We start from the raw sequence: 72,089 nt of genomic DNA, 5'->3' as shown, positions 1-72,089 counted from the left end.
GCATTGGGTATACAAAAAGAGAAAAAAGACAGTCCCTGCCCTCAAGGAACTTACAGTTTAATGGATGAGACAACATGCTAATAAATATATATAAAGCAAGCTTCACATAAGTAAGAAATAATTCAAAGAGAGAATGCATTGGAATTAAGCAGAGTTAGGAAAGTCTTCCCACAGAAGTTGGGGTTTTAATTGGGACTTAAAAGAAACCAGTAGTCAGAGTGGAGGAGAGGAGTGTTCCAGGCTTGACAGATAGCCAGAGAAAATGCCCAGGGCCAAGAGATAGAGTGTCTTGTTTGTGGAATAACCAGGAGGTCAGTGTCACTGGGTTGAAGATTACATGTTAGGGAGTAAGATATAACAAGACTATATAAACACAAGAATAAATCAATTTCTTAATGTTAAGGAGCTTACACTGTAATGGGGGGAAAAGGAATTACTCATATAGGCATATGAGAATAAATATAAAAATAAATAAATCTGAGGTAGTTAAATAAAAGATAGTTGGAGAAGAAGGGCAGTACTAATTGCCGAGATGAGGCAGTGGTTCTTGAGCTGTGTTTCAAAGGAAGAAGTCAATTCTGTGAGGTCTCAGTAAGAAAAGAATGCACTCCAGGCATGGGGCACAGCCAGCTCAAAGGGACTGGCCTCGGAATATCTGAATCTGTTTTAGCTCTAACTCTCACACAGGTGTGTGAAATTTAGATTTGAATCATAGATTTATTGTTGAAAAGGGCAATCTCTTCATTTTACAGATGAGAAAACTGGGGCCAAAGAGGTTATGTAACTAAAGCCAGGCCATGCAAATTATACAGAGGCTCAGAAAAGACTTAAGAAAGCCCTAGAATAAAGACATTAAATGAGGAGGCACAAAGCTATCTCTTGCTATTGTTAATCCTGCTGCCATGGCAAAGGACCATATTTCTATTATGTTATATGTTAATGATAACAACCACAAATTTATATAGTGCTTTAAGGTTTACAAAGCAAAAATAAGTCTAGGCAGTGATGCAGATTGCAATGCCTCCCCCATTTCCACAATTTACTAGATGATGTAATCAACTGTTGTACCTCTCTCATTAATATTCATAAAACAACACTTCATATACATCAATTCACGAGAAAAATCTTCAGCTCTGTGCTTAGCACAATGCAAATACTTAATAAATGCATGTTGATTAATTATATGATTCCTCATTTGGCTATAACTCAAAACTCCTTAGCTTGATTTTTAAGGCCTCTCTAACTTTATCTCCCAGTATGTCTCCAACTGATTCTTCTTTACCAAACGAACTAGACCACTCTCTTTTTCCTCCCAAACAATTATGCATGCCTGCCTTAGCACCTCTGTTCATGTGGCTTCCCTACCTAGAATGCCCTTCCTTGTCTCTGTCTAAATCCGACTTTTCATGCAACACCCAGATCAAGTATCACCTGCTCCACAAAATTTCTGTGCCTGTCATAGAAAATCACACCGTTTGACTTCTGCTTCCAGGAGCCAAGATGGCAGAGTAAAAAGGTAGTCACTCTCACTCTCCCTATCAACCTCTGAAAACCCAGAAAATATCACCCCAGAAAAAACCCTGGAACAGCTGAACCAGAAGAAAGATAGGGAGTAACAGTACAGTAGCCCAGGTAGCTAGAGGGATTAACGGGAAAGGCCCCTCTTACCCTGGGGGAAGGGGAGCAGTACTGAACGGGAGTCAACCAGCCAGCTAGTGGAAAGACCCACTTTAACATACCTGGAGGCGATCCTGGTGCCTCAGCTTTCTACAGCAAATGGGTATCCCAGTGCCTCAGCAAAAATAAGGGAAGCAGCACTACAAAGGGCCCCAGGCAGATAAGCACCCGGCAGCATTCCTCTGAAAGGAGCTGAAGAAAGCAACCTAGAGGTGCCAAAAAGTTCCAGCCTTGTTGATTCCAGCCCAACACCAGGTAAACTGTCAGAACCCTACAGCCTCCAACTGCCAACCAGGAGGAGATCCTGAAGCCCAGGTGGTCAAGCAGGCAAACACCAACAGCTGGATCTCCAAGTGCCTCAGTGAGGGCAGGAGAACCGGTGGAAACCAGCTCAGAAAACCACCAGGTGCCTCGGCATTCTACAGCAAAGGAGTCTCCCAGTGCCTCAGCAGAACTAAGGGAGGCAACACTGCAAGGGGCCCCAGGCAGATAAACACCCTGCAGCATCCATCTAAAAGGAGCTGAGCAAAGCTAAAGGAAAGCAAAAGCAGGCAACCGAGATTTGCCTGAAAGTCACAGCCTTGCTGATTCCAGCCCAACACCAGGTAAGCTGCCAGAACCCTACAGCCTCCAATTGCCAACATAAGAGGCCCCAGCACACAAAGCCAGTGACCAAGACCTAGGGTCCCAACACAAGAAGCTTGGGTCAGTGCCCTCTGCTCCCCAGCAAGAGAGCTTAATCTCATTAAAGGCCAGGTAATGAAGAAACACCATGAGTAAAAAGAAATGTACCATAGATTTATATTATGAGAAGAGTGAAGATCAAGACAGAAATTCTGAAGAGGACAACATGGTCAACAAACCCACATCTGCAACTGGTCTGAATCCCAAAAAGTCTTCTTAGAAGAGCTCAAGAAGGATTTTAAAAGTCAAATGAGAGAGATAAAGGAGTCCTTAAAAAGTAAAATTGGCCAATTGGAAAAAAGTACACTGAAGAAAACAAGTCCCTAAAACACACAATTGGCCAACTGGAGAAAAAGGACACTGAAGAAAACAAATCCCTTAAATATACAATTGGCCAGTTGGAGAAGAAAGTACAAAATCTAACAAGAAAACAATATGTTAAAAACTAGAATTGGACAAATGGAAACTAATGACTCTGAGAGAGCAAGAATCAGTCAAACAGAAACAAAAAAATGAAAAAAAGTAGATGAACATGTAAAATACCTCATGGTTAAAACAACTGACCTGGAAAATCAATCCAGGAGAGACAATTTGAAAATTATTGGCCTACCTGAAAATCATGATGAAAAAAAGAGCCTGGACAGTATCTTTCAGGAAATCATAAAGGAAAACTGCCTTGAAGTCCTAGAACCAGAAGGTAAAATAACTATAGAAGAATCCACTGCTCCCCACCTGAAAGAGATCCCAAATTGAAAACGCCAAGAAATATAATAGCTAAATTCCAAAGTTACCAGATTAAAGAGAAAATACTGCAAGCAGCCAGAAAGAAACAATTTAAGTATCATGAAACCACAGTCAGGATTACACAGGACCTTGCACCTTCTACATTAAAAGACTGTACGGCGTGGAACATGATATTCCATAAGCCAAAGGAGCTTGGATTGCAGTCAAGGATCAACTACCCAGTGAAAATGAGTGTGATTTTTCAGGGGAGGAGATAGATGTTCAATGAAATAGGGGACTTCCAAACCTTCCTGATAGAAAGACCAGAGCTCAACAAAAAATTTGATCTTCAAGTACAAGATTCAAGAGAGACAAAAAAGGTAAATGGGACAGAAAGATACAATATGTTGTTAATAAGGGCAAAATGTTTACATCCCTACAAGGGAAGATGACACTTGCAACTCTTGAGAACTGTATTGTTGTTATACCATGTTAAAGGAGTATACATAAAAGGGGTGGATATAAGTTGACTTTGATGTAATGATAAAAAAATAATCTAATCAAGTGGATTAAATGGATCCAAGTAAGTGGATTAGTCTGATTTAAGAAAATGTACTGAGAAAGGAGGAGGCAGACAAGGGTGAATTACATTACAGGAAAAGACACAAAAACCTATTAGAGTAGAGGGAAAGAAGGGAGGGGGATGAGCATTGTTTGAACCTTACTCTCATCAAATTTGGCTCAAGAAGTGAATAACATAAGCAGTTAGGTATAGAAATCTAACTTGTCCTATAGGCAGTAGGAGGGAAAAGGGGAAAGAAAAGAGAGAGGGGATGGAAGGGAGGGAAGAAGCAGTAAGGGTAAAGGGGAAGAAGTGATAATTGATAAAACAAAATAAATTAAGAAAAAAAAAGAAAAAAAAAGAAAATCACACTTTCTTTTGACTGCTCCTGTGTCCTGCTTCCCCAAATCTGCTAGCAGATCTACACATAGCATTCATTCAATAAATGTGGATAATGAGAATGATAACCATTTCACTTGTTGAATTCTCTTTTATAAGAGACAACAGGTTTACCGAATAGGGAGCCAATCTCAAAGGCAGGAAGAATGGGGTTAAAACCCATCTGTGACACCTGTGACTCATCTTGCATGTCCTTGGTCAAGTCACTCAACTTCTCAGAGTCCTACATATCTTTGAGACTAAAAATTGAAGAGAAGGTGCCAACCTACATTAGTAGAGGCTGTTTCCTCATGGAGACATTCCCTATACTAATGAAATTGCAGATCCAGTCCTTAACCGTATCCTACAGAGGGGACCAGGCTAAAGAAATACAATTTCTAAGACTGACCCACAGGAAACACTTAAAAAGGTGAATAAAAACTAGAAACCAAAAGTTGCACCTGTAAATCCAAAAATAGTACCTATCATTTTTATAGTGCTTTACAGTTTGTAAAATATTTGCATAATCTCATTTGATCCTCACAACAACCTTATAAAGTAAGTGCTGTAATTATGCCCATTTTACAAATGAAGAAAATCAGAATCTTCACAGGCTAAGCAAGGGGCATACAATTAGCAAGTATCTGAGGCAGGATTTGAACCTAGGTTTTCCTTACTCTACTACCCCACCTAGATGCCACTAATAGTTTCTGAGTTGAAGTAAAGCCAAAATTCTCTCAAAAGATTTGATAAGTTTTAACTCTGGAGAGGTGACATGGTATAAGAAAACAAGACCATTGTTGTTGTTCATCCTTCATTTTGGAAGAGGACCTTTGTCATCCCGGGGTGATGTTTTGACTCAGGCATGAATTGGATTTAAGTGAGGCAGAGCTGCATAGTCATCAGCCTCACTGTCTCTTCCAAAATCATCAAAGTCTAGTGGCAGGACAAAGGTCAAGACAACTGGCAATGGCCCAAGATGCCATGGATGACCTCTGCATCTTTGATGTCTAAGTTCCAAGCACTCCACAGGGCCTGCTTCAGCCACTTCCTGGCCTTTAGAATAAATTGTTCTTATCTGCCCATTCTGCCAGGGGAAGTCTTCACTTAATTGGGGTAGACATCACCCTAACTCACAAACAGGTTTGAGGCCTGTCAGTTACCCTCAATCCGATTTAGCCCATCTGCTGAGACTGTTTACTAGAGTGTTGCTGTTGTGCATGTGACAGCTTCTTGGAGCCACAGGTGAGAGTTTGGAGATAGGAAGATACCAAAGGTAGATGAGCAACCCTCACAACCAGTAGCGCTAGTCCTCCCTGAATATCCCATGAACTTCAAGCTCTATATTAGTAGTCATAGGACTTGTATTTGAATTCTACTTCTTGCATTTGCTACCATGTGTAAGTCACTTTCTCTTTGGCCTTTGTTTTATCTTGGTTTTTTTTTTAATATGAAATTAATTACTGGACTCGTGACCTCTGAAGTCCCAGTTTTAAATACTGTGATGATCCTATTATAACTTCTCACAGTAAAGTTAGGAGAAAATGGAGAAGCACAAATTACTCTTCAGTGCTCGAGTAAAAAGGGGGAAATTGGAAGAGGATATTTCATAGAAAAGAACAGCAGGAGAGAAGTCCATCCTTTTTCCCACTCTAAGAAATTGTTGCCTGGGAGGATTTTCTCCTTGAAGTCAATTGGTTTGAATTGAGAGACCTGATTCTCAGGTGTACAGTTTAAATCAGCCACCCCTTCCCTCTCAAACACCTCAGACACAATAAGTGAATGTGCTCTTAGTGCTTTGATAACCTTACACATCCTGCAATATTAGCCCCTTGATTTTTGCTTCTCATATCCTAGGCAGAAAAGATCATAAATGAAAAGTCATTTAAGAATTAGTGTACTTGCTCATGTAACCATTAATTGATTGATACATATTATAGTTGTTCTATTTCTTCAGAGGATAACTGTGCCAGGAAACCAAATCATTTTAACAGAATTCCCTATTGATGTTTTTTTTTTCTAATTGTTGGTAAATTGCATCATGTTTGTGTGTGCGTGTATGTATGCACATACACACATTCAAATTTAATATGGATTTGGGGAAAATATATTTTACATATATGCCAGAACTCCTGTTAATCAACAATTTACATATATAAGGTACAGTACCTTCATTTTTATGCATATCCTTTCTGAGACCAGACAGGTGCATTGTCTGCTTTCTATTCATCATCAAGAAATCCAATAACTTCTCTGTGTACCTACATCTGGTTAGGGTTTGACCCAATGTGTACTTGAGTGTGGATTTCAAACAAGGGCAGGGAAGAAACAGCTTCTTTCAACCTTTATCTAATACTTTGAGATGTAAAGCCAATGAGAGTGCCCGACTGTGGGAACCTTCGTCAACCCCTGAAATCTTAAATCCATGAGGTTGTGTTATATTAGTTAGTCTTACTTCTAATTTGGGAGGAAAAAGTGAAATTTATTTTGAAGAATGAGGGAAAATTCTTTTAAAATACTATTAAGACTGAGATTTGGGTAGTTAGAAGTATTCAGATTGCATATTATATATTTAGATTATACCAATAACATCGCTGGCATTTACATAATACTTTAATGTTAGTAAAATGCTTTAGATGTATGTTTTCATTTGATTATCACAACTATCCTATGGGTTTGGTGCTGTTATTAGCCTCATTTTATAGATAAAGAAATTCAGGATCCAAAAGTTTCAGTGGCTTTCCCAACACAATTAGTTGTAGAAGGTATTCAAATCCTGGTTTATCTGACTCTGAGTCTAAGCACTCTATCCATCATGTCATGTTTCTTCTACAAGTAGGTTTCCAAAGCAAAACTATTTTCTAGTGTAATACTGCTTATGCATAATCCTGGGATGGTTTTTGCAGAAGCCCAGCATTATGTTTTGTGCTTCATATGCAGAAGGAGATATGACTACTAATTGGCTGAGAGAACACTGAAGATGACACAGGATTCCTGAATAAGTAGGTTATTTTGGATTTTGCAGGTACTGTGAGATTTTGTAGATACACATGGAGGGAGGTGGCAGGAGAAGGAGAGGAGAGGGAAGGGAGGGAAAGAGAGAGAGAAAGAGAGGAAGAGAGACAGAGGCAGAGAAAGAGATATTTGAACATCCCATTGAAACCATACAGACATGTCTTGGAGCCCTCCACATCATACTCTGACTTCTAAGGCTTGCACCTCTAGAGATTACTGAGCATGGACATCCTCTAGATGAGGATACTTTGTCTTGTAGTTTGAGCTAAAGTTTTATCTCACTCACAGCTAAAGAGCTCATTCAATCTATGAATTCTTTGGTATATTCTAATCTATAGAACTGTAATTTATCTTTTGCTGTTTTGCTTAGATTAAATGAGTTTACTCACAATTGTTATTTGTGATGATTTGTGTGTGTGTGTGTGTGTGTGTGTGTGTGTGTGTAATTGGTGGGAAGAGGACAAGTTGGCAAGCATAAACTAAGAGGTATCTTCCACCTTAAGCATGATCAGAGAAGGGACTTTTTTTCTGAATCCCTAAACATCAAACCCCTAGACTAAACATATATGAAGATTGCCAGTTAGCTATAAGCCTAGCATTCTTGGAGACTGGAGAAGAGATCACCTGAAGCAGTCTCGAACTTTGCTTGTCCCTCTTCATAGGTAACATGCTGGTGGTGCCATAATGCCCCTTGTCTGTAAAGGTGGGCAAGACCTCACCACCCTCAAGACAAATCTATGTATTTAGGCAGCCTAGTTGAGCACACATATGTTATACTAGTTTAATAAAAGTCTTAAAATATGAAACTAAATAATTCAAAAACAATCTGTGATTAAAAAAGCCCCCACTAGAGAAGTTGAGAATATCATTTAAATTGGCACTTCATATTTCTTAAAAGTGTGGGTCACATTATGTAATTAAATGTGGTTTTATATATATATATTATATATCATATATATATATTACATATAATAAATGGAATAACTGCACTGGATGTTAAATTATAACTAAAATTTTAAAAAAACAGACTAAATTGGATTATATAATTCTTACAACATACTCACCAACAGAAATGGTTTCCCACATAGCTCAGTAGCCAGGAACAAATCTGGCCTCTGCAGGATTCAAGGGATAGACCAACAAGTGTTGAAGAGTAAATGAAAATCCTATTGCTTTGCTCCTCCATCACCTGGGAAGGATACCGATGCCACTGTGTAAAGCAGTTATTCATCAAAGGGCTCTATTTGGATCCTCACACAGCTAGAAGATTAAGTCCTATTTTTAACTTGCAAGGGATAAAATAATCAGGTGCTCCCCAGAATTGAAGATTTACATTTTCACAAGAAAAATGAAGTGAAAAACAAAATCAAAAAAGGTACAGTAGCATTTTGGCAACCGTGTCTCATGCCTTATGACTACTGAAATCCTGTTGACCTCAATGATTTTTTTTAAACACAGAAATAGTGAAATAGTTTGTTATCTTGTGGCACTTAATAAACTCCTTTCTACTAGGGTGTATTTCCTTCTGGGGAAGAACTTCGTCTTATTTGTGCCTGGCACAGTGACTTACACAGGGGTTTAATAAATGCTTGTTTCAATTCAATCCAAGCCAGTCCTCATTGTATGAGACATCTTTGGCACTGCCAGTCATTGCTTTTTTTTTTACCACTTTCTCAACTGTTATAATTCTCTTTTGAAATCCTACCCATCCTGCTGTACATTCGTCCAGCAATTTGGGAAAACAATTTTGAACTATGCTTCAAGAGTTACTAACCTTTCTGTATGCCCTTCGACCCAGGTACCAGGTCTCTACCTGGAAGAGATCAAATAAAGAGGAAAAAAGACCTATATGTAGAATAATATTTATAGCAGCTCTTTTTGTAATCACCCCAAATCAGAAGCTAAGGGGCTGTCTTCCTATTGGACAATGGCTTAACAAACTATGGTATATAATTATAATGGGATATTATCATTCCATAAGACGTGATAAAATATATTGTTTCAAAGAAAACTGGGATGACCTTTATGATCTGGTGCAGAGCAAAGCAGAAAGAACTAGGAAGATAGTTTATAGAGAATAACAACATTGTAAAGAAAAACCACTTCAAGGAGCAGCTAGGTGGTGTAGTCCATAGAACACCCGTTTTGCAGTCAGGAGGACCTGAGTTCAAATCAAGCCTCAGGCCACTAACTAGCTATGTAACTCTGGGCAAGTCACTTAATCCCAAATGCCTTACCAAAAAAAAAAAACCCAAATAACAGACAAACAAACAAACAAAAAAACTCCTTCAAAAGACTTTAGAACTATTATCTAGGCAACGATAAGTAACGTATACAGAAGACTAGATGAAACATACAGCTTACTTCCTGCTGGAGAAGAAATGAACTTAAAATATACAGAAAGCACAAAGTTGTGGGTATGGCCAATAGGGAATTTGGTTTATTATACTATGCATTTTTGTGATAAGGGTTTTTTTGGGAGGGGTAGGGTTTGCAGGTATTATTTAACAGAGGCTAGTGGAAAGGACAGATAATAAATGAATATAAAAATAAATTTATTTTAAAAAATAAATCCTACCCATTCTTTATATTTAGACTTGTTAAAGTGTCACATTCATAAAACCTTAACTGACTTTCTAATTGAGAAGTGATATTTCTCTCCTCTGAACTCCCATAGCATTTGGAGGATAACTCATCGTCTTCTACCTGGCATTCTATTTATTTGTATACGCGTCACATCCTTTCTGCTAGGTTGTAACTTCCTTGAGGGCAGCCATCACATTTTAATAGTCTTTTAATCTTTTTCAATGCCTATCACAATGCTATGCAAGCAGATACTCAATAAATGAAAAATGAACTATGAAATAAATGAAAGAGTTTTTATTTCTTCAGTGAAAGGAATTCTATTATGGAAACTCTGGAAACTCTCTCTCAATCTTTTTTTTTTTTTTCATTTTGGTTAGGCAGTGGGGTTAAGTGACTTGCCTAGGGTCATACAGCTAGTAAATGTTATGTATCTGAGGCTGGATTTGAACTCAGGTCCTCCTGAGTCCAGGTCGGGTGCTCTATCCACTTGTCTCTCTCAATCTTTAGGAAATCAGTCCCTGGTAATTACTCCCAGACACTTAGAGGCTAGCCCTTGCTCAAACAGCTACCAAATGCCAGAGGCAGGATTTGAACCCAAGTCTTCTTGACTTCATTCTCAGTGATACCACTGCCTCAGAATAAGCTAACAAATTCCTAATCATCACTTCCTTACTCTAAATATTGCCTGCAAGAGTTAAGTCAGGCAGAAAATTTGGTTACTAGAGAATCGGGCTTGTCTTCTGGCACTTACTGTCATTTGATTATTTCAAATAATTACATAAAAATAAAGAACGTGATATCCAATAGTGGTTATTTGCAGTAGATGATTAAAACATCTTCCTAGTACTGACCCACCTAGATTGAACAAACACCACTTGGGAAAGCTGGTATTTGAGTATTTCTTTCCATCCAGTCTTATGAAATTTATTCTCTGGTCCATCAGTTATGGATGACTGTGACATCTAGTTAAAAGGATTGGTTCCAAAGTAGAATAGCCCAAGTTATTTGTAAGAAAAAGAAACCACACTATTTTTTTCCTTTCCCTAAATTTACCTAGAGGTATGCCAAATTTCTCAGCTCGTTTTTTTAAAAAAAACTCATTCCCTATTCTAGTTCTCCATCACTGGAGAATCCCCATAAGCACTGACTCCAGAAACAAAGTTTAAGCCTTCTTATAATTTCAGTTACTTCCACATGTTAAAAAAAGAATAACCAAAAGGCAGAAATATTTTTTTCTTCTTCTTCTGTGCAACTTACCAACCCTTTGTCCCCCTCCCCCTGCCAGAGTGGGGAAAATTCTTATAACTGGTCTCCTGCTTGGATTAATTTACTTCTCCAAAACAGTGACCATTGTCAAATGCCTTGCATCTCCATGGAAACTGTTTCCTTGGCCATAGACAAAGGTCTGCCTATAATACACTGGCACTAGAATTTCTGAGGTCGCAGACTGACCCGTTGCTTAAAATCAAAGCGTAAGGGCATAATGTAGATTTTATGTTATTTCTGCTCGTCTGCTGAAGCTACTATGCCTTCGTTCTAAAATAATATTTTTTCAAATGAGGTAGCATAAAACAGCTTTATTTATTTATTTATTTGTTGTTGTTGTTGCTGTTGTTATCCCTCCCAGCACAAAATAAAAAATGCCGGGCTGCCACTACCCGATTCAATCAAGTGGAGTACGTTTGATACCCACAGGCTACAAGTGCTGGGAAAGCTGACTTGTATTTTAATTAATAATACAAACTACACTTTCTCAACAGCTAGGCCTTTGGCAATCTGATTTGCTTTGTTCATTATTTGCTGTAAACAATTTTCAAACAACGGGTAGGCAACTCTATTTCTGAATATCTCCTGCTAATTCATAACATTAAGGAAAATGTAGGGGGCTTTTCCTCTCCTCCCCCCACCACCCGCCTTGCAAGAAAACAACTGATTAAACCTTAATCATAGCCCATGGAGGCTTTGGGGATGGGAGCGCTGGAGCGTAGAATAGAAAGGTGGGGAGAAAAATTAGACTCAGCCTCCTACCTGCACCCAGGTTAAGGTGTCCCTGGAAATTCAGGCAACAGAGTATGAAGGGGCTATTATGCAGCATGGCATAGAGGAAGTTCGAGGAAAACTGAATTATAGCCTTGATGTTTAAGAATGGAGTGAGAAAACCTCCTTCGTTTCTGCAGGGCAAGAAAGGGTAGGAGGTGATAGGCTATGAAGAGGGGAGAAACTTCATTTAGACAACAGGAAGAACTTTCTGATCATAAATAATACGATATGAAGGAAGCCAAGTGAAATCATATTGTAAGACATAACCAAGGGGGACAATCCCCTTCTGGAGTGTTAGTGTTTTTTGTTTTTTTGTTTTTTAAATGAACAGAGTGTACAACTGACCTTCTAAGATGGCTTAGGTTCAGTCTTGTCTTGAGACGGGGAAATGACCAAGATGACCTCCCCAGGTCTACTCTATTCCCATTATATGATGACTTATAAATGCCTAAGGATATTATATGCTGTGAAATCAAAATAGGAATAACCTTTATAGGTAAATATATTTCCCTACGAGTAGCTGTCTTCTTGTGTAGTCTAACATCCTAAAGTAGGTTTCCAGAAAGAAATGGGAGAGCCAGTGTGGTAGAATGGAAAGAAGACTGAATATAAGACCTTGGTGCATGATCCAATTCATTCATTTAACATACAGTTATTTATTGACTACCAAGTGCCTTGCACTAGGCTAAGCTCTAGGGCAGGTATGGGGAACCCGAGGCCTCGAGGCCACATGGTCCTCATGTGCAACCCTTTGACTGAACTGTAGTAGTTTGGATTCAGTCAAAGGGCCGCACTTGAGGACCTAGAGGTCCACATGTGACCTTGAGGCTTCGAGTTCCCCACCCCTTCCCTAGACTTACAGAGTCAAAGTCCTGCCTTCAAAGAGCTTACATTCTCTTGCAGGAAAATAATATGCATATATGTAAGTAAATTCAAAATATATACCAAGTAATAGGAATTGGGTACTAACAACTGGAGGGATCAGGAAAGGCATTGTGTAGGAGATGGCCTTTGAACAGAGCACTGAAGAAGCTATGATTTTAAAAGGCAAATAACCTGTAAAAAGACAAAGACAGTAGGTAGAAGGTACTGTAGGAAGATGAGCAAGTGAAGTGCAATGCAAATAGCCCTGGATCCAGAGTCTGAGGACATGAGTTTAAATCCTACCTCTGATACCTTTTATTTACATGACCCTGGGAGAATTATATCTTTCTTGGACCTCCCTTTCTTCTTCTGGAGAATGAGATGGTTGCTGACCTCATATGGGGTTGCAACCCATAGTTTTAGAAGTGTTGGAGTCAAGAGTGGAAAAAAAGTTAAGAAGCACTTGACTAGATGACCGCTGAGATCTCTTCTAGCTCTAAAATACCATGTGTTTAGAGAGGAGCTTGGACTAAACAAGGGGAGACCTTTGTCTAAGTATGTGGATTAAAGTATTCTAGGCACAGTCGAGTCAATGATCACACATTAAGTGCTTACTATGTCCGAATTGCTATGCTAAACTCTGGGAATTCAAAAAGAAGCTTGAATAACTGGATGGATGTAGATAGATTCATTAGATAGATCCAAAATAGATAGATGGAGAGAGAGAGAGAGAGAGAGAGAGAGAGAGAGAGAGAGACAGAGAGAGAGACAGAGAGAGAGACAGAGAGAGAGACAGAGAGACAGAGAGAGAGACAGAGAGAGAGAGGAAGTGAGGGAGGGAAGAAGGAAAGAAAGAAAGGAAGAGAAAGAAAAAGAGCATCCCCTAAATTTCAAATTCTTCTCCACCACTAAAAGAACTGCTATAAATATTTTTGTACAAATAGGTCCTTTCCCCTTTTCTTTAATCTCTTTGGCATACAAACCTAGTAGTGGCCAAAGGGACAAAGGGTGTGTACAATTTTATGGCTTTTTGGACATAGTTCTGTTTATGGGTGAATTCATCCCATTTACATTCAAATTGTAATTACTCCTTGTGTATTTCTTTCCATCCAGTTTTTCTTCTCTATTATTTCTCTCACCCTCCCTTTTTACTCTGTCCTTCCTTTTTTCATTCAGGATTATCCTCAGCTTTGATGGGTAAGTTATTCTTGGTTACAAACCCAGCTCCTTTGCTCTTCAAAATATAATGCTCTTCCTTTGCTCTTCAAAATAATCCTTTGGTCTTTTACCATAGAAGTTGCTACATGTTGTTATTCTGATTATAGCTCTGTAGTGTTTAAATTGTTTTTTCTTTTTTTTGGTAATTGTAGTATTTTCTCCTTAACTTGGGAGCTTTGAAATTTGGATATGATGTTGCTATAAGCTTTCTTTTGGGGATTTCTTTCAGGTAGTAATCAATGAATTTTTTTTCTATATCTATTTTACCCTCTCATTCTAGAATTTCCAGGCAATTTTCCTTTATGATTTCTTATAATATCACATCAAGATTCTTTTTTTAAATCATATCTTTCAGGTCATCTAACAATTATTATATTGTCTCTCCTTGATCTGGTCTCTAGATCAAGTTTTCTTTATTTTTTTTTCCATTTGCAATCCCTTTTCGCATTTCAGCAGCATTCATTGGCGTTGTGTGGCATGACAGCATGTGCAGTGCAGTGTGCATGCTTTTTGTTTAGAACAAAGGTTGCAGTAAAGTTGCACAACACAACATGGGCAAGCATTGCCAGAAACACCTGATTCATTATGTGTTTGATTTTTAATTAATGTTGCACATTCAGAAACATTTTCTGTTGCCAAATTTTTTGCAACCTCACATAGGGTCAAGATCCACAGTTTAAGAAGCACAGCTCTAGATCAGTTGATTTTCTAATGAGATATTTCACATTTTTTTTCTATTTTTTCATTCTTTTGATTTTGTTTTATTATTTCTTGGTTTCTTATAATGTTATTAACTTTCCCCTGCCCAATTCTAGTTTTTAAGGAGATATTTTCTTTAAGTTTTTTAACCTTTTTTTTTCCCGATTGGTTGACTTTCTTTTCATAATTTTTTTTTATTTTCTTGGATTGTTCTTTTTTTTTTCTAATTTTTCCTCAACCTCTCTTATTTGATTTTTAAAGTATTTTTAAAGGTCTTCCAAGAATTCTTTTTGGGCTTGTGACCATTTGACATTTTTCTTTAAAGTAGGAGTAGCTTTTTTAACTTCACTGTCTTCTTCTGAGTATGAACCCAGATCTTCTCTATCCCCATAGTAGCTGTCTATGATCAGGTTCTTTCTCCTTTGCTTATTCATTATTATTTTTTTAGTGGCTTATTAGTATAGTCAAGGTCTAGTCTCAAGGTGTGTGGGGGGGGTGATGCTTCAGACTTCAAGTTTTTCATACTGTTGTTTTCTAAGCACTGTCTGGGGGCCTGACCTTGGTACTCCTCTCCACCTCTGAGCCACAGCTAGGGCTCCCAGCCACACTGTCAGCACAAAGGCTCTTGCTCCCTGTAGTCCCTCCCATAGTTGCAAACTTCAGTCACCCCTCTGCCCTTGGAACTAAACCATGGACTCTGTTCTTCTGCAAATGCCCACAATCAGCAGGGTCCTCACCCCTCTACTACCTCACTCACCAGGCATGAGTTCACTCCTTCTCATTAACAGCCACAGCCAGGACCAGATCTGGTCAGAACAATCGGGCGCAGCATCCCAGGAGAGTAGAGGGTCCTTCAATCTTCCGGTACTGTGCTGTGTGACTCCCACACTATCTGGCAAGGTGTAAGTAAAGTTCCGAAAGCTGAGGCTGCCACAAGACCCAGCTGCCCCCAGGGGTTGTTGTTTGTTGAATCAGTGGAGTCTTCCTAGAATTTTCTCTGCCCTTAGAGGTTGAGTCTTTCCTAAGGATCTCTCAAGTTGTCTTAGGACGACAACTGCTTTCAACTTTTAATTATTTTAATTATTAATTTAATTATGCTCTAGGTTCATTGTGAGGTGATGTATTGTCTTGTTTGTGGGGAAAGTTTGGAGAGTCTGGTATTTTCTGTCCTACTCCATCATCTTCCCAGAATCCTCTCCCTAAGTATACTGTCTGCAGTTATTTTTAATGAAATTTCTCTATCTCTTCCTGCCGGATTTTGTTGGAAATATGTAGAAATGTTGATGATTTTTATGGGTTTATTTTATATCCTGCAACTTTGCTAAAGTTGTTAATTGTTTCAACTAGGTCTTTAGTTGATTCTGTAGTGTTCTCTAAGTATTTTACTATCATATCATCTGCAAAGAGTGATAGTTTTGTATCCTTATTGCCTGTTTTTGTTCCTTTTCTTTCTTATTGCTATAGCTAGCATTTCTAGTACAATATTGAAAAATAGTGGCATAAATGGCATCTTCACTTCACCTTTGATCTTATTGGGAAGGCTTTTAGTTTATCCCCATTACAAATAATATTTGCTCCTGGTTTTAGTTAAATACTACTTATTTTAAGAAAGATTCCATTGATTCTTTTGGTTTCTAGAGTTTTTTTTTCTTTCTTTTTTGGTGAAGCAATAAAAATTAATTGACTTGCCCAGGGTCATACAACTAATAAGTGTCAAGTGTCTGAGGCCAGATTTGAACTCAGGGCTGCTACTCTATCCACTGTGTCATCCAGTTTCCTTGGTTACTTTCTAGTATTTTTAAAAGGAATTAGTGTTGTATTTTGTTTAAAGCTTTTTCTGTATCTATTGATGCAATATTTCTTTTTATTGACATGGTCAATTGTCTGATAGTTTTTCAAATATTGAACCAGCCCTGAATTATTGGTAAAACCCTATCTGGTCTGGGGCAGCTAGGTGGTGCAGTGGATAGAGCACTGGCCCCAGATTCGGGAGGACCTGAGTTCAAATCCGACTTCAGACACATAACACTTACTAGTTACGTGACTCTGGTCATGTCACTTAACTCCATTGCCTAGCCAAAAAAAAATCCTACCTGATCATAGTAATCTTTGTGATATATTGCTGTAACCTCCTTGTTAGTATTTTATTTAAATATTTTCATTGATATTCGGTAGGGAAATTAGCCTACAATTTTCTTTCCCTGTTTTTGCTCTCCTTAGTCTAGGTATCAAAATGATATTTGTGTCATAAAAGGAATTTGGTAGGATTCCTTCTTTATCTATTTTTCAAAATAGTTTATATAGTATTAGAGTGACCCTTTCTCTTTCCATTAAACCCCAGCACCTCATTTTCCTCTGTCTCTTGTTTCAAAAGTCTCTTTTAGACTTTTAGGCAAGGTCAAAGCCAAAGTACATTATTGTATAATCAATCATAGAAATCAAACAATCAAACATATGAATCATACATACAACTGAGCCCTGGACTTAGAGTCAGGAAGACTTGATTTGAAATCTGACTCAGACTCTTACTAGCTGTGTGACTCTGGGCAAGTCACTTAACTGTTTTCTGCCTCAGTTTCCTTATCAGTAAATGGCACTAATAACAGTACCTAACTTTCAGTGTTTTTGTGAGAAAAAAAATGAGATAATATTCACAAAGCACTTAGCAAACCTTAGAGCACTAAATAAATGCTATCTATCATCATTATTATTATCATAAGCACCATGTCATTATTATTACTATTATATAATCATATCAAAATATAATCTACATGGGGAAACAAATAGGTTCTACAAGGCCAAAAACTGCTTCAAATTACCCAGTTTTCAATCTGGAAAATTTTTTTTTACCATTTCTTTTAAGAAGCCCAAGTATAAAAAGTTGTCTAGAACCCAGAAAAGACCTGATTACCTATATACACCCCTTCCCCACCCTACCTCCCCAGCTGAGATCTAAACTGTGCTGATCTCTCTGGAAGAATGTGGTCTAAAGTATTCCATTTCCCACAGTCCTTGAGAAACTTGGAGGGCAGGGCTACCTCTGAACAACTTTGGTGGAACTTGATCCTTGGTTAAATTTGACTTCAGCTGCCTATGGTAACCTGCTGTAAAACTACCATGAAAATTAATTGACCTGGTGTACAGGTCGTCCCTCTAAGTCTCCGATGTTCCTAGACAAGTGCCTGAACAATTTCACCCCCTCCTCCGGCTCCCAGTGCAGGCTCCCAATTTGCCAGAACAAAAACTAGTGGGAACTTTCATCTTGTTTCTCCCAACAAAGGCCTCTGAGTCATAAGGAACAAGCATCACCCACATTCCAGTCCTGCATCCCAGTCTATTTACTGAGTGCAATGTCAACTATATTCTTGAGCTCACAGAGTCCTCTACACTTTGGGTCCAGGTCACCCTCCCTGAACCTGAGGTCAGGGCACTTGTCATGAGCCATTGGGGCAGGATTTTGAACTTCAGGAAACAGAGATGATTTCTCTATAGGACCCAATTATTAAAAAATCTAATCCCCCCCATTATCATGACTAATTCTGCATCTAGACCCTACTTTTCTTTTTTCTCTTAGCCTTCCATAGTAAAATTGATAGAGTAAAAGAAAGAACTTTGATTGGTATTTGAGAGTTAGCAGAGTACGTTAGAAAAAGCATAAGATTAAGAGTCAGGGAAGTCTCAGTTCAAACCATGACTCTGCCACTTATATACAGTATGACTTTGAGCAAGTCACTTAATCTCTCTGAATCATGTCAACAATAATTTTATTAAGCACTTACTATGCACCAGGCTCTGTAATAAATGATGCAAATACAAAGAAAGTGACCTTGACTATAAAGTACAGGAGACAAGCAAATTCACGCATTAGGGTCACAATTGGCAGAAAATTAACAGTTCTTGGGTAATATCAGTTTATCAGGAGGATTAAAACATTGTAATCTCATTTGACAGATGAAAAAAACTGAGGAATAGAGAGGTTGTGATGCAATGGAACATTTTAGAATACAGAGTTCTGAATTTGAAGCCCAGCTTTGTCACTTTCTAGCTACATGACTTAATCTTTCTTGGCCTAAGTTTCTTTATCTACAAAGTGAAGAAGTCTCTGTACTCCAATAGATCACAGTCTATTGGGTGAAGCAACATGAAAGCGCTTATGTACAAACAAGATAGGTACAAGACCGACCAGAAGGGAGACAGTAGCATTAAGGGGGATCAGGATAGGCTTCTTGCAGAAGTTGGGATATTAGTCAAAACTTGAAAGAAGGTAGGAGGCAAAAAGTTCCAGGTATAGGAGTCCAGAAGTGAAAACACTTGCAATGCAGTATCTAATGAAAGGAACAACAAGGAGGCCAGCTACTGAATTACAAAATATATATTTAGGTGGGGGTTAAAGCATAAGAATGAGGCCAGATTATGGAGGTCTTTAAAAGTCAGACAGCTGAATTTATATTTGATCCTGGAGGCAACAGCAATGGATTGGATGAGGTGGTAGAAGAATGACATGATCAGACTCTTACTTTAGGAAGATCAATTGTATAGGGAAATCTTAATATAGATGCTAAACTGAGCCGATTCTGAGAATCAGAGAGGAACAGGGAGTGCGTACCATATTGAGGACTAGCTTTCATAAATTGTATAGCCACAAGCAATGGAATGTTGAGTTTGTTGTTATTCAGTTGTTTCAGTCATGTCTGATGCTTTGTGACCCCTTTTAGGGTTTTCTTGGCAGAGATACTGTAGAGGTTTGCCATTTCCTTCTCCAGCTCATTTTACAGATAAGGAACTGAAGTAAACAGGGTTAAATGACTTGCCCAGAATCACAAAGCTAGTAAGTACCTGAGGCCAGATTTGAACTTATGAAGATGAGCTTTCCTGACACCAGGCCTAGTGTTCTCTCCACTACACCACCTAGGAGTTAAGTTCAGAGGATAGGTAAGTTTGACTAGAATGTAGATTATATAAAAGGGAGTAATATGAAATTAGGCTGGAAAGATATACTGAAGATAAAGGAATGTTGGTCTAAGGCATTTATATTTTTTCCTAGAGAAAATAGGGAACCACTGAAAACTTCTGAGGTGGTAAGTGACATGATCAAATCTATTTGCCTTCAGAGCCACAATTGGAAATTCTAATACCTAAAGATAAATCAATTGAACTTTCTCAATTCACACATAAGGAAACTGAAGCCCAAGTGGTGAAGGGACTTGTCTTTTGTTGTTGTTTGATTGTTTCAGTCGTATCCAACTCTTCATGACCCCATTTGGGGTTTTCTTGACAAAAATAATGAAGTGGTTTGCCATTTCCTTCTCCTGAAGGGACTTGCCTAAGGTCACACAACTAGTATGTGGTAAAACTGGGATTCCAACTCAGGTTCTCAAACCCTAAATTTCAAGATCTTAACACTTTCACACTAGAGGAAAAGATCATAAGCTCATAGGTTTAGACTTGGAAAGGACACCGAAAGTCACCTAGCCCAATTCCCTCATTTTTAGAAATGAGAGATTAACTCACTTGTCCAAAATCACAAGGGCAAAAAGTTATAGAGCCAGTATTTCAACTCAGTTCCTTTCCAGTAGGTATAATGGAAACAGATAATAGAATAAAACATTAGGGAAAACTAGGACTGGCCTTATTATAGGAGGAGGTGCAAACTAGGGCAGAGGGGCATGTAAGTTCCGCCCTTTGTTCTTAGAATATGCCCCTTAGAATCCTGGCATTTGGGGCAGAGCCCCAGTGGCCCCATACTAATTCTTGTTCAGTCAGCTTTACTTATTTCCCAGAGTTATTGTAAGGATCAAATAAGATTGTATATAAAAAATATTCTATAATCATAAGTGCTACATAAATGTGAGTTATTATTATTGCCAAACACTTGTTTTGTTTAATTGAGTTGAATTTCTAGTAAGAAAGGTTGGAGTTAGAAAGACATGTACTTTATAGATTTCCTCACCGTACTTGTATCACCTCCAATCTCATGCTTCAAGGACAGAGTGGAGCAGTAATTTGTAAAAGACTTTGATGCCACTGAAGGAAATATGGTTACTTCATCTCATCCACCAAACCCAAGACAAGTTATATCTACTCACTAAAGTCACCTTGCCCAATATGTGCATGGCCCTTACTTGCCATGGATCAGATCTAGGTTCTATAGAAACAACACTAGAGCCCAAGGGACCTGCAAAGTCAATTCAGATATAATATGGAGACATTTGGTTCGTTGGAGGAGTGGGGCCATCTGCATCAGGTACTCCATCATCTGATTAATGAGAAGGCATTCATTATAGCCAAGAAACCAACAGCAGCTTCCCATATAGGGAATTTAATTTATTAGTACAAAGGACAAGAGTTAAAAAACATCAGAAAGAGAATGAAGGGGAAAAAAGGAAAAAGTAGGATGTGAAAACTCTTAGCTGGGGTGTTGGAGCCAGCTAGAGTAGCAGATTTGGTCAGGACCTGTGATTTCATTGATCTCGGGAATTCTAGGAAGGAAATTCCCCCTACTAGTAGAGATGAGCAACTGCCTAACAGCTTTGCTTTACAGTTGCCTGCTGCAAACAGCACAGCTATAAGAATAATAATCATGACTTCCAAGATTTACTTTGAAAAGATAATAACCATTAAGCACATATAGTAAGGACAAGATGCTAAATTTCTACAACTTTCCTTCAAAATGCCCAGACCACTTTAAGAAAAGATACAGCAACAACAGTAAAACAGTGTAATGAACCCATACTCAGAAAGGAAGAAAGAGGTTGAATGATGGGGGTGGTTTATTTAGGAGTACATGTGAGCAGCAATGTGATATCATGAGGGATATCTAGGCTGTTCTGGTACCATACTTTGGATTATAGAATCATAGATCTAGAACTGGAAGGTACCTCCCAAAGGACATCATCTGTTTTGCCATCTCTTGCTTTGCCCATTTTATTGATGTAAAGAGATAGTAGCACAGGTTGGGTTTTTTACCCATGTAGGTGATGTATGTCCGCATGGGTCTATCTAGATGTGACTCACGGAGATGAAAGAATAGACAACTCTTACATCTCCTCCTCACCCCCTTGTCCAAGGGAGACTTGATTCCTACCAGGAGGGGAAGCAGAATATAGGCCTAGAGGCTGCCACTCTGTTCTAATGAGAAAAGGGGTACTGGGCTATAACTATATGTTTCTGTTCCCTTAAATATTATAACTCTAGGGAAGCAATCTTTAGGCTCAAACCATGCCCTTGATCACTATTCCTTAACAGGAAAGAAGTTCCCCATTCTATATATCCAAGGCTCAACTCCCTTCCCACAAAATGTCAGTTCCATGATGAATACACATAGTGAAAAAGGTAACGAAACCATTTAACCAAGTCAACAGCAAAACAGAAATAAAAGAAAGTATTACATATGAGAACCTAAACCAAACAACACAGAGTGAAGGAACTCTCCCATTGGGAGCAAGATAGCTCAGCTCAACCAAGAGAGTCTCAAATCTCACCCAAGGGAAAACACTCTAAAGACTCTGATGTAGCAAGCTAGGAGTAGGGACAGGAATGATGTTCTCCATGTCAGCTTCTTCCTAGAGTCTTTCTCCCTGCAAGGACCTTCTTCTTCTCTCTAGAACATGCAAACTAGAAGAACCTGGATTTCCATGTTCACTGTCGCCAGCTCCGCCCATTTTTCACATAGGTGTGAGGCACTGAGTAATTAAGCTTTACCAATGAGCAGAGAGACCCATATAATTGGCCCTTTGAGCCAAAGACTGCTGTAATTAAAAAAAATTAACAGGGACCCAGAAGAGTTACATAACATGACTTGTCAAAAAAATCACACAAGTAATAATTATCAGAAACAGGGATTTGAACGTAGGCCCACCTATTCTAGAGCCGTTGCTCCCTCCATGCCAGGATTTCATAAATGTGAGGCACTGTAAAAATGTAAGTTACCATTACTATTGTTTCCCAATTGAGGAAACTGGAATAGAGAGGGGACAATATCACCCAATGAAAGGGGAATAGAGCCCAGATTAGAGACCATGTTTTTGAATTCCCAATCTAATGCTCTAGTTGTGGAATCTTGAGCAAATCATTTCACCTTTTTCTCACCTAAAATAGGGGTATTGGACTCAGGAGGATACCTTCCAGTTCTACCTTTGAGTCATCAGTCCCCATCACCATTAACATGCAATAATTCTTCAACTCCAAAGCCAGCACACAGGTAGAGGAAGTCTTTGCTCGGCTTCCACTCTCACCACCTCAGATCAACAAAATAGTCACCCAGCAATGCATTAAAAATTGTGACGAGCAGAGGAAAACAAAATGCCAACACAAAATAGCAGAAAAAATACCTCAGCAGCCCACTTCCTGCTGTTTCCCTCACAGTGTCTCTGTGGTTATACAGGAGCAGAGCCAAAGGTCAGTGTCCCTGTGGTGCTGCTGCATGAGACGTCATCTTGGTGCTTGGAGTTACCCCTTTGGCAATATCCCAGGATGACTCTAGTTCCACAGGCCAGGGTTGGAAGGGGGTGGGGTATGGGCTGGTGGTGATAGAGAGATTGCTCCAGATGCAATGGCCTCTTAGAGTCTTCCTGCAGTAAAATCCTAGCTGGTCACTCTCACCCCTTGATGGCCACAGATCTTGCCCATACTTGGTGATCTGGAGAAAAGAGAGAGAACAGGTAACAGAAGGATGGGGAAGGGAAGGGGCACAAGAGGCTGAGTCTGTCTAAAAGTTGTCTAAAACTGAAGGGAATGGATTAACAAAAAGAAACTCTATTATAAAGACCATCATGGTGGTGGTGGTGGTGAAACAAAAACTTAATATGAGTCATTCTGTAACTTAAAAAGCAGAGGTGAGCAGGGTATTTCAATAGGCAAACTCATCAAATCAAAGAAAAAATAAACTGTTTCAGATAAAAGCGAAAAAACTAAGAAATGAAATTAATGTTTTCACACAAGGCAATGAGTGTGGGAGGTTTTAATTTTTGGTTTTTTTTTTTTTTGTTCTTTTCTCTTTTAAAAAGCTCACATAGTCTGAGAGTCGCTGAGGAAATAAAGAGAAATTATCTTTAAGTAAAAGAATCTAAGGAATAAAAACTATACAATGATAAAATTAAAACCAGGAGAAGAGGACGTTGAGAATTAATATTTCAGAACCAAATCCCTCCAACTCCTTCGTTAGGAAATGGACATCTTTGGTAGTGGGATAATACAGAAGGATGGGGAAAAGGGAGGGATGGAACAGATTGGTCTGGGGAAAAGGTGGGACAGGACTCAATATGAGCTGTGGATCAGAAGTTATCTAAGGTTATCTATTCCTTCCCCTCCTCTCCACCACCACCACCTCTTGGGAGATGTGGGAGAAGAGAGATTAATATCTTGGGAGTGGGGGAGGGGTCACAGAAGAACGTTTGTAAGTTACCCTCATCCTGGGGAAAATCCTGAGACATTCGCAAGGAAGCAAGATGAATGAAGTCTAACAACAAATTCAGTTTTGAGTATAGGTGTGGAGAGTTCCATACTTTAGGAAAATAGCAGATATTGTGCTTCTTGGGACTATCTTCACTGGGAAGAAGGCAGTGTTTGGGGCCCTAGAGCACATGGCTTTGAGAGGAGTTGACAAGGGGCCCTAGCTTCAGAAAGATGGTGACATAATATCAAGAGGGAAGCAGCAAAAAATATGAAGGGTCTTCATGGACTTGGGTTAAAGAGCTCATCCCACTATTTCCTACTGCCTGCTTCATTGCTGGGAACATGATTCCTGAAAAAAATCATTCTCCCTTCCAAAAAAACAAAAACAGAGAGAAAAAGAAAGGGATGTAGAGAGGGATGGAGTAGGTATTTAATAGTACCAAATAGGTATTTAATAGCCATTTTGAAATGAGGGGAGGGGGCAAGTAAGCAGGACCAGGAAAATAATATACTTAATGACTACAACATTGAAAATGGAAATAACAAACAATAATAAAAAACCCTAAATGTTTTGAAATTAGAATGAAAACATTTTGAAAAATGAGATATCAGAAAACACTATTCCATATCTGGTTTTAGAGGTGGAGGACTATAGGTGTAGAACACTGTATAAAATGTTAGTTTTGCTGACATGTTTTTTTCTGTACTTTTTATTCTTCTTACAAGGAATGGTTCTCTGGGAATGGTGAGGTAAGGGATACATTGGGAAATGTAAGTGATATAAGAACAAAAACATCAATAAAAATGTTTATTTACAAATAAGAACAAATCTTACTTTCTCTCCACCCTCCCCCCCCCCAGGCTTCTCAATTAATAGGAAAATCAAAGATAATAATGAAGGAATGTGTTAGCACAAAGTACATGAATAGGAAGTTATTTTATAGCATATCCTACAAGAAGAAATAAGTAAGGGGGTGAAGTTTAAACAATATTTCTTGAAAAAGGGTTTCAAAATTATATATCACTGAAACTAAGAAAATCGAGGGGGCACAGTTCAGGGAGAACTCAGCATCACAGTTTAAACTGAACTTGGAAAGGAAAGGTTAAGAAAGTGAAAGAGGATTGAGACAGAGACAGAGAAAGAAACAGAGACAGAGAGATAGAGGCACATAGAGACTTAGACACACAGAGAGAATAACATTAAACACAAACTCAAGGAACTCTGCAGGGTGATGGGGCAATTGTGAGAAGAAACTGAGATCAGATTAGTGAAAGCAAAATAAAACAGAGACATGGTGTTAACTTAAATAAAAGGAGTAAAGTCTTTTTTAAAAATAATTTAATGAAAGAAAATATATTTATCAATGAAAACTCTAAGTGAAAATAGAGTAAACTCCCTCGGTAAAAGGAAAAGAATGGGACACATTTTTTAAAAACACAACCAAACACAACAGTTCATTGCATAAAAGAAACCTATAGAAATACATGGAGTGAAAATGAGGAGATGAAACAAAACCTATTATGCTTCATATTACTCTAAAAAACAAAGTTCTGATAAAAATTTCAAATAAGGCAATAACAAAAAATTGTAATATTCAGAGTGGCAAGAGATTTTAGTATACTTAAAGGTACATTTGTGCCAAGTGGAATTACATCTAATCCTTAAAATAATAGCGGCAAATTGCAAAAATATGATGATAGTAGCATAATAGTAGGAAATTTCAAAATTTCTTGCTCAGAAGTAGATAAATCCTACCAAAAAAAGATAAAGAAGAGGTAAAATGAGGCTGAACAGATTGTTGGAAAAAATAGATTTGAATGATTTATAGTATTTTCTGAATGAGAATACTAAATAATATATATGTATAGAAATTAATTTTTATTTCTCTTCTAACTAGGCAATTCTATGATATTGTGTGATCTCCAACAAGGAATGTGTGCTTATTCAAGATGTATAAATTAGGTAGAGATTTTTTTTTCCTATTTGAGATGATGCTACTTTTGCTAATAATACTAACAATTCAGTTTAGTTATGCTATCATTTTACAGTATCATAGCTTCTTTAATATGGAGCCTTATTTGATTGTAGTCTCATCAATAAAATTTGCATCACCATGAAGGAATAAGCTGAAGAAGTAAGCAAGAAAATCCTGAGCTCATATCCAGCTGGATATGCCAGGTGTCTAAGGGTTAACAAAAACAAAGGGCAGTATGCTTCAACTCAACATGTCCAAAACAAAACTTATTATCTTTTTCACCAAATCCTCCCTTCTTCCCAAATTATTGCCTAAGTCACCATCCTCTTCCCAATCATCAAGGTTTGCAACTTCTAGGTTAACCTCTACTCCTCATTCTCATCCCACATATCCAGTATGTCAAAGCCTGTAGTTTCTATCTTCACAACATCTCTCATATATGTTATCTTTTCTTTACTCATAAAGCCAACATACTAGTACAAGTCCTTGTCACCTGTCACCTATACTACTGGACTAGCTTTTTTAATTATTCTCCCTCCCTCAAGTTTTTCCCCATTCCAATCCATCCTCCATTCAGTTGCCAAAGTGATTTTCCTAAAGTACAATTCTGATCATGTCACTCCCTTGTTTAATGAGCTTCAGTTGCTCCTTATCACCTTCAGGATCAAATTATAATGCCCTCTTTAATTCTTTCCCTCCTTAGGCTTGTGCCAAGAACCAATTATGGCACTACTATTGCATCAAAAACCCAATGTCAACACCATCTATGGAGGACCGAAGAATACTGTATTGGGGTGAGAATTGCATTCAAATTCTGAATTTGAGTAATGGCAGTGGGATCACTTGCTGCATATGTGACTTGAAGTCACTTTACCTCTTTGGAAGTTAGTTTCCTCATCTGTAAAATGTAGGGATTAGACTAGATGACCTCTCAGAGCTCTTCCTCCACTTAATCTGTGTTCTTGTGATTCTAAGGTGCCAAGACTGTGATACCCAAGTGGGAGAGAGCCAGCCAGTCTATAGTGAACAGATTGGATAAGAAACCTGGAGAAGGAGAGAGAGAAGAAACTCTCACAGGACAAGACCTCTGTTCTTGGAGGAGAGATTGAGGCAAGGAAAAGGTACAGAAGCAACAGGGTTCCCTTGGCAGTAAACTGAAGGAGCAAAAGGCAGAGAAAAAATTATTAGAATAGCCTTTAGCACAAATGGTCCCTCTGAGAAAAGACAGAAAGGAGGATTTATAAGAAGAGAACATTTGACACAGAATATGGAGACAAGGGAGATATCTTTATGTATTCTAAACAGCTAACGCTGGGAAAGGCTGCTGACCGAGAGGCTGATACAGATGGCCTCGCATTTGCAGTTTTGACCCCTTTTCCCTCAAACCACCTGTAGGGAGTACAGATCATACCACTTTTCCCAGGAAGTGAAAGGGGCTGAGGGTAAAGAAAGGCCCTTACAATAGAGGTTATTGTGATGAATACGTGATATCATGAATTTGAGCCCTCTCTCCTTTTCATCCTGTTTTACTCTGTGCTCCTGTAAATAGACCACAGGAGGCTCACCCAACATATTGTTATTCTTCCTCTGGATTTCTTGACATTGGTTGGATATTGAAAAAGTGTCCAGTGCTTAATGTTGACTCTTACCACATGACCAGCCCATTTACTTTTCCAGTCAAACATCCCTCGACATCATTTATGTTACTTCTCCCATGCAATTCTTCTTTGGTAAGGTGACAAGCTATCAATTCTCACCATATACCAAGCTGTTGTCCTTTGGATGACCCATGACTTTAATCCTTCAGAGACTGTGCTATTACTCAACAAATGGAGGACATTGTTACTCTCACCAAAAAGCCAGGAGGGTTCCGCTACAGGAATAGGAAGGAAGCAGCTGCATCTGCCCTTTTATTGTTCTGTGGCTGTTGTCAGGCAGTAGATCAAAACTAGGAGAACAAGGAACTTTAGATTAGTTTTTCCAAATTGGAAACTAATCTTTAGGCACTGGACTTACTGTCTTCACAAAGGGAAAGAGCAGGAGAGCAGGTGTGACCTTTTTTTGGAGCGTAACAGTGTGGCTCCAAACAGTTTGTCTATGTCAGAGCTGTTCCCTGTACATACGTGTCTGTGTTGCCCTGTATCATATGTGTCTCTTGGGAAATTTTGTTTGCCAGGCTGTCCTACAACCTGCCTGAGGTAATAATAAAGAAGAAGAAGGAGAAGAGGAAGAGAATAAAAGAGTTAAAGTCTTTACACATTTTATCTCCTCTGAGTCTCAAAATAATCCTGTAAAGTAGGTGTCATTATTTTTTCCATTTTAAAGATAGAAAACTGAGGGAAATTCAGGGAGGTTAATTGTACAAGATCACATATATAAACAAAGTTCTGCAGCAGTATTAAAACTCAGGTCTTCGTGACTCTAGGACCAGTGCTCCATCTTCTACATCAGTGATGTTAAACTCAAATGGAAACAAGATACTTGCAGGCCACATATTAATTTAGAAAACAACAAGTTAACATTATCTGTGTTGTATTATATTTCTTAAATTTTGTTAAACATTTCCCAATTACATTTTATTCTAGTTTGGGCAGGACTCAGGAACCAGCCTGAGTTTCACACCTCTGCACTAAACCATTTAACTTAGATATAGAAAATATGCATGGTTTGGGAAAATGATAAACACTGTGTGAAAGGTTAGTGGCAGCTGCATCTTTGATGATATATGCATATATGCACACATGTATATATGCATATACAATTTTTCTTTTAAAAATTTAGAAATTATTTACAAAATGAATAAAATACAAAAGATAAATATATGTACACATAAATATACATATATATGCATACACACATATACACATATATTCTGAACCCTTCTCCATTCATTCATGCACATATGTATGAGAAGTTTCAGGATTCTTGTAGTCTGAAATAGTGGGGGTTCAGACTAGAAAGACTAACAAGCATAGTTAAAAAGAAAATGGATAAGAAAATGGGGGAATCACATAACATAGAACCTGAATGAGTTCAAATCACCTGGCCCAGATGAATTACATTCTAGAGAACTAAAAGAATTTTCAGATTCAAAGTCTAAAAGACTGCCAGCAGTCTTTGAGGGACCATGGAAACAGAAGAGGTGCTGAAAGATTGGGGTGTGGACAATTTCAAAAATGGAAAGACGTAGATTCTGTATAGTATAGATCAGTGAGCCTGGTTTAAGAATCCATAAAATTCCATGATACATTGTATGGATAGTTTGAAAGCCTCTAGAAAAGGAAGCATTGAAGACTATGAGCCAATATATTTGCTAAGAATAAATCATGTTAGAATAACTTCCTTTCCATAGCTGACAGTGTCACTCGACTAGTAGAGTATTACACTGAAAGACTTGATATAAGGTCTACATTTCATTAAAACTTCTGAAAAACATCTCCTGCTATTTTTGTGGATCAGATGTAGAAATATGAGATGGATGATAGCATACAGTTGTGTGAATCCGTAATAAGTTGAATAACCAGACCTAAAGAGTGTTGAGTAAGAGATCAATGAAAATCTGGGGAAGAATCTTCAGCATCATGCCACAAATCTCTTTTCAATGCTGTTTTGTTTAATATTTTTATCAGGGACTTGAACAAAAGCATGGAAGGAATGCTTATCACATATCCAAATAATATAAAAATGAGAGGGACTAATAACCCATTGGTTGGCAGAGGTAGGATTGAAAAGGGTTCATTAGGCTGGAACAATAGACTGGCAAAGTCTAAGAACTTTCATCAGAATAAATATCAAGTTCTATAATTAAGTTCAAAAATTAAGCTAAAAGTTGGATGGAAAAGAGTTGGCAACAAAGGATGAAAATAAACAGTTATTAAGTACCTATTGTATGCCAGGCACAGTGCTAAACATTTTACAAATATCATCTCCTTTGATCCTCACAACAATCATGGCAAAAGGTGTTATTATTATCCCCATTTTGCAACTGAGGAAATTTGTCCCAAGTCACACAGCTAGTATCTAAGACTAGATTTGAACTCAGGTCTTACTGACTCCAGGCTTAGTAGTGTACCTACTATACCACAAAGCTGCAAGAAAGCAATTCATATGAAAAAGACCTAGAGATTTTATTTAAGTAAATACCTAAGTGGTGTTCTATGGTTGCCAAAAAGCTAATGAAACTTTAATAGCCTTAATGCAAATATAGAGTCTATATAATCACTGGACATTTCAGTGATATAAGGACCTCCTGGATGAGGAAACTATTGCTACCAATGAAAGTTAGCACCTCCTCTGCAATTTATGATTTTTGAAAGTAGTTAAGTGATCTACGCAGGGTCTCTTAGCTAGAAACTTGATCAAAAGTGAAATTGCACCCAGATCTCCAAGTTCCATTCTCTATCCATTATGCACACTGCCTCTCAATAGAGAATAACATCCAGGAAAAAATGGGGGAGATAATAGTTCCTCTGTACTCTCATATTTATTTATGTTTTCAAACTACATATATTCAATTTATGTATTAATTTTTAGTTTTCAACATTCACTTCCACAAGATTTTGAGTTCCAAATTTTTTCCATCTCTCCCCACCCCCCACCCATGACAGACTACATTCTGATTATCCCTTCCCCCAATCTGCCCTCTCTTGTATCCCCCCTAACCCCTTCTCTTATTTCCTTCCATTTCTATTTTCCTGTAGGGTAAGACAGATTTCTATCCCCCAGTGCCTATGTATCTTATTTCCCAGCATGTAAAAACAATTTTTAACACTCATTTGTAAAACTTTGAGTTCCAAATTCTCTCCCTTCCTCTCTCTCCACCCACCCTCATTGAGAAGGCAAGCAATTCAATATAGGTTATGCATGTGTAGTCACGCAAAACACTTCAATAATAGTCATGTTGTGAAAGACTATATATTTCCCTCCATCCTATCCCACCCCCATTTATTCTATTCTCTCCTTTGACCCTGTACCTCCTCAAAAGTGTTTGCTTCTGATTACCCTCTCTCCCAACCTGCCTTCCTTTCTATTACCCCCCTTATCCCCTTCCCCCCTACTTTCCTGTAGGGTAAGATAGATTTCCATACCCAATTGAGTGTGCGTGTTATTCCCTCCTTAAGCCAAATCTGATGAGAGTAAGGTTGCCTCATTCCCTCTCACCTCCCTCCTTTTACCCTCCACTGTAAAAGCTTTTTCTTTTCTCTTTTATGTGAAATAATTTACCCCATTCTACCTCTCCCTTTCTCCTTCTCCTAGTACATTCCTCTCTCATCCCTTAATTTTATTTTTTTAGATATCATTCCTTCATATTTAGCTTGCCCTGTGCCCTCTGTCTATATATATATATGTAAAATATATTATATATATATATATATATATATATATATATATATATTCCCTCCAACTATCCTAATAATGAGAAAGGTCTCATGAGTTAAAAATATCATCTTTCCATCTAGGAATGTAAACAGTTCAACTTTAATATATCTTTTATGATTTCTCTTTCCTGTTTATCTTTTCATGCTTCTCTTGAGACTTGTATTTGAAAGTCAATTTTTCTATTTAGTTCTGTATTCTCAAGAATGCATTAAATTTCTCTGTGTCATTGAATGTCAATCCCCTCCTCCCCACACACACACTGATTACACTCGGTTTTGTTGGATAGGTGATTCTTGGTTTTAGTCCTAGCTCCTACCTCTAGAATATCATATTCCAAGCCTTCTGATCTCTTAATGTAGAAGCCGCTAACTCTTGTGTTATCCTGATTGTGTTTCCAAAATACTTGAATTGTTTCTTTCTGACTGCTTGCAATATTTTCTCCTTGACCTGGAAACTCTGGAGTTTGGCTGTAATATTCCTGGGAGGTTTTTTTTTGGGGGGGGGGTTCTCTTTTAGGAGGTGATCAGTGAATTCTTTCAATTTCTATTTCATCCTCTGGTTCTAGACTATCGGGGCAGTTTTCCTTGATAATTTCTTGAAAGGTGATGTCTAGGCTGATTTTTTGATCATGGCTTTCAGGTAGTCCAATAATTTTTAAATAATCTCTCCTGAATCTACTTTCCAGGTAAGTTGTTTTTTTTTTTTTTCAATGAGGTATTTCACATTGTTTTCTGTTTTTTTTTTTCTTTTGGTTTTGTTTCATAATGTCTTGATCTCTCATAGATTCATTAGTTTTGATTTGCTTGATTCTAATTTTTAAGGAATTATTTTCTTCAATGAGCTTTTGAACCTCCTTTTCTATTTGACCAGTTCTGCTTTTTAAAGCATTCTTCTCCTCATTGGTTTTTTGGGTCTCTTTTGCCATTTGGTCTGGTCTATTTTTTAAAGTGTTATTTTCTTCAGTATTTTTTGAGTCTCCTTTAGTAAGCTATTGACTTGTTTTTCATGATTTTCTTACATCACTCTCATTTCTCTTCCCAATTTTTCCTCTACCTCTCTTACTTGATTTTCAAATCCTTTTTGAGCTCTTCTATGGCTTAAGACCAATTCATATTTTTCATAGAGGCTTTGGATTGTAGGAGCTTTGACTTTGTTGTCTTCTTCTGATCGTATATTTTGATCTTCCTTGTCCCCATAATAAGATTCTATAGTCTGAGTTTTTCTGCTATTTGCTCATTTTCCCAGTCAATTACTTGACTTTTTAACTCTTTGTTAAGGTAGGTCTCTGCTTTCGGTGTGGAAGGTGTACTGTCCCAAGCTTCATGGGGTTTTGTGCAGCTGTTTTCAGAGATACTTCTAAGCAGCTGTAAATTTTCAGTTCTTCCAAGGTGATATGATCAAAGGAGAGGTGTTTATTCCTTTCCTGGCCCGTGCTCTGGTCTATGAGTGACCACAAGCACTCTTTTCTGCCTTGGAACTGTGAAGAGGATGCCCTTTCCATTGCTGCCACAAGCTCCACCACACCAGCACTCCTCCTCACCCTAGGACTGCCACCCAGGACTGCAACTCAGATCTAAGTATGGACAAAAAAACAGAATCCTGCCTCAGTGTCAGAAAAGAGATCCTTTTAATCTCCTTCTGTTCAGTTGTTTGATCTGCTTACTATCTATAGACTGAGAGCTCTGGAAGCAGCCACTGCTGCCGCCAATACCGCTGCTGCCACCATTGCCTCTGCTGTTGCAACCCTGGGGCTGTGCTGGGGCTGTGGTTAGACTAGGCTCCTCTCTCACCCAGTTTTGACATACCTTTCCCAAACTGCCACAGTTGCCCATGTTTCAGTGCCCTGAGGCCTGCTCTGGGTTTGCTTGGGCCCAGTTTGTGCCAATGTGGCCCACGTTGGACTGTGGTCCTCTCCCAACTTGGTGCAACAGACCTTTACCATCAACCATCCAGGATGTCTTGGGTTAGAAATTTATTTCACTCTGTGTTTTTGTGGATTCTGCTGCTCTAGAATTTGTTTTGAGTCATTTTTACAGGTATTTGGAGGGGTTTGGGGAAGAGCTCCAGTGAGTCCCTGCTTTTACTCCAGCATCTTGACTCCACCCTGGAAACTATATATTAAGAAGACCATTGGCAAACTGGAGGTTGTACAGAGGATGACCAGAAGGTTAAGGAAATCAAAACTACATCATGTGCATAATTTTTGAAAAAATGGGTGTGTTTATTTTTAAAGAAGATGTAGAAGGCTTTTATAGTTGCCTTCCAAAATATTTGAAATGCTGCTGTGAGAAAGAGATTAGAATTATTTCATGGTTATCTAAAGTGCAGAACTAGGTGCAATCAGAGAAAATTATAGGGAGACAAACTCGATCATTTAAGAAACTACTCTTGACAATTAGTTTGGAAAATAGGATGGGCTAACTGGACACGGTGAATGCTATGTAATTAGAGATGAACCATCCCTCCTTGCCTCACATAGTTTGCACCTCCCTAGTTTGCAACTCATCATGTTTCATTGCAGATTGTAGTCATTTATGAAGGTATACAATCCTTCTACTAGGTTGGGAACTTAGTGATAGCAAGGACCACAATTTGCTTTTTTTTTCTTTCTAATCTTTCACAGATGCTGTTCAAATAAGCACTCTCTATACACAATATATAGATTATATGTTTCTTGAGGGCAGGGACTGCTTTTTCTTTATCTTTGTATATCTAGTGATTGGTACAGTGGTTGGTACATAGTAAATCTTTATTTAATGATTATTGATTGGTTGGTAATAGGCACTTAATAAGCATCTGCTAAAGTTGTTGAGGTTTGAGCAGAGGCTGAATGACCACTTGTCAGGAATACCCTAGAGGGGATTTATGTTTCCAGTAGTGGTTAGGGGTGGGGAACCTATGAACTCAAGGCCACATATGGCCCTCTAGGTCCTCAAGTGTGGTCCTTTGACTGAATCCAAATTTCACAGAACAAATCTCCTTAATAAAAGGATTTGTTAGACTCAGTCCAAAGGCCCGTCTTGAGGTCCTAGAAAGCCATATGTGGCCTCGAGGCTGCAGGTTCCCCACCACTGGATTAGACTATTTGGCCTTTTGGTTATTTGGTTGGTTGGGTTTTGTCCTGAACAAAAGTATAAAGAACCATAACTATAAGTCACTTCTGTTGCAGAAATTTGATCCAATGATGAAGACTGTCACCTTCTTTTAACTTATAGTCTAAGACTGATGCCCAGAGCACCAAAAGGTGATGATCAGCCCTTGGTCAAGATAGCTATGATGTGTCAGATGAAGGACTTTAATCGAGACTATCCAAAGCCATCCTCTTTCCATCCTCTGAACACTTCCTTTTGTGATTTCATAGCTATATCACTATTTTTTCACCAACATTTAATTTTAACACCTACTGGAGTAACAAGAAAGGAGAAAGGAAGGAAGTTAAAGACTCACAAGCATGGCAGAAGAAATTGAATCATTCTATACAATAAAAAAGACAACAAAGAGCCATCATTACCACCCCCCCAAAAGTAAAAATATGCTTTTAAGATTTATTTAAAGAAAATATTAAGTAGGTCATGGAAAGGTCTCTAAAAGCTTCATGGATTCATTATGCATATATCTACCATACTAATTAGGATCTCAAAGCTTGTTTGCTTTACCAAGCAGTTCATATATTACCAGCGCAAAGGAAAAATAAGCTTGAGCCTATCACAAACTTATCTAGCATTTCCCAGTATGGTAGATGAGAGGATTGAGTGTTCTTTGTAATTATTACTTATTCCATCATTTTCCCCCTCTTCATTAAGCATTTTGTTTGGAAAGCTAGTTTAAGAGGGGAATGCTAGGAAAATTGCTTCCTTTTCCCAAACGAATATCCTTAAGTCACATATGTTACAATACATTTGCATTCTTAAACAAATAGAGCTTGCACAAACAAATTAAAAATGATTATTTATGCCCTGAGAAGCTGTGTTCCCCCTGAAGTGCTGTCAAAAGGTCAACCATTGCCTCAAACCCTGCTGTGCATAACCTGACCTGGAAGTACCATTGATAATGACCCCTTGACTGGAAGACTTAAAGATTTAATCATTTGACATACAAGCAGCCCCAGGGCATTTATAGTTGGCATTTTCCTTTGTGAGATGTACACAAACAATATGCCTTTTAAACAATTCAAAGACCAGGTGCCGAAAATAGAGCTGGCACACACAGCTCCCACTTGGCAACAGACTTCTCACTCTTCCAACTCTCTCACTTTGAGGCACTCGCTGGAGAAGGGGAGAACCAGCAGATGCGTCTGTAACTGGAAGCAAAACTGCACATCCCTCCTCCCTTGGCATTTCCCCTACATCTCTGGGCAAATTTGTCACCTATGGCACTAAGAACTTAATTATAGTCCTTTATAACTCTAACCCTTTGGGGTAGGGGGATGGCAAGGAAGCACTTTTTTAGCTATTGTTCACAGGGGGAAGAAATCTCCTTACCTGGAAAATGTTTTGTCGAAGAGAAATATTAATTGACAACATTTACTTAAAATGTCTCAGTTGCTGTTACTTATAGTTTTGCCAAAACATCTTCATGAAATAAGGCATATATTAGTGATGGTGTTATATTTCTGTAATCATGAATAATCTTGGAGGACGTTGTACAGAAATTGGTACTAGTCAAGTGTTTTAAGAAATGGAGGAAATGACTTTTCCAAAGGCAGGAGTTTAGCTCCTACAATCACAGAATCATTAAAGGATTGAGCTAGAAGGAATCCTAAGGTTCATTACCTATTCTATACCCCTCATTTTGCAGCTAAGAAAATTTAATCTCAGAGAACAGAACCACGACAGTGTAGTGGAAAGAACACGGACTTGAAATCAGAACAACTGGATTCAAATTCTGGCTCTGCTATTTGCTATTAATGTGACCTTGGGCAAGTTCACCTCCCTGGGCTAACGTGTCTTGATCTGTAAAATAAGGACATGGTTGCATGTCCTCTGAGGTTTATTAGAGCTCATTCTTTCTATGACTATCCTATGAACTGACTTTCCCAAGTTCATTGAGCAGAAAAACCAAGGCTAGAACCCAAGCTTCCCAAATTGAGTTTAATGGCCATTAAATGTATCAGGGTTGAGGCCCCCAATACCAAATAGAGAAACCAGGGATGGCAGAACTGAGGACCTAGTCTAAAGGGAAAGGAATCAGACAAGAAGAAATGATGCTCTTACTTAGAAATTTGTTTTGTGCGTCCCTGATCAACTTATCATGTAATATTGTGTATTCTAGATAATCGTATATGTCTTGTTTCCTTTGTTTTCCCTTGTTCCCATAAAGGTAGGAATATATTATTTAGATTTCATATCCTCATCCAGTGCTTTACACAGTGCTCTATACTCATGCTTAATAAATATTTGGGGAATGACTAAATGTAAAGATAATACTGTCTATCAGTCCTCCATTTAAATTAAAAACCCCATATTCTTTAGCTGAAAGGAGGATGAGCTAACAAGAACTATATAATGACTTCCTTGACATTTTTGAGTAAAACTACAGATAAAATTGTCTATCTCAGTCAATCAATAAACATTTATTAATTGCTTACTATCTTTTAGGCATTATGGCTCTCATGGTACATATTTACTGATAACTAACACGATATGTGCAAAATACATGCTTAAAGAAGAGGGGAGGGGAGTGATTGACAACTAAAGGAATCAAGAAAGAGTTTGTGATGGGAAATAACATGTAAATGGGTCAAAAAGACAGACTGAAGACATATTGTAAAGGGTTTTAAATTCTAAACAGAGGAATTGATATTTTCTCCTAAAGCCAATAGAGAGCCACTGGATCTTCTTGAATAGGGAAGTGACATTATGAGACCCGGACTTTAGGAATGGATTGGGTTTTGGATAGAGTTGAGGCAGGGAGACCAATTAGGCATCTATTGTAACAATACAAGCAAAAGATGACTAGTTCCTAAGTATCTTTGTGAGTGAAGAAAATGAGATGCCTATGAGACACATTGAAGCATTTGAATGTACGAGATTTGGCAACTGATTAATTATGGTAAATGAGGGAGAGGGAAAAATCAAGGATGACTGAGTTTGTGAACTTGAGTTTTAAGAAAAAATAATGGTATTCACAATAGAAATTGAGAAAGTAAGTTTAGTGGGCTTGAGGAAAAGATAATTAGTTCTGTTTTGGATATATTGAACCTGAGATGCATTTAATGTATTTAGTTAGAGATGTCTAATATAAGTTGAAGATATATCAGGAGAGTGATAAGAGATGAATATGTAGCTTTGGGAGTAGTTATAGGAATCACTTCACATTTTGGTCCTTAGTTTCTTCATCTGCAAAATAAGAAACTTAGATTCCATGTCCTCTAAGGGCCCTTCTAAATCTAAATCTAAAAGGCTATAAGCTTATGAATCCCTAAGAGTTCATGCAAATAGCAAAATTATGAATGAAGAGAGAAAAAAGAGTAGAACTCTGGGTTTCTGAAAAAAATTCGCATTTTGTTTTTTTTTCAGTTCTTGTCGTGTCAGCAGAACATATTTGTCTGACTTCCTAAGGTTCTGTTTTCCCCTGCTCATCAAAAGGAATAGAGGTTTCTGTTCTGCACGATAGCACAAATCATAGTCAGTTAACTCATGAAATAGAATGGAAGGCCATTTCTGCTGCAAAATTATTCATCAGCAAAGTTGTCTTGGATGGATATCCTAGGAATTCCATAATAGCATGCCTGAAGTTGCAGTTCCAGAGACCTTGATGATGGAACCTCTATAATAAAGAGATCCTTAGAACATATATATGAGGAAGTTTATTATGGTACAAATAATACAGGTGTGCTAAGCACTGCAAAGGGAACTGGTAACATGGTTTGGGTTATATTTGAACTATGTGATCTGTCACATGTGCCTTATTTCTTTCACTTGTACCTTTTTCATTATTTGACAGGTTGAAGGATTTCTTCTTAGTATAAAGAAAATTTTCAAAAAAAATGCAGAAAACACCCAAAGAGTGGAACTGTAAAATGTTATGTCTCTCTTCTGTTTTTTACAGTACTGGGAATCAAGAAAACTAAATCCTACACTAACAATGTGTTATGTTTTAATAAACTGTACATTAGTTTCATTCAACTGCTTCAGCCCCTGGCTATCCACTCTACTGTATATTAGTTTTAAATACATGTTGCTTGCAATAACACAGTAGCAGGAGCTCTGCCTCAAGTTAAGAAATGGTTAGAATTGCTTTACATTTGCAGTTTCATTGGAAACATTTATTCAATCAAAGGGAAAAATAAATGTGGTCCCTCAGCTCTGTCAAGTATAAACTGTTATTGATCTCCTAAATGAAATTTGTTCATGCTGATCGATCAAACACATTATCTTTTTTTTCCAGTCTATTACCAGCAATTGGAAACTCTCAAGCGTCAATAGCTGTTTGACCACATGCAGCTCTAACTTGAGCCCATAAGCTTTTGAAATCTGAATCATTGTTTTCCATATCTTTTCCCTGCAAAAGTGACCCTCAGAATTGAGATGATTTCTCTATTGCATTGATGGTTAAAAAAATAATCCAAAATGAATAGGTTGTTGATAGGAAGTGCCGTCATCTATTGCTTCAGTAACATAACAGTAGAGAAGATTCTAGGACTTGTTCCATGTCCTCTCCTTGTTGTTTTTAACCCCAAGTGGTCAGTTTGTCTTTCTCCTTTGTTAATCATACTTCACCCAGAGTAACTCATTGGTGAACTTCTTTCCCTGTAGATCCTTTGGTCCACTGGGTGGTGTTTGTCCAGGTGGCAATGCTGGATTTGTCCTAGAGAGCAAAATATCCTGGCTTGAATCATAACTTCTCCATTCAACTCTGTGACCACATTAAAGATGAACCACAAAGTTTTTATTTCCATGAAGTTTTAAGATATTAGAAAAACAACCTGGGGTAGTGGAAAGCACATGGGACTTAACAGTTAAAGGATTACCTAGCATGGCTATTGTGACAATTAAAAGAGGTGTTACATGGAGAAATGCTTTGGAAACCTTAAAACCACATGGAAATAGGAGATTTTATTTAAATAATTAATTGTATTTTTTTTTGCGGAAGACTCATACTATGTATAAAAGTGGTGAAGATAAGGAGGACATCCCTATCTTTCTGAGAAAATATTGTTATTTCATCTCTAGTCATTGTTTTTCATGGTGGGGGAAAGGGAGGAATCTTAACTGTACCTAAAATATCTGGCCCATTCACTATCAATAAGGAAATATTTATATTTGACAGGAGGAGAAATCTGTTGAAAGAATTAAACAGTATGAAAATTCAAAGAGTAACTGAAAACCTTTCTTGATTTGGTGCAACCAAAATGGAGTCTTCATTAAAAAAAAAGTCGTCAATAAGTTTTCATCTCTAAATTTGGTTTAATCAGTCAGTAGAAAAAAATAAACAAACCACTATTCTATTTCAGGTTCTGTCACTTACAAGTTGTATGACTTTGGGCAATTCATTTCTCTGCTCAGGATTCACTTTCCTTATTTATTAAAGGAACAAATTGGACTGAAAGACCTTTAAGATCATTTCTAATACTTTAAGGTAGAGTTCTCTAGGTCTATGAGTTCTTGAGGTTGTGTGAAATTAGCTGCTGTGAATTCATTTCAGTTAAGTGAATTTTCAGCTTCGTGGTAGAGTTTGGAGCTTCAAAATGAACATAATTTGGAGAGCTCTCTGTCTCTCTCTCTCTCTCTCTCTCTCTCTGTGTGTGTGTGTGTGTGTGTGTGTGTGTTTTAAGTAAGTCTCCTTTTCTTAATAGCCTCCATAAGGGACCCACTTTCTACTGCTGTCAATACCTCATGTGTTTGTCTTCTGTCTTGCTGGTAGGTAATAATTTTCCAAGCAAGCTTAGGGAGCAGTGACTCTTTATTAAAACCAATAAGGGGAGAATCACAGATTTTTAAAAATCACTCAGGAAATTATTACTGACAACTCTTTCTTGAATTCCTAAGCAGAATAGAAATCAAGAGAAGTTAACATACTCTGTCACTAGAATTGGCTTATGGCTTTTCTGCCTTGTACTACTTCCCTGTCATAAAAAGGGCTTTTAGTAAGTACCTTTCTATTGTATTGGTGATCTGAGGATTGCTGGGTTTTTTTTCCCCATCATGATCTTTTGAAGATGGAGAAAGTAGGTGGTACAGTGGATAGAGCACTGAACTTGGAATCAGGAAAACTCATCTTCCTGAGTTCAAATCTGGCCTTATACACTTACTAGGTATGTGACCCTGCGTAGGTCACTTATGTTTGCCTCAGTTTCTTCACCTGTAAAATGAGCTGGAGAAGGAAATTACAAATCACTCCAGTATCTTTGCCAAGAAATCCCCAAATGGGGTCACAAATAGTCAGACACTATTGAAATGACTCAATAACAACTTCAAATAAGCACAAAAGAATCACACACATATGTATATATACACATATATCCATATACATATATGTGTGTATACACATATACATACATATTATATATACATATACACACATATATGTGTGTATATATATACTCTGCACACACATATATATACACACATATATGTATGTATATATACTCTGTGCGCACACACACACATATATACATACATACATATATATATGTGTATATATATGTATATACATATGCAGAGTAGCACTGGGCTATAGACTCAAGTTGGAAAGAAAGCCTGCTAGGAGGAAAGGAAAATCTTATTAAAAGGGAAATGTCAGGAGTCAAAAGATATAGCTTAGAAAGATTTTCATATCCTGCTTCTTTACTGAAGCAATTAATTATTTCAATTAGTTTTCTTGTTAATCTTCTAGGATTTTCTAAGTAAATCAACATGTCATCAGCAAATAGCAATAGTTTTGTTTCTTTACCTTTGTTTATGCCTCTTTTCTTGTTGATATTGCTAGCATTTCTACAATTATGCCAAGTAACAGTGGATAAAGGGGGTATCCTTTGCTTTATTCTTATATTTACTGGGAAAGTTTCTATTGCTTTCCCATTGCACTTATTCTTTTGGCTTTAGATATATCCTTTAATATCACACTTTAAAAGGTCATTTTATGCCTATTCTTTCTTTTTGTTTTTTAACACAAATGAGCTTGTACTTTGTCAAAGACTTTTCTTACAATCTATTGTAATTATGTGGCTTAAGGAAGATTTTAAAAAGAATTTCCCCACATAATTGATTTTCTCTCTTTTCAGCGCAATAGAGAAATAAAACTAGGCTCTGTTTTACCTGAACTTGAAAATAGCTCTCAGGAAGTTCCCTGTAGTAAATCTAAAAGGGAAAGAACTATACTAGTCTCTATAACAAAAAACAAAAAAACAAAAAACAAAGGACAGTTTTCAAATGTACACAGAGTTGAGATGTTCTCTGAAGAGATTTCAGATCTTAAGTATGTGTTTAGCTCTTTTTTTCAAACCGAAGTTATTATAATAAGCTGTACAGGTTTTGCAGAGTATGGAAGGAGGCTATTACATTCAAGCAATGAGATATGTACAAAGGAAGAAGATAGGTTTAAAATAATTAATTATGTTTAATGTAAAGTTAGAATGGAGACAGCATAGTATAGTGGAAAGACCATTGGATTTGGAGTTAGATATGGCTTTTAGTTTTCCTCAGGCATCAATTTCCTCCCTATAAGATAATGGTGTTAAGCTGCACAAACTTTAATGTTCTTTCTAATTGCAACATTCAATGGGTCAAACCATTAAGAATTAAGTTGAGAGTGGGCATGGAGATATTTGTGTAAACTCTTAAGCCAGAATTCAAACTAAGAGTTTCTTAATTCTTTGAATCCACATTTTTAAAATGTGATTAAAAACACAGAAATTATCCTTGGAGGCCTGCATCTATAATTTTTCATCTTGAGTTCAAATCAAGTGCCATATCAGCTTCATACTCTGAATTCTGCCTTCTTCCTATCTCAACTAACACTGTGACATCAGGGAATAGCTGAAAGGCTGAGGATTCCAGTAGGTTTGCTTCTTACTGATAAGACAGTATATTGCTTTAGGTACTTCTCCCATTTTCTCTTTGAAAATCCTGCCCATCGTTCAACACCCAAGTCAAATGACACTTCTTTTCAGGAAGCCTTCCTTTATTTCTCAATTTGAAATGATCTTCCTCCCACTGACTTTACAAAGAATCAAGTGATATCATATGGTATTTAGTCCAACTCCTACTTAAATCTCATCTACAACATCCTAAACACATGATCATAAAGCCTCCATCTGATGAAGACCACAGGTATTGAGAACTCAGTATTCCTTGAGGAAGCTCATTTCCTATTTTGAAATAACTCTACAAGATTTTCCTTAATATAAATCAAAATCTACCAGCAATTTCCAATCATTGTCTCTATTCTACTGCACAACTCCAAACAAAACAAGTGAAATCTTTCTTTAGACCTCAAGACCTCAAAATCATAATTCTTTGCTATTGTAAAAAAGCAGTTCTACATTTTTGCATATATGGGAACTTCTTGTTTTTGACCTTGGAGTATATGCATACTTAGTGGTGTTGCTGAATCAAAGAATATATACAGTTGCATGACAATTCACCAACTCACTGCTCCATCAACAATGTCTATACATCTATTTTTTCACAGCCCCTCCAACATTTACCAGTTTTACCTTTTGTCTTCTTTACCAGTCTAAAGGTAAGTAAGATTTGTTTTAATTTGCTTTTTTTTCCCTTCTTATTTATTTGGAGCCACCTTTTATATAGTTGTTGATAGCTTTTGTTTCTTCATTTCAAAACTACCTTTTATACCCCTAAACCTAATGGGAAATGACTCTTATTCTTATAGATTTGCATCAATTCTTTATTAAACTTTGTAGAGTAGAAAGTAAGGGTACATATTAAACCTTTATCAGATAACACAGAGTCATAGGATCGTAGATTTGGAGCTGATAGGGATCTCTAAGATCATCTAGTCCAAGTTCCTCTTTTCACCAAAGAGAAAACTGTGGCCCAATTAGGTCAAATGACTTGACAAAATTCACATAGGTTGTAAGTGATAGAGCTGGGATTTTAATCCAGGTCCTTTAACTCCAAATCCAGTGTTCTTTCTGCTTTGCTAATCCTTGAAGAGATGCTTTCTCTTCCTATTTAACTGCATCACTAATCCTCAGATCATTAATATTGAGTGAAGGATAAGACAAAGAGAGACGCTCACCAAAACTATCTGCCATAATCATCGAGGACATCAAGGGCAGAGTCCAGATCAAATAAACGCATGATCCAAAAAGAAGAGAGATCAGTTATATGGAAAGAGCAAGGGGTAACTGGAGAACATTCTACGTCATTAATGTCTTTGTGGTATTAAGAAAACTTGATCAAGTACCCCATCACATGGGGGTATAACCACTGTGGTGAACTTTTTGGACCTCAGACAAGACCTGCTCAGTACTAGTAGGCTTGAGTGGGTTGTGGTCTGTATCATTGAAGAGATTGATGAAACTGAAGGGATTGATGATTAACAGAATACAATAATGAGTTGACAGACCTAAAGAAGCTTTGGAATATCAGGGTTTTGGCTTATTTGACATCTCTTTGGATCCATATACTTTTACTCATGCCAGATATCTCTTCCAATTTCTGTGTCATCTGAACACCTTGGTCCAAGTCACTGATAAGAATGTCCAATAGAGCCAATAGAGAGTTTTGAGATATTCTACTAGATACTGTCTTCCAAGTTGATATTAATCAACATTTTTCCAGTCCAGTAAGTCAATTGTTTCCAAACCAACTATACTATCATCCACTCCACATCTCCCTACCTCTTCCACAAAGATATCATGAAAGACTATTTCAGGTTCATTGGTCAGTCAATAAATATTAAGTCCTGACTATGAAGTACATACTGTGCTAAATGTTGGGGATGCAAATCAAAACAATCTCTTCCTTCAAGAATGATGTGTTTCCATGATATACCCCAGTGATTCTCTGTGGTATAAATAGCTGTTATGGTATTCAGCTCTACATTGTAATTGTAATCATTGTTACTGTTGATATGAATTTTTAGCATAGTATTTGTTATATGTGGCTTTATAAAGAGAATAACATCTCATTAGTGTTACTCTCTTAGATGTCCAGATTTCATACAAGTCTGATAAGTCATTTACTTTTGAAAAGTATAAACATGATAATAGAATTGATAGGAAGTCTTTCTGACTCCAGGCCCAGCACTCTATCCAGTATGCCACCCAGATGCCCAAATGACATCTTTGTTGTTGTTGTTCAGTTGAATCTCACTCTTTGTGACCCCATTTGGGGTTTTCTTGGCAAAACATTGGGATGACTTGGCATTTCCTTCTTTAGCTCATTTTATAGATGAGGAAACTGAGGCAAACAGTTAAGTGTCTTGCCCAGGGTCACATAGCTAGTAAGTGTCTGAGACAAAATTTGAACTCAGCAAGATGAGTCTTCTGGACTCTAAGCCCACCTTTCCCAAATGAAATTCAAGAAGAGGAATTCCAGCATTTCAGTCATGTCTCTTTCTTGGGAATAATTGCACTTAACTGGGCCATCTAGTCATACTGATGAATATCTGGCCACTGGACCCAGAGGGCTCTGTAGGAGAAAGTGAGGCTGGTGACTTTGCACAGCCCTCCCTCACTCAAATCAAAGTCAGTTGCAACTCATGTCATCACCTCCCTGATGTCATGGTTCTCTTTGAGAATGAAGGACAAACACAAATCTAGTCCAGACCTGTAATTTAATTGGCATTAAAAAAGACTAGTCTATAAATTCCCTCTACCAATACAGACCAATAACTCATATATAACTTATTAATCAACAAATTCATCATTTAACAAGTACTATATGCTATGTACTTACATTGGGTACTAGGGTTTCAATTATGAGAAAGATAGTGTTTGCCTTCAAAAAGTATATATTACACTAACAGAGACTTAGAGTTGCCTGGGCCTCTGAAAGGTAAGAGAATTGCCCAGGGTTAGGTAGTTAGTAAGCATAAAATAAAGGACTTGAACCCAAGTCTTTCTGATCCAAAGCCAGTTCTTTATCCACTATGCCATGTCACGGTGGATTATGTATTCTTGAATATTTATACATGTGTACTAGATTGTAAACTCTACAGGAACAAGTCCTGTTAAATCTTCCCAAATAGCATAATGTTTTATAAATGGCAGGCACTTATTATATGGTTGTGAATGAATGAATGAATATTAAAAGAATGAGTTGTACTTTTTAAACACACATGGGCCATCTGTACCTTTGCCTTTTTGCTCTCTGATTTGATTTTTATAATATGGGTTATCAGAAACAAGTTCTTAAGGTCCTAAATATTAAAACACACAAACATGGAATAACATTACTACCCCTCTTTTCAAGCTTAAAATACACACATATACATACACACAATCCATTGTCCTCCCCATCTCCAACCCCCAGGGAAGTCACAGCTGTGACAAAACCACAACCTTCCTTCTGACTATAAGAAATTAATTAACACTGAAGCATTTTTTTTTTCAATGAAACATTTTTGGAATTAATCCACGTTACATAATGAATGATACAAAACTCTGTAATTGCTGCTAATTAGGATTGAAGCGATTGATGTGACATGCAGCTTAATTTTAGAAATGGCTTTAAACACTCAATATTGGGCACAGACCACTTTTAACTTGTTCCACTCATCTTAAAAATGGTATTTGCCAACAGTATTAGGTAGGTTTGCAAGTCAAAATGTGGGTGTTGGGAGGTGGGGGGGTGGGAAGAGCACATTTCAAAAAATCAAACCTAATTCTCATCTTCTCCTAGAAGAATCAAAATAATTGGAAGCCTGAAAGAGTCCATTCATTTTCTATCTGTATTAGTAGATGTTAAAAAAAGGAAAAAAAAGACCTTAGTTACTGAATTTGTTCAATCTCCTTGTCCTTATATATTTGGTATGACTATTAAATTCTGCACTAGGGTAGTATGAATGAAAATATGCAAAAACAACACCAAAAATGAGAAATACTCATAAGGTCACAACTACGTGACTGCTCCCAGCTCACTCTACTAAAAGGTAATGTCTGTTGTTCATTATTCAGACAAAATCGTAGTTTGGGCAATAAACTAGTTTAATTTGTACCATAACTGTACAAAGCTTAATTAGTAATAATTTGCCATCTAACAGTAAATAGGGAGCCGTGTGACTGTTCAGCACTGATTTGTGATCTCTTAATGGGTTTGGCAGGGATGGAAAAGAACATGGGTATACTTCATATGAATATTTAAACCAAACTGTCTTTGCATGGATCCAGGAGCTCAGAATTGGAACCCCACTGGTACAGAAGGCTTCTGTCATTTCTGCTAAAGCAATAAGCAGCCCCCTTTGAAATTAATAAAAGAGCACTGTAAATAAATACAGGAATAAAACTCCATCGTGAATCGTGATGTTTTGTTAGGAGGGCTGAGCAGTCACCTCCTCATCTTAGTTTTCTTCAGGACTAATAACTCAAATAATTAGATAAGTATAGGCAAACCAAAAGTGTGCATTTCCCAGGTGAAATAAAGAGGCAAAATGATTTGTGAAAATATCAGAAACAGTTCAAAGTTTCAGGGGGATCATTTGGCCCCTAAGTGATTGCATACGTCCTTCTTGAGAATGTGCCAACTACATTCTCCCCTCCCTTCTGTGCCCTCTGGTTTTTGCTGAGCCAGCTACTGAAAATTCAGTCCCAGGATCCCGCTATGAGCCAACTGGACCAGGGCCCAGGGAGAGTGACATCAACACTCAGCTGGGGATTGCTGTCTCACCACCTTTCTTAGCAGACCGGATTATGTTTTTCAATCAAACAACAAATATTTGTTGATCACCACAAATGTGCAATTCATGGTGTTAGACACTGTAAGAAATACAAAGAATAGTTAAACCTTTTTTCTTGACTTGTGGAGAATACAATCTGAAGAGATAAGACATACATACACAAGTGAAGAAATCGCTAACAATAAAAGGCAACATATTGCAAAACAGTGGTAGAGACTGTAAGTGGTAGAGAGGGGCAGAGAATGGAAAAAGAGCATGATATCTCAGATTAAGTACCATATTAACCTTTCATATGCATACCTACTTTGTACAATATGCTTTTCTTTCATTATCTTGTCCATCTGCATTGAGGAAATTAGTACAGACTGAATAAGGATTTGTACAGGGTCATTTAATCATTCATTCATTCAACAAACATTTGTTAGGTGAGGAGGAAGCATAATACAGTGAACAGAACTCTAGGCTGGGGGTCAGCTGAGTTGGGAATCTCTAGATTTGGACTCTAGCTCCATCACTTACTGTATTTATGACCTTGGGCAAGTTACAACCTCTCTGGACATCAGTCTCTGTATATGTAACATGAAGGGGAAGAATTGGATGATCTTAAAAGAACTTCCCAGCTCTAAATCTTATGCTCCTGTGATGATAAATGTGTACTGTACACAGAACATGGCAAGGCTAAGCCAATCCAACTCAACCCAACAAGATTTATTAAGATCTTACTGTGTGCATGCATGGTTGGGCACCAGGGATACAAAGACAAAATGAAAAACAGTCTCTCTAAGGAGAAGCCTCCTTCTCTACATTCTATAGGGGTGAGGGATGGCTAAATCAATGGCAAATCTGGAATTAGATTCCAACCCTGAGTTTTCATTAACATAAACTTCATTGAGATTCATATTTCCTTCTATGGATAGTTTTGTATTGCATTGTCATTTTATCTGTGACTGCTTTTCCTTTAAATTTCCATTACTGCAAATGTTTCTCTTCCCATCCCACCCTACCCCCATTTTTTGCTTCTCTCCATTCTTCAAACTTATTTCAATCTTTCAAGGACTCATGAGTTTATCAGTATGAATACTTCCTTCACCATTACAGATCACAAAACCCCTTTTTTCTCATTAGCTACTTTTGTGAGTTGCTGTGGCCAGACAGACAAACAGATAGATAGACAGATCAATCTATATAGAAACAAATCATTACCTGGTGGTCAACTTTCTGGTAATGAGTTCTACATATAGAGACTTATACTTGTGAGGCCACACTTAAAATATTTCTATCTTGGTCAGAGCCAATAGAACTTGTATTTCCCTGGTATATTTTTTAAGAATGCAGGCATCAGAATAAGACTTTGATGAAGGCTTCCAGCTTACAGATAGAAACATTTCTTTACTATCAGGAATGAGTCAAGCACAGATATTGGTATACTAGTCTTCACAATACCTGCAATCCATATTAACATCCAAAATTTGTTCACAGCAAGTCCCTGACACTTGTCATTAGAATCTAGTAATCTAGAGATTAAAAATAATGGCTTCCCTTTAATTCCCAACATTCACATGGCACAGCCAGTTCACAATCTAACTCCATCCTTTACCCTGAGTTTGTATCATGTTAATTTCCACCATATACTCCATGGTCTAGCCAGACTAGAACTCTCTCTGTCTGCCTCAAAACCTTCACCCCCTTGCCCTTACCACTATGCCTTTCTGCTTTGGTTCTTTGTTTAAGCTTTTCTTATACTTGGAATGGTATTCTTCCTGTCTCAGAATGTTGACATCCTTCAAGGTCCAGTTTAAATGCCATTTCCTCCAAAAGTCTTCTATGATTGCAAGCCCTTCTTGTCAGATCAAAGTACTTTTTTAAAAGATGGTTTCATAGCATTATTTACTTCTCTTATGCATTTATTACAGTGTAATTTTTACCATATTTTGTGTGCTTTGTCTCTACTCTACTGTCGGTCCTTGAGATCAGGGACTTCACCTTACTTATCTTCTTATCCACCCCGATTCTGGCACAACATAATGCATAATAAATGTTTGTTGAAGCAAATTGAACTACTAATTTGGTCCTTCTCTTTCAAGCCATTACCTTCTCCAATTCATTCATCATTTAATTACCAAACTGATATTCCTAAAACAGCTCTAACAATGTTACTTTCTTATTCAGGTTCCTCTGTGGCTCCCTATTATTGATAGTGTAAAACATAAAATCCTCAGATTGGCATTTAAAAGTTCTCCAATAATAAGCTTCCTACTTAATTTTCTATGCTTATTTCACAAATTTCCTGACAGGCACTCTCAATTATAGTGTAACTGGGCTCCCTTCTGTTCCCACAAACAACAACAAATCTCCTATCTCAATGACTTTGCACAGGCAGTCTCATATACCTTGAATGTATCCCCTCCTCCTCTTCATCTCTTAAAATCCTTAGCTTCCATTAAAGTACAACGCAAGACCTACTTCCTAAATGTGTCTATTTCTGATACCCTGGGACATTAATGTTCTCTCCCTCTTGAAATTACTTTAACTTGGCATTCGCTTTGTGTTTACTTATCTCTGTATACTGCATATGACCTCCCCCCCCCCCGAAGGCTCATGGAGGACCTTTACTTACATCATCAGTCTCTACTTATATCATCATTGCCAATTGGTGTATATTACAAATGCTTAAATGTTAATTGAATTCAATTAAATTGACCTGTATGTAGCAGATAGCTAATTAATGTTGGCTGGTTGAATAAATGAATCTATGAATAGTTTAAAAAAATAGGTAAATTTCAACATCAAGATACAATTTTCTTGAGGTTCCACCTTCAAAGTTATTCCTTCCTAATTCAAGTGTTCAGTATATTTGTGAATGAATGAAAAAGCATTTAAGAGCTTACTATGTGTAAAGTTCTATGTTAAGTGCTGTAGACACATACAGAAAAACAAGAAAAAAGCTCTCGAGGAGCTCATATTCTAATAGGGAGATTTTAGAAACAAGTCAAATTCAAAAACCCCTGCAGTAGCAAGGCAAATGATAACATGGTAACTTCTTCAGGGATGTTGATATTGCTTCTTGTTTGTTAGCCTTTTACTTATGTCACCATGTTGGATTTCTCCACGAAAAGGTGCCTTCAGCAGACAATGCAGCATCATATTTTATTTTTCAGCAAATCTCGAAACCAAAAATTACTGACTAAAGGTACCATGCATCCCTTTGGAGTTCTGCTGTCTATATTGTAAAGTTATAAATAGTCAACCTAACAAAGAATTCCTTGCTCTTAAGCTAATGAGCTTATTGAGTTTTCAAGTTTACCTCTTCTCCTAAACAATACATATTTACTTGATTTTACAATACCTCCTTTTACTTAAATATTCAAAAAGTGGACATTTTTAGTCAAGGCAGGAGAAGTAACCATGAAAGGTCAATGGGAATGATACTGTAAAAATATTCAATACTTTAGTCATAGCAAATCAGCCCACTCCAATCCATAGTTATCACCATTATCATCTGAACCACTCCATTGAATAGTAGAGTGCCTGGTATACAGTAAACACTTAGCAAATACTTGTTGACTGACTCAGTGCTTGCTGGCTATAGTGTTCATTGACTTCCATAAGTCAGAAGTCCCCTAGAATACACACAAAATGAAATTCTGGGGTGGTGGCCTGTAGGGTGGAATACCTGTGCCTGGAATATAAACCTGTACCACTAGCTACAATATGTTTAAAACTAGACTTAAGACAAGAAGAAGGTGGACCCCAGAATGCTTCTCTTCCCACCAACTAACTCCTAGAGGAGAGAAAAGATAAACAAAACTTGTTAAATGTGAAATGAATAATCTGCAAAATCCCATTTCACCTTTCTCCCTTATCCCATCTCATCTCAACACCTTCCTTCCACAATCCCTTAATTCCTTATTTGGAAGCAGGGAGCCAAAGTATTGTCTCACATACATAACCAGAGGGCGGTAAACAGTTGGATAGGTCCTGCCTATGGTGCCTTGCCCTCATTAGGTGATATAGTAGAATCTTCTTCCTCTAGCATAGGGCAGATCTCAACTCTCCTTGACAAACAGAGACCTCTGGTGGCCTTTTGGCACTTTTAATTAAGATAATTCATCAGGACTAATGCTAGTATTGTCAGCACTACTTAAAGGCAGCTTTTGAACCTCCTGCAATGTGCATTTCTATCCAAGTGAGAAAATAAGTTTTTTTTTTAAAAAAATCTGTTTTTCTAAGAAAAAAGCCTGTAACTGCGACAGATACAATGTCATCTGAATATTCCACAAGCAATTTTACTTCATTGCTCATGTCTATTTAAGCATTTTTGAAAGCAGTAATTACATAAACAGAGAACCTCCCACACTGTGACTGGTGGAAAAATACATATTAACTCCAGACATATTGTGGGTGGCTTTATCTTTTTTTTTTCCCTTCAAGTAAGCTTCATACTGTCAGAAACTATGAAACGCCATCTAGAACATCAATAACTCACCCTAGGTTTCTTTGTTTTAGGAACTGCCACACACTTTCACGGGCTGTTATTTCACTTTATTATTTCTTCCTGGCGAAGTGAGAGGTGAGACAGCAGAGCTCTTAAATCTAACTCTTCTTGCTGTGTCAGACAAGTCTCTATTCCCTCTCTCCACTTCCCCACCACCAAGATACTTCTGTTTACAAAGATCAGCCTTTGGGGGAAATGTTCTCTATATATCTGTTAGGAGAAGCATATTCCCAGGTTTCTTCTAACCATGAAGTCATCAGCATTGCATCGATTGCATTAATGTAGAATGAGTATAAGAAATGGCTACTTTACTTTGACAGAGTGATGCTCTGGAGTGATGCCTATAAATTCATCTATCAATCACCAAATATCTGTGGAATATGTATATATGCATATATATATATACATATATATGTATATATGTATGTATATGTCTAGCTCTATGTGAGGGAAGTCTTCCAGGAATACTTTAGTTGCTTAAGATCTGTGTAAGATGGGCATGCATGAAGCTAAAAGAAGAATAAAGGTGAGACAGTGAAATTACCTTTGATTTTATTGGGGTAACTCCTGAAGAACTTCCATTACCAAAGCATAATTTCATCCTATTAGATAATAATATAAAAAACCTTACATTTAGCTGTTCTCCTAACAGCAATTCAGTGAGGTAGGTTGTGAAAATATTATTATTCCCATTCTTCAGATGAGGAAACAGAGAGCCTTCCAGAAAAGCCAGAGAGTTTAAGTAACTTGTCCAGGGTCACACATATTATAAGTATTTAAGCTGAGACTTGAACACATGTTTAAGCCACGTTTGTGAACATTAAGTCCAGTGTATTTTTTTCCTACTACTGCACAGGACAGTCTAAAAGCTAAAAAATGTCAAGTCATGAGATTTTTCTTTAAATCATTGACCTACTTAGAATCTGTGCCTAAAAATAATAGCTCTGGATCAAAGTGAAGGGACATTTTAGTCACTTTCTTTTAAAAAAATTTTTTTTAACATGTTTTCTTGTTAAGTTTTGAGTTCCAAATTCTCTCCTTCCTACCACCTCCCCCATAAGTAAGAAGGCAAGACCTATGTCAATTATCATGTGAAATCATTCAAAAGACATTTCCATATTAAAATTCTTTCCAAAAAAGCAAGAAAAATAAAGTAAGAGAATTATATTTCAACTTGCACTCAGAATTCATCAGTTCTCTTTATGGAGGTGGATAGCATTATTTCATCTTTATAAGTCCATTGGAACTGTCTTGGATTATTGTATTGATCAGAGTAGCCAAGTCTTTCACGGTTGGATCATCATTACAACATTGCCATTATTGTGCACAATGATCTCCTGGTTCTTCTCACTTCAGTTTGTATCAATTTATATAGGTCTTGCCATGTTTTTCTGAAGCCATTCCCCTCATAACTCTTATAGCATAGTAGTACCTCATCACAATCATATGTCACAACTTGTTCAGCCATTACCACATTGGTGAGCATCCCTTCAATTTTCAATTCTTTGCCACCACAAAAAGAGCTACTATAAATACTTTTGTATATATATGTTCTTTTCCTTTTTATTTGATCTTTTTGGGATATAGATCTAGCAGTGGTATTGCTGGCTCAAAGGGTATGCACAGTTTCATAGCCCTTTGGGTCAACTTTCAAATTATTCTCCAGAATGGTTGGACCAGTTCACTAGTCTACCAACAGTTCATTAGTGTATTAGTGTACCTTTTTTTTTTTCTCTCATCCCCTCCAGCATATCATTTCTGATAAGTATGAGGGTTTTAATTTGCCTTTCTCTAATAGTGATTTAGAACATTTTTTCATGTGATTATACATAGCTTTGATGTCTTCTTCTGAAAACTACTTGCTTATATTCTTTGATCATTTGTCAGAGAATGGCTCTTATTTTTGGGTTAGTTCTCTGCATATTTCAGAAATAAGGCCTTCATCAGAGAAACTTTATGTGAATTTTTTGATATTATTTCATTGTCTATGGTACCTTTTAGCAAAAATGTAGTTTCCCTGATTATCTATTTTATTAAGTCTTTTTTTGCTTTTGCTTTGTCTGAAATCATGATTGCTTCCCTTGCCTTTTTTTTTCTACTTCAGCTGAAGTATATTAAATTTTTCTTTGGCCCTTTATTTTAACTCAACTGTGTGTCTCGTAAACAACATGTTGTTGGATTCTGTTTTCTAATCCATTCTGCTATCTGCTTCCAGTTTATGGGTGAGATCATCCCATTCACATTCACAGTGATGACTATTAACTGTGTATTTCCCTCCCTCCCATTATCTTCTGTTTCATCCTCTCTTTCTATCCTGTCCCTCCTTCCAAGTTTATTTTGTTCCTAACCACTGCCTCCCTCAATCTGCCCTCCTCTTTATCATTCTCCCTTCTCTTTTCCCCATTCCACTCCTACTTGCCTTTTGGGTAAGTTAGATTTCTGTACCCAGTTAAGTGTGTACATATATTCTTCCCTCTTTGAACCAATTCAGATGAGAGGGAGGTTCAAGCATTGCCTACTAGCCCACCATTTCCCCCTCCACTGTAAAAACTCTTCTTTGTGTGCCTCTTTTACGTAAGATAATTTCTCCATTCTATCTCTCCCTTCCCCCTTCTCCCAGTGCATCCCTCTTTCTCATGCCTTCATTTTTTGGGACACCATCCCAACATAATCAATTCACCCCATGCCCTCTGTATATGTATACTCCTTCCAACTGTCCTAATAATAACAAAGTTCTTAGGAATTACATGTATCATCTTCCAATATAGGAATACAAACAGCTTAACTATTGAATTCCTTATGATTACTCTTTCATGTTTACCTTTTTAAGTTTCTCTTGAATCTTCTGTTTGAATGTCAAAATTTCTATTCAGCTCTAGTCTTTTCATCAGGAATGCTTGGAAATCCTCTATTTTATTAAATATAACCCCGCCCCCAAAGGATCACACAGTTTTGTGGTGTAAGTTATTCTTAGTTGTGATTCTAGTTCCTTTGCCTTCCAGAATATCATATTCCAAAGTCTCCCCTTCTTTAATGTGGAAGCTGCTAAATCTTGTGTGATCCTACCTGTGGCTCCATGATATTTGAATTATTTCTTTCTGACTGCTTGACGTATTTCCTCTTTGACCTGGGAGTTCTGGAACTTGGCTATCATATTCCTGGGAGTTTTCATTTTGTAATCTCTTTCATGAAGTGATTGGTGGATTCTTCCAATTTCTATTTTAGCCTCTGCATCTATGATATCAAGGCAGTTTCCCTGTATCTTTTCTTGAAATATGATGTGTAGGCTCTTTCTTTGATCATGGCTTTCAGGTAGCCCAATAATTCTTAAATTATCTTTCCTTGATCTGTTTTCTAGGTCAGTTGTTTTTCCAATGAGATATTTTATATCTTATTCTAATTTTTTATTCCTTTTATTTTATTTTATTGTTTCTTGATGTCTTATTGAGTCATTAGTTTTCACTTGCCCAATTCTAATTTTTAAGGAATTATTTTCTTCAATGATCTTTTGTACCTATTTCCCCATTGGGACAATTCTGTTTTTTTAAGGAATTCTTTTATTCAGTGAATTTTTGTGCCTCTTTTACCATTAGATTAATTCTATTTTTAAAGGTGTTATTTTCTTCAATATTTTTTCTGTTTTTTTTAGACTAGGCTGTTAATTCTCCTTTCATAATTTTCTTGCATCACTCTAATTTCTTTTTCCATTTTTTCCTTTACCACTCATCTCTTTCTTTAACTCTTCCAGGAATTCTTGCTGGGCTTAGGTCCAATTAGTTGTTTTTTTTTTTTCTTTCAGGCTTTTGCTTGTAGCTGTTTTCACATTGTTGTCTTTTTCTGAGTTTATAGCTTGGTCTTCCCATCCATTGTAGTAGTTTTTTTGCAGTCAAGTTCTTTTTTTGTTGTTTGACTGTTTTCAAGAAATGGTTCTTGAGGGACAGTTAGGTGGTGCAGCGGATAGAGCTCTCACCTTGGAGTCAGGAGGACCACAGTTCAAACCTGGCCTCAGGTACTTGTTAGCTGTGTGACCCTAGGCAAGTCACTTAACCCCAATTGCCTCACCAAAAAAAGAAATAGTTCTTGGCTTTGAACTTCATGTTAGAATTGAACTTTGCTCACATTGGGGTGGGGAGGCACTATCCCAAGCTTCAGGTTTTTTTGTGTTGCTGTTTTCAGTGATAGTTATGGAGATTGGCAAATTTTTAGTGCTTCCAAGGTGGTATGATTCTGAAAGAGGTGTGGTCACTGTTTTCCCTGTCTCTGGTATTTACCAAGAAAGGACCTCTCTGGCTCTCTGCAGCTACTCTTCTTTGCCTTGGAACTTTGACCAGGGCCCCTGCTGTTCTGTGACAGATCTCCCATGCCCCTTTCTGCTCTAGAACTGCAACCCAGAATTGCATATAGGCAATAGAATTGCCTTTCAGCACCAGCTGTACCCAGTGCTAACAAAGGGTCTCCTGTAATCTATTTCTGACCAGTTGTCAGGGCCCCTTACTATCTCTGGACTGGGAGCTCCTAAAGCTACTGCGGCAGCCACTGTTGCCACCACTCCGTGTGTGAGCTCTAGATAGATCTCCACCCCAGTATTACAGATGTCTTCTGCCAACCTCCCAAGTTTTTTAGCCTGGAAAAGTGTCCCATACTGATTTTTGTTGGTTAAACATATTATTTTAAAGTTGTTTGGCAGGGAATGTTGGGATAGTTCAGCTGAGTGGCTGCCCCTAATCCACCATCTTGTCTCTGCCCCCTTCCTAAACATAGTTCTAGATAACTTTACAGAATAGTTGTACCAATGCATGATTCCATTAATTATGTATTAGTGTGCCTGTCTTTCTGCAGCCCCTCTAAAATTAACTCCCTATCTTTCCTCATTTTTGCTAATTTGCTGGGTAAAACATCAGTTACTTTGATTTGTATTCATCTTATCATTAATTCATTAGTGACATAAAGTGACCTTTCAAATGGCTCTTAATAGTTTATAATTCTTTGGAAACTATTTATTCATCTCCTTGGACCACTTATCAATTGGAAAATAACTTTTGGTGAATATATAGATATACATACATATACATATACATACACATACATATACCTACATACATATACATGTGTATATAGGGAGAGAGTGAGTGAGAGAGAGAGAGAGAGAGAGAGAGAGAGAGAGTCCCTAAACATCTTATATATCAGAAACTTTTTGGTGTGTCATATTTGATGGAAAGATTTTTTTCCCCAGTTGATCACATTCCTTCTCATTGTGCTAATTTTGTTTTACCAATAGCTTTTCAACTTCCTGTAATCAAAATTAACCTTTTTTAATTTGTGGATCACCTCTATCTTTTGTTTAGTCAAGTATTTTCCTCCTAGCTATAGTTATGAAATGTACATGATCTGCTTCTCTTCTAATTTCTGTATAATATGACCTTTAATATCCAGACCCTATGTCTGTTTTGAACTTACAGTATTTGGTATAAGTTATTCATATAAATCTAATTTGTTCCCAACTGCTTTTCAACTTTCCAATCAATTCTTGTCAGATAAAGAGTTCTTTAAATGATATGTTTTCCTGAGTTTATCAGACATTGAGCTGTTCTAATGATCTATTTTTTTCTGTTTTTGTTTTTCATCAGAACTAGTTTTGCTGATTATTGCTTTGTAGAATAAATTGAGGGATTCTATTCCCCCTTTATTCCTACTTTTTTCATTATTTCTCTTGAGATTCTAGATTTTTGTTCCTCCAAATAAACTTTATTATTTTGTCTAGCTCTATAAAGTATTCCCTAGGTAGTCTGATTGATATAGCACTCCATTCTATTAACTTCTCCAACAATTGATTGCTTTGTGGGCCTGAGCATGCTGAAAAATACAGTTTTCCCCATCTATTATTCCTGTTCTATCTACCATTTTGGTGTTCTTGGACAAGTCCCTTTATCTTCTGGAGTTTCCATTTCCTATAAAATAAAGATATTATATTAATTAATCACTATGGTTCCTTATAACTCTAAATCCTATAAGCCTATGATCCGAAGTACCAAAGTGATGTCCCAACAAAATATTATGAGAATTTTGAGGATTAATCATATTCAGCTGGGAGAATCTGCAAAGACTTTAAGGAAGAAGTGTTCTTTATATTGGGTCTTAAATGAAGGGAAGGGCTATTCAGACAAAAATGGGGGAGGGAGGTAAGATAAGAGTTTCATTCTAGGCATAGAGAATTAAATAAGCAGAAGAATAGAGACAAGTATGGGCAGTTCAAGATTGGGGAATAGAAATTGGCCTAATTTGCTATAATAATCAACTTGGTACAACATTAACTACATAAAAGGAAGTAATATAAGGCTGGAAAGTTAGATTGGAAACAAATTGTAGAAAACTTAGAATGTAAGAGCCAGGAATTTATTTGTTATCTGAAGCAACAGAGAACACTTAAAGGTTTTATTTTGCTCTTAATAGAGGAGTGACATAATTAAATTATGATTACTCAGACATACAAAACAGAAACAGTAATATAATAGTGGCAAAATATTTTAATATCCCTCTTTCAGTTTTGGACAAATTTAACAAAAATGAAAAACAAATGGGAAAATATAGAATTGAACAAATTACTAGATAAACTAGATCTAAATGACTTATGGTATTCACCAAATACACACTACATATATATGTATATGTATGTTCATATATACATACATACACATATATATATGTATATATGTATTATTCAGCACTATATTGAACTTTCACAAAAAGAACTAACTATGTATTAGGGTACAGAGGTACAATAGATATATGTAAAAAGGCAGAAATAGTAAAAGTATCCTTTATAAGCCATAATGCAAAAAAAAAGTTGTTTATCACAGAAACCCAAACACATATACCCAAATGAAGACTTAAGAATGAAATTCTAAATAACAAATGAGCCAAAGAACATAGGAACATAGAACATAGGAAAAATTAACAATTATAAAAAATTATAATAGTTGAATCACATATCAAAATTTCTGGGATCTATAAAAAGTAATCTTTTGGGGGGGCTAAATCACAGCTCTACAAATATATTTAAAAATAGAAAAAAAGAGGATTAAGTAACTGAATATGCATTTTTGAAAATTAAAAAAACTAACATGTAAATAAACCTAAAATATGTAGAAAATAATAAATATTAAAAATTAGAAATAAATAAATTATAATTCTCCCCCCCCAAAAAAAACTAGAGAAAAATAAACAAAACTAAAAGCTGGTTCTTTGAAAAGACTAATTAAATTAATAAACATTTTCCCAATCTGGTTTAAAAAACAAGAGGACAGAAAATCTAATCAATAAAATAAGGGAGGAAAGCAAGATGAAATCATAATAAAATTAGAAGAAAAAAGTTATTAGAGACTACCATGCCTAGTTATATACTACCATAACCAAGAACACAAAAGAAATAGAGTAATGCCTTCAAAAATATAAAATAAATTAATAGAAGACTAGATAGACAAAACAAATAGTCCAACTTAAGAAAAAGAAATAGCACTAGCTGAATGGACCTACTGAAGAAAAAATACAGGACAGGAGAATTCTACTAAACCTTTAAAAAACTAATATCCCCCATACTACACAAATTATTCTCTAGAATTAAGGGAAAAACACCTACTAGACTCCTTTTGTAAGACAAATATGGTTGTAGTACTTCAACCAGGGAAGGATGAGATACAGATAAACTATAGGCCAATATGAAGAATGTATATTGATTCAAAAATTGTAAATAAAAATTTATCAAATGTACTACAGCTATTCATCTAAGAAATCATTCATTCTAACCAGGTTGGATTTACATGAAGGTGATATGGATGGTTCAACATTATGAAAATAACCAACACAATAAATTACATTAAAAAACAAAAACATCTAAAACTACACAATTAAATCAATAGATGAAGTAAAAGCCTTTGACAAAATACTGTGTTCATTTATGGGGAAACAACTGCAAAGTATAGGCACCTAGGAACATATTTTAGCATTATAAAAAGCATCTATCTGAAATCAAAAGCAAGCATTCTATTTGAGTTTGACACCACTGTTACAGATGACTCACAGTGTGTGATCAAATCTCTTACCCAATTTGAACATATTTCCTGTGCCACATTACTCCAATACATCGAATGATATTCAAAGACACCAAATATATCAAGGAGTTTTTGCACATAACCAAAGTTTATTATTAACTGTTAACTTAAAGGCAATGTCCAGGCCTTATTCATATGCTATAAACAATCTAGATGTATTCTCGCCTGATTGAAATATCAGGAAATAGCATCTTGTCCTTTAAGGGGAGGGAGTAATTGTCTAGGATGACTCCTACCCCTACTCCCATAAAAATGTGATGTGCATCTCTATCCTTCCTCATCTGTGTTCATACCATTCTTTCTACGTAGACTATTGTCTCTTTTCTTTCCGCCAGCCTCACCTTCCTTTCAGGACCCAATTCAGGCCCAAACCTGATCTATGCAGGCTTCTAATAGTTCAGTTCAGGTTAATCGGTTCAGGTTAATCAGTCCCTCATGTGAATTCCAATAACACATTGCCAGTGGCTTGGCACTTAGATTCTATTACTATGGATTGTAATTATATATATAAAAAGGAAATCTCCAGTGTTTCCTTATCATTTGGAGCTGACCATGATTTCTAAAAGGCTATACTAGTGAAATTTAAGCAAATTCTGACCATTCCTACCATGCTGACAAGGCTTTGAGTTTGAAGCATTGATGGCCTATATTCTTGTTGCCTAAGGACCAGCCTGGTTCAGTTTAGGACATATTAGGTTGAGTGTCAAAATGATATACAGGTGGAGATATCCATCAGGTAATTGGACATGTTGACTTGGAACTATGGAGAAATACTAAAGCCAGATATATAACTAGACATAATAAATAAAGCCACGGAAATCAATGAGATCTCCAAGAGAAGGACTATAGAGAATTTTTTTAAAGAAGTAAAGTAAAAGGCAGAATCCTTGAGAATGCAGTGGGAAGATAGAGGATGGAGTAGAGGATCCATGGAAGAAAATTGAGAAGAAATTGCTAGAAAGTAGGAAGAGCTTGGGCAGAGTCAGTCCTAGAAAACAGAGAATGAGAGAATGGAAAAGAAAGTTGTCAGCAATGTCAACCCTGCAGAGGTTAAAGGAAGATGAGGACTAGGTAAAATTCCATTGACTCAGGAAATTAGGTAGGATATTATTTAATCATCTTGGAGAGGGAGGTTTCAGCAAAATGATTAAGAAAGAATACTGACTTTTAGGAGTTGAGGAGTGAGCTGATGATAAGGAAATGAAGACAAAGAATATAAACTAGTCTTTCTAGAATTTTAGCAATGAAGGGAAGAAGAAAGCCAGAACCATAGCTGAAGTGAGTAATACGATCAAGGCGTCCGTTCATTGTTGGTATTAGGTTTGAGGGGTTTTCTCTTCTTTCCTCTTCTTTTTAGGGCAAGGAAAAACTAAGTATATAATGAATGAAAAACACATCGACTAAGTGCTTACTATGTTCCAGGTACCATACCAAGCACTAAGAATACAAAATAGGAAAAAGCAAACTCGTCCCTATCCTCAAGGAGTTTACATTCTCAAAGGGGAAGACAGTACATGTGTGGGAGTGGTGGCCAGGAAGGGCTGTTTCAGTGGAAAGTCGCAGGGGTGGTAAAAGGAGTCACAGAGCAATTTTGATTAATATGTCCTTTCCAGGAATGATGGTGTCGGTTTTTGTTCTCAAAAGCTGAGGGACCAGAGGCAGTTCAGTGAAGTGCTAGGTCGAAAGTACAGTTTAGAGCACAAGAGCACAAGTATGAAGATAGCCAAGAAACAGCAGTGCAGGCTTCTGGATGACTTAGGAATGCCTGTCTCTTCAAGAACAGGGGTGGCATAAGTAAGTGGACTGGGCAAAAGAAGACTATAAACACAAGTAGGGAAGTCACAATAAAGATTGCCTCTTTATAGAAAGGTGGAAGTGGTTTTCTGTATGAGCATAGTAAGTGAACGGGTGGAGCATTGAAAAAACAACATTGATCACACAGCATATGGAACAATATGAAGAGTCTTGGATGATACAGGATCATGGATATATATTTGGAAGGGATCTCAACTGAGTCTAACCCCTTCGTTTTACAGATGAGGAAACTGAAAGCCCAGAAATACAAAGTAATTTGTCTAAGGTCACCCAGGTGACACAGTGGCAGAGCTGGTAGATGAACCCAAACCCTCTGACTCCAAATCAAATATTTTCTCTACTTTATCACATTGCCTCCAAGTAGAGGAGGAATTTGAATATAATGTGGGTAGTATTTTTATTTGGAATTAATTATTCCAATGATATTGGTTTAAACCAGGGGTGGGGAACCTGCAATCTTGAGGCCACATGTGGCCCTCTAGGTCCTCAAGTGCAGCCCTTTGACTGAATCAAAACTTCACAGAACAAATCCCCTTAATAAAATGATTTGTTCTGTAAAACTTGAACTCAGTCAAAAGGCTTCACCCAAGAACCTAGAAGGCCACATGTGGCCTTGAGGCTATAGGTTCCCCACCCCTAGTTTAAACATTAGGCAAATTCAAGAAAGACCTGTCACCTCCTTGAAACTCTTTTCTTTGTCTACTCAATTCATCCTATATCAACTCATAGAATTTAAATTTGGAAGACACCCTCTAGACAATCACCTCCAAACTCTTCATGACCACAGTAGCAATAAGTGATTTCTCCCTCCTATTAACTACCATAGCACTTACTGGCTATACCACTCATTTGGCAAATAGCAAGATTAATCTAGTATCCAAATGTAGCAAAGTGTAATAGTTAGGCCAGGCTTAGAGTCAGGAAGAAATGAATTCAAGTCAGCCTCTGACAGATATTGCTATATAACCATAGAAAAGTGGGTACTAGCTATGTGACCATGGAAAACCTTGCAGTGTCCTAGGCCACTTACTAAAACTATAAAGTTACAGGAAAATTGTTGGTTGGCATCAGCAAAAGTTTCCATAGTTGGAGTTCCTTACTCTGATGAAAAGTACAGGTCAATTAATAAATGAAACAATGAGCATTTATTTTGTATCCAGTTAAGCTCTGGAGATACGAAGTAAAGGCAAAAATAGTCCCTAACCTCAAGGAGCTTACACTGAAATGGAGAAAAAATACATAAATACGTACATATGTGTGTGTGTGTGTGTGTGTATAAATTGTAAATTTATAATTGTAAATAATGTATGCATGCATTTAAGCTGAGGCTTGAAGGAAATTAGAGGCTCTAAAAGAAAGAAACGAGTAGGGAGAGCATTCCAACTATGAGAGTCAGCCTGTGAAAAGGTATTGAAACAGGAGATAGAGCTTCATGTGTGAGGGGCAGCAAGTAGACCAGTATAGCCTAGAGTGCATGGAGAGAAGTATAAGACTGAAAAGGTAGGAAGGAGATGGATTGTGTAGAGCTTTAAATGCCAAACAAAGGAGTTTATATTTGATCCTGGAGGTAATTGGGAGCCACTAAAGTTTATGGAGTAGGGGGATGACAAGAAGAGGTCTGAGCTTTAGGAAAATCACTTTGGCAGCTATATGGAAGATAATTGGAGTGGGCAGAGACAAGTTACAGAGATCAAATTAGCAAAATAGGGGACAAGAGATATAAGGTTATATTTAGTAAGGATGATAGAATTAGTGAGTGATTTTTAAGATGGACGATGCATTTTGAAGATGGAAGATGGAAATGTTTGTAGTCCTCAAGGAACCACTAGAAAGAAAGAGATTGAAGATTACAGAGATAATAAGGATGATAATGGCAGAAATCTTCTGGAGAAGATAGAAGCTGATGAGGTCAAAGGTGCATGTAGAGGCACTGGCCTTGGCAAGGAGAAACTTAAAGTCATTATTGGAGACTAGAATGTAGAAGGAGAGAGAGAGTAATGACTTCAGGAGACAGGAGATAAGAAGGAAGAAGAGGGAGCTCCCAGTGAATGGCTTCAAAATTTTTAGTGAAGTATGAAGTGAGTTCCTCCACTGGAAAGGAGGGTGAGGGGAGGTAATGTCACAGGAGGTTTAAGGAGAGAAGATAAGGTTTAGGAAAGCTGTTATAGTAGGTGGGATAGAAAATCAATTAGGAGTAGAAGGATTGTTTGGGTCAGTAGACAATGACTGGACCTCCCACACACACACCCTCCAAAATGTCAAGGATGTTTAGATTGGACTGAGTAAGAAAAGATTGGAGTCTTGGAGATCAGTCAAGAGACTAATGCGTTTTATTTTAGGTGTGAGTCCATTAGTCAATACACATGTTAAAAGCTTACTATGTGCCAGGTACTGTAGTTCTTGTCCCTGAGAAGCTCACAATCTAATGGGGGATACCGCATGCAAACAACTATGTACAAATGAACTATATACAGGACAAATGGGAAATAACCAACAGAGAGCAGGCACAAGAATTACAAAGGTTTGGGAGAGGCTTTAAGGAAGACAAAGAAGCCAGAATTCAGAAATGAAGAAGGAAAACATTACATGATTGAGGGACAGTCAGTGAAAATACCTGGAATGAGGAGATGGAGTGTCTTATTCAAGGAACAGTAAGAAGACCAATGTCACTGCATCAAAGAGTAGATGAAGGGAAGTAAAGTGTAAGAAGACGGGATAGGTAGGGGAAAGGGAGTAAGTAATGAAAGTTTACGAGCACCAAACACAGGATGTTACATTTGATTCTGGAGGTGATGGAGAACTATAGTTTATTGAGTAGGGAGGTAACATAGTCAGGCCTGTACTTTAGGAAAATTATTTTGGAGACTGAATGGAGGATGGTCCGAAGTGGAGACAAGCTTGTGGCAGGCTGACCAACCAGCAGACTATTGCAGTAGTCCAGGAGTGAGGTGATAAAGGCCTTCCTCAAATGATGGTAGTGTCAGAGGAGAGAAGGAGGCCTATTGGAGAGATGCTTGACAATAAAATAGATATGGGCAAGAAGAGATAGTGAAGAGTAAAGATAACACGTAGGTTGTGAGGAGAAAATAGGACTGAATTGGGCTTGTGGCAATGAGAATGGGAAAAAAAAAGAGACCAGTGTTGTATGTATAGGAAAGTCAAATTAATGTCTATTGATTTATTATTACTCATATTCCGTCTAGTTTCTCTGGTGCAAAGTCTGGGTACTGAATCCATAATGCAAATTGAAAAGTATTGATAAGAAGTGTGGACCACTATAGCCATGTTTTATTGGGGAGCAGAGGGGATGAGAGGAAAGAGAACAGAACTCTAGAAGAAAAATCTGTCACTCCCAAAAAATCTCAGAAAAAAGAATTCCAAGCTTCATAGAAAGATAAATAATTCCTCATTTTTGTCCCTGTTGAGTTTTTACATGCTATGACTATGACTTTATATGTAGATTTCACAATCAACTGAAAAATGATATACACAAACCTACCAAGATGTGTGCAATCTCAACTGTTAAATCACACAGAATTTATTACAATTTTGGCAGTATTATTATATTGCCTTCAATTACCCACAGCTGTGTTGGATAGCAATCGTTCCATTTTCTTCCTCTTTAGGATCTCAGGGAGCAATCATGTCCCTTTTGCAACTGTGGGGTGATGTACTAACCCCTACCCAACTTCATTGTTCAGATATATCAATTACACAATTAACAAGAATTAGCAAACAACTTACAGCCCCAAACACATACTCTTCAATTCAGTGACACAAGCATCTTTGCTGTACCCATCTCCTGACTCCAGGACAGGTTTGCTCCAGGATATGGTTCCCCCATGCATGGCCTACTCTCCCTACTCACATCCAAATCCCATCTTCCTTGGCTACCTTCCAGTCCCAGCTAAAATCCCACCTTCTAGAGGAAGCCTGTCCCATTCCCTCTTAATTCTAGTGCTTTCCTTCTGTTGATTAGTTTCATTTCTCCTGTACATAGCTTGTTTGTACATAATTATTTGCATGTTGTCTCCCCTGTTCCACTGTTAGCTCCTCAAGAATAGGGACCATCTTTTGCCTTTCTTTGTGCCTCCAGTACCTAACACAGTATGTAAAACATAGTAGGTGTTTAATAAATGTTCATTGAATAACAGGCACTCTGTTAGGTGCTGGGGTTCAAAGGTGAACAACACATTTTCTCATCCTAACATAAATTTGGAGAGGTTTTTAAAATATCCTAGTCTCTGTCTAATACCTCTGTTAGATAAATCATGCTAAATGAGCCTTCTTTTGATTTCAATATTTAACATATTCCTACATTTCACATGTTCCACAGTCAATCTTTTGTTTTCCTTAACAGCATCCTGAAATCTTAGAACCTTGAAGTTTAAGCATTACTTATAATATGGATACTACTTTTATTACTCACAGTGGCATTTGCTTACAATATCAATAATTGTCTCTTGAGAATCCACAAACCTTAATAAAAGGACATGCAGGCTTTCTTACATCCATGAAGCATGCATGCTCTTTAAGGATGAGTTGCATAAATAGTTGGAAACAGGCTTCAAAGTTACCATGTGATCAACAAGGATGAGGGAGGGTAACTCTGAACATGCTCCATGAAATATTAAGTCAGTCAAAAAATATTAAGTTCTTTTTCACACTTAATTTTGAGTAGTGACTAGCATTTTGTTTTTGACCTTAGTACTTGCTACCAACCCCTAGACCATCATTGTCCTTCCAGGAGAATCCTGGGCCAGATTGCTATAACTTTGAAGGAAAACCCAAGAGAATCTGCCAAATAGTGTAAGTGCAGTAGAATTTCAAAAGGTTCATGGCAAACTGGTATTGTCTTTTCCCTGTAACTATGAAATGAAAACCAAGGCAAAGATTTAGTCTAAGACCTTGAACAGAGCCCTTTCAGGGTACAGAAGACAAAAATATAAACACAATACTTATGTGCCATTGTAACTGAGGCAGCCTTCCCATCCTTGGCTAGTTTCAAAGCTTAAAATTCCAACTAGAGTCATTCCTTTGGACTAAGAGATTGTCCTGGTGCAGCTAGGTGGCACATTGAATAGAGCACCAGCCCTGAAGTCAGGAGGACCTGAGTTCAAATCCTGCCTCAGACCAAACACTTGACACTTACTAGATGTGTGACCATGGGCAAGTCACTTAACCCCAATTGCCTTAATAAAAAATAAATAAAATTAAAAAAAGAGATTGTCCCCAGAAGGCAACTATTGAAATGAAAATATGTCTCCAGGGTAGAAAAGGCATTCAAACTCCTAGTACCCGTTTTGGTGATACAAAAATTTATCAGTTCCCTAGCAGAGTTCAGGGCTCAGAGGGAATGGGAAATAGTACATGTGGGCTCTGATGGTGACAGGGGAATAAGACAAATTCAGAGCGCGTGGCACCACCCTGGAAGGCCCCCTATCCCAGGACCTGGGATAGCCAGAAGGCATTAGGAAGAGAATAGGGAGAAGGCAAAAGAGAGAAGTGTTTACAGGAATTATGGGTGAGCACAGGAGACAAATTTTGTCTATTTCATCTTTTTGCCTAGAGCTAGCCCTGCAGGGAGCAGATGACATTCCTGAACGTTTTGGCTCAATCTGTGCTTTTCTCCCCCAGTGTATTTGACTTTCCGCTTATAGGCATTCTTAAATTTATAAACAGGTTATGTTGTGCTGTGTATCAAAAATCTGTTGGTTGTTTAGAGCTCAGATGAGAGTTTTCTAAAGAAATGATGTCATATGTGATGGTTAGTTTCCCAAGTTGGTACACAAAAGCCCATTTAATTTTGCTCCATGGGAGAGAGGGGATTTGGACCTGTGATTTCATGGCTATAAGAAACTCCTGGTGTGAAAATGTGAAAACTTCCTGTACTGATACACACGTGCAGATCTTTCCATAATATAGAATCTATCTTAGAGAGTTGCTTGGGGGCACTGAGCTAAGTGACATTCCCCTGGTTATGCTTGGAATGATTGAACCTAGACCTCCCTGATCAGGGGTCAAGAAGCCAGCTCCAATGTACTGCACTGACTCTCATTTAATTTTCAAGGGGAAAATGGTAGTAAACAACAGTACTGCAATGTTAATATTTTTTTTTTACAAAAACAGGATACAATATAATTTAATAAAAATCATTTTTATTTATTTTGAATGCCGGCACTGTGACATTCCAATTTAAGCTCCTCAGCTCTGATCTTCTCCATCCTCTCCTCATTGAAGTTATAGCCAGTATAGTCATGCCATAGATCCCAATTCAACCACATCAAGGATACTGAATTCTGAAATTCCATTGATTTGCCCCTATATCTAGGCACTGCCCAGGAATCTCTTGTCTACCTGTGCATGTCACCATTTGATCCTCCTCTCCTGCTCCTGGGCTATTAAGCATTATGAGAGAAAGGCATGAAATCAAGTTTATTTTGCTCACTATAAATTTACTATGCATAACTTCGGAATTGAACAGAATGAGGAGAGTGGGCTGGATTGCCTTTGAAAAATTGCAAAGTTCTTTTAATGACTCTCAGCTCCCCCTTGAAATAAAGAGCCATATTTTTAATACCATTATGCTTTCAATGACATTGTAGGGCTACAAATGATGGTACACTACAATGTCTCAAGTATTTAAAGTGTTGATTGCCCAGTGGGCAACAGGGAGGTGGGTGATAGGCATAAGCAACTATAGAGCTATAACCTAAAAGGAATTACAATAAGAAACAGTGTAAATATCATCAAAGAAGTATATGACCTGAGAAGAGAGGCTGGTTATTTCACAAAAGTGAGGGATAACTGATGGATAGTTGGCAGGGTTCATTGGGTCCCTGGCAATATAAAAAAATCCAGGACTTTATATACCTAATCTAGTTCCCTTGACTGATCGATTAAATTGACTGATTGATTGATAGACTTCTCAAACCTATTCTAATGCCTTTGTTGGATTGATTGTTTCAATATAGATATTTCACCCTTGTTCACACCTAGTTCATACTTAACTTAAGTGGGATAGGATTGACGAAATGGAGGTGTGATCATCTGATATAGATATTGGGGCTAAGTGGGGTGGGGTGATTTATTCATTTAAAACTGTTTTTTGTGTTGTGTCTCCACTAGAGTATGAGCCCCATGAATGTGAGGAACATTTCATATTTAATCCTTGAAAGTGCCCTACTGTGTTCTATGTAGTGTTCCATGTAACATGGGTGCTTAATAAATGGAACTGGTTCTTTATTATATCTAATTAAAAACTAAAGACCCATTTAAGAGGTTGTCAAATCGTACTTCTATCTTCACAAGACCTGTTTTATAAATCCTCTTTTCTCTCCTCATTAAGCTACCACATACTATAATGTTCCAGACATCTCCATTTCTTACCTTCTTTTTGATATTTCTGCCTTAAGAACCTCCCTAACTCCACCTGTCCTCCATTCATTTATCAAAATGATTTTGTTAAAGCACAGGCTTAATGATTTCACTTCCCTGTTCTGAAAACTCTAGTGGCTCCCTATTGTCTCTAAAATCAAGAAAAATGCCTCTATTTGACATTTGGATCAGTATCTTTAAGACCTGGCCCCTTCATACCTTTTCGACATTCAAACACATTTCCTTCCTGCCACCCTGTAACCCAGTCATTCTAACCTTCTTCCTATTATGCACACGTGGCACTTGATCTCTCTTCTCAGTCTGTGCCTTTGTATTGGCTGTTTCCCATGGCTGCATGCACTCTAATCAATCAAACAATTGATAAACACTATTAAGCACCTACAATATTCCAGGCACTGGGCTAACCCCTAGGAATACAAAAAGAGGCAAAAGACAGACCCTGCCCTCCCAGAACTTACAATCTAATGGAGGAGTCAGCATACAAATATCTCCAAACCATAAATAGTATGAAGCATAACTAGGAAATGATTAACAGAGAGATGGCACTATATTAAAAGGGGTGAGGGAAGGCTTCCAGTAAAATATGGGATTTTATTGCCTTTCATTCCCTCCCCATATGCAATCTGTTGCCAAAATCTGTCAATTTCACCCTTGCAACATTTCTGCAATATTCCCCCTTCTCTCCTCTGGCACTGCCACCATTCTAGTACGGGCCCTCACCTCACATCTGGATTACTGCACTAATAACCTACTGGTGACTCTGCCTGCCCAAGTCTCTCTCCACCTTTAGTTCATTCTTCATTCAGTCACTAAAGTGATTTTCCTAAAGTGAAGTTCTGATCGTGTCTCACATACACACACACATATACACACACACACACATGCACTGCCCAATCAATAAACTCCAGTGGCATCTTATTGCCTATTGCCTCCAGGATCACATACATAATGTTCTGTTTGATATTCAAAACCCTTCATAGCCTAGCCTACTCCTACCTTTCCAATCTTCTTATACCTTATTCCCTGACAGGTACTCTTCAATCTGATAACACTGGCATCCTGGCTGTTCCCATACAAGACACTTCATCTCTAGGCTCCTGGCATTTTCTCAGACTATACCCCATGTCTGGAATACTCAACTCCCAATGAAAATGTCATCTTTTACTGGAAACCTTCCTTAACTTCTCTTAATTCTAATGCCTTCCATCTATTTATTATTTCCTATTTGTCCTGTAGCTAGCTTGTTTATGTATATTTGTTCTCATGTTGTCTCCCCCATTAGATTGTGAACTCCTGGAGGGCAGGGACTCTCTTTTCTCATTGTGTCTCATGATCCCTCCTAATTATCTCTGTGCTTATCAGCTAAAATAGGAGTGTTGTTTTTGTTTTTAACTCAGAGACCACCTAAACAGAGAAAGAAAAGACAAAGAGAAAAAGGTTAATAATTTTTCCTGAGATAACTAGGCTAATGTTGGAGAGGAGAAAGGAGTTAAAACTAATTATTTTTGGAAGATATATTAGAAATGGTATGAAATAGGATTAAGTAAATAGGATTGAGTAAAAAAAGAGGAGAAAGGTGGCTATCATCTTTTCCTTAAGGGTAAAGAAAGGAGGTGGTGGGGAAAGAGTTTGAGTCAGACAACAGAAGTCACCACTAACCTAGAACAACCTAGTTGATTCCTGAAGCTAGGACGTGATGGTGCTTTGAAAGTACTTGAAGTGAGAGAATGGATTGGGAGAATGGAGAAATAATGGGTTGACACGTTGAAGACAGTTTTAACCCAGGAAGTATCTGTATTTGTTGTATAGGATGAACAATGAAGTGATGCTAAGATGATGAAATTTAATAAGAATAAATGTAAAATACTGCATTTAGTTTCCAAAAATAAATTGTATAAGTTTAGGATATCCTGGTGTGTATTGGAACCCTGAAAGGAAGTTCCATATGAAAAAAAAAAAGATGTCATGGTTTTAGTTTACCTCAAATTAGAGTAGTGGTATGAAAATGTAGCCAAAAAAGCTAATGTGATTTTTAAGATGGATTAACAGAAGTTTAGTGAGTAAAACAAGGGAAGTAATAGTCTTGTTTTACTATACTCTGGCCAAACCACATACCGAGTATTATTTTTATTTCTACTTGCCATATTTAGGAAGGACACTGATAAGCTGATATATATCTAGAGAATGATCACTAGGAGGCTTGAAGGGATTAGGGATCACATCATATGAAGACTGGTTGTAAAAATTGATGACGTGTCTCTGGACTCTGGAGAAGGCAGAGGGGATATGATCACCGTCTTTACAATTTAAATGACTATCAGTCATACGAGAGAAGTAGTAGACTTTGGCAGAACCCAAAGCGCTGAATAAGGAACAATGAACAGAAGTAACACAGAAGCAAATTTCACCTCAAGATAAAAAAAAAAAACTTCCTAACAATTAGACTAACAAAACTGTAATGTTCTGCCCTTATGAATATTGTCTTCTCCAAGCATGTTGGGAAAGCTAACATTGGGATCCTTCCAGTTGAGGTTGAGTGACTAAATATTAGAGACATTACAGACAGGATTTATTTACTGACCAGTGATTGGACCTCTAACATCCTACAATTTTGATATTCAAATTAGTTATTAATCACCGGCATAAAATGGCCAGGAGTGGAAATATGGTGGTACTAGGGGATTGGGAGAAACTAGAAAGAAATTTAAACGTGTTTAAGGTCTATCCACAAAGTGGATTGATAATACAGATATTTGAGAGTTTTCTGTAATTTGTATGTGTGGTGAAGCATTACTTTCTAAGACCTTTTAATTCATGTATCAACCAAAACATTAAAGCTGTATTGCATTAAGTCTTGTGGTAAATGACAGTATACAGTGGTATAGGAGGGTGCAGATGGGTAAAGGGAGAAGACTTGGTCTTCAGATATAGAAACGAATTCTCTTCTGGTTAAGGGTTGCTTCCTTATGCCTCTGAATGCAAATTTAATCATTCTTTAGGCTTGTTTTCTGTATTCTGATACTTCTTTTCTATTTGTGTTTGTGTTTACAAGTTTGGCTTGTATTTAAATTGGCTATGGAAATTTCGGTGATTATCCCCCCTCACTCTTTAAAGTTTAATTTTTCTCAAATTATCCAGTTCCATAGGATTTCCTGAATGCATTCCCTTCTGATTCAGTGTTTGGTATGCAGGAAATACTAAGGATTTCATTTTATTTACGGACATTAAATTCTCCTAACTACTGTTGGGGCCTAAGGGGCTGGGGCACTGTG

This window comes from Vombatus ursinus, unplaced genomic scaffold (assembly GCF_900497805.2).
Source record: "Vombatus ursinus unplaced genomic scaffold, bare-nosed wombat genome assembly UNPS02014779.1, whole genome shotgun sequence".
NCBI classification, from domain to species: domain Eukaryota; kingdom Metazoa; phylum Chordata; class Mammalia; order Diprotodontia; family Vombatidae; genus Vombatus; species Vombatus ursinus.
This window is presented reverse-complemented; position numbering follows the sequence as displayed.